Source organism: Cyprinus carpio, chromosome A5 (genome assembly GCF_018340385.1).
Source record: "Cyprinus carpio isolate SPL01 chromosome A5, ASM1834038v1, whole genome shotgun sequence".
NCBI classification, from domain to species: Eukaryota; Metazoa; Chordata; class Actinopteri; order Cypriniformes; family Cyprinidae; genus Cyprinus; species Cyprinus carpio.
In genome coordinates this window covers 8,967,023-9,039,111 of record NC_056576.1, presented here as the reverse complement: position 1 = coordinate 9,039,111, position 72,089 = coordinate 8,967,023, and the positions used below count along the sequence as shown (strand labels likewise).

The 72,089-nt window shown below is 34.5% G+C and overlaps 4 protein-coding genes and 1 long non-coding RNA gene across 5 annotated transcripts; 3 read left to right on the top strand and 2 right to left on the bottom strand.

The window, feature by feature from the left end:
• The first annotated feature begins 16,093 nt into the window (after nt 1–16,093).
• top3b (DNA topoisomerase III beta) lies at nt 16,094–31,682 on the top strand. The gene is made up of 18 exons (XM_042753093.1): nt 16,094–16,144; nt 16,242–16,352; nt 19,773–19,904; nt 20,007–20,113; nt 20,334–20,408; nt 20,519–20,715; nt 21,373–21,529; nt 21,654–21,767; nt 21,861–21,951; nt 22,456–22,610; nt 22,775–22,880; nt 25,170–25,316; nt 25,424–25,597; nt 26,565–26,693; nt 26,791–26,940; nt 28,131–28,231; nt 30,729–30,930; nt 31,151–31,682. The coding sequence occupies exons 2-18, from the start codon at nt 16,283–16,285 to the stop codon at nt 31,627–31,629; spliced, it is 2,586 nt and encodes an 861-aa protein (XP_042609027.1). The 5' UTR covers nt 16,094–16,144; nt 16,242–16,282; the 3' UTR covers nt 31,630–31,682.
• On the bottom strand, nt 16,556–18,921 carry LOC122142431 (interleukin-17A-like). The gene is made up of 3 exons (XM_042753102.1): nt 18,846–18,921; nt 17,232–17,407; nt 16,556–16,974 (listed from the first exon to the last, which is right to left on the bottom strand). Exons 1-3 carry the CDS (start codon nt 18,858–18,860, stop codon nt 16,755–16,757), a joined length of 411 nt encoding a protein of 136 aa, XP_042609036.1. The 5' UTR covers nt 18,861–18,921; the 3' UTR covers nt 16,556–16,754.
• A 1,136-nt stretch (nt 31,683–32,818) lies between the features above and the next one.
• LOC109079233 (protein phosphatase 1F-like) lies at nt 32,819–42,028 on the top strand. The gene is made up of 8 exons (XM_042753068.1): nt 32,819–33,086; nt 33,840–34,084; nt 35,807–35,937; nt 36,583–36,785; nt 37,015–37,203; nt 39,267–39,383; nt 39,806–39,899; nt 40,196–42,028. The coding sequence occupies exons 2-8, from the start codon at nt 33,909–33,911 to the stop codon at nt 40,531–40,533; spliced, it is 1,248 nt and encodes a 415-aa protein (XP_042609002.1). The 5' UTR covers nt 32,819–33,086; nt 33,840–33,908; the 3' UTR covers nt 40,534–42,028.
• On the bottom strand, nt 37,092–45,543 carry LOC109082584. Its single transcript, XR_006158601.1, has 3 exons — nt 45,447–45,543; nt 40,187–40,529; nt 37,092–37,157 (listed from the first exon to the last, which is right to left on the bottom strand). It is a non-coding gene; the product is annotated as an uncharacterized LOC109082584 (long non-coding RNA).
• A 70-nt stretch (nt 45,544–45,613) lies between these two features.
• Nucleotides 45,614–71,542, top strand: LOC109079273 (mitogen-activated protein kinase 1-like). The gene is made up of 9 exons (XM_042753082.1): nt 45,614–45,987; nt 61,075–61,257; nt 62,707–62,896; nt 65,180–65,296; nt 65,578–65,689; nt 68,065–68,199; nt 68,434–68,543; nt 69,376–69,504; nt 71,166–71,542. The coding sequence occupies exons 1-8, from the start codon at nt 45,842–45,844 to the stop codon at nt 69,490–69,492; spliced, it is 1,110 nt and encodes a 369-aa protein (XP_042609016.1). The 5' UTR covers nt 45,614–45,841; the 3' UTR covers nt 69,493–69,504; nt 71,166–71,542.
• The last annotated feature ends 547 nt before the right edge of the window (nt 71,543–72,089 follow it).

Below are 72,089 nucleotides of genomic sequence, written 5' to 3'. Positions count from 1 at the left end.
ATTCTTGTCCTCTTTGCCAAAGTGGCAATTTGAAACCCCCCTGGTTAGGGGACAAGGTGAGGGGGCGGAGGCTTCTTAAGGTTATTTTCAATGCATACAGTGCTTTTGGAAACTTGGTGGGGAAAAAAACGGAAGATTTTAATTTTTCCTAAAATAAACCTTTATATTTGGCTGAGATATAAATATTCATCCGACCTGTACAAATCATACTTTTTTTGGCTAGCTAAAACACACATATTTATGCACAACCTCGTGCAAACCCCCAGTACAATTTTACACATTAATTACAGACATTAAAACACAAATAGAAATACACAGAAAACGCACACATAAAACCCAATAATAAAAACAAAATAAACGCACACAAAAAGCCTCGATTTCAATGCAAATTCAGGAATTTATCCACAAACACAGCACTTGCAACAAAATAACAGAAATATTGCAATTAAAACCTGCACAATTTGTTTCGGTTTATATTGACTTTACACCTAGAGTTGCAATATTTAAAAAAAGAAAAAAAGGAAAGAAAAGAAAGTGGCACATCGTAAAAACACGTGGAATTTCACTTGAGCTCGCAAAATCCTTTATTTCCCAAATCGTTTATTTTACAGTTAACGTACTGATTCAGACTGTGTAGAAAAACACGTGGAAAATACGGACTAGGCTTCCCAGACCCTTTTGCAAGTTAATCATTGGCTTCTTGAGAATATGGTGAAGTTAGATGCTTTACATGGATTCCTCGGACTAAATACCCAACCAGGTGGCTGCAACAGATCAACACTGATGACAATAGAAGAGAAAGAAAGGAGTGAATGACAGCCTGACAGGCAAGACTTCTCAAACGCGATGCCCTCTTGATATCCTCACCAGCGCGCGCTTCACGTTTCTAACTACAGCCATGTTCGGGGGCTTCTATGGCACCCCATTCGTCGTTCTCCCCACCCAAGCCGACTCAACGGTGTCGTTTTTGCCCCTGAGCTCCCGCCATTTCCACCAAATCACCCGGATGCTACTCACAAACAGAAAGAGGACCCCCTAAATTTCATGAATGGTACCTGGCCAAGGGAGGGACAATCCTTGAAAGCAGAAGACACCGACAAAAAGAGAAAAAGTTGGACCGAAGGGTTGCAATGCAAGAAGCGCGAATCTCTTCAAATATCTTCGCATTCATCCATTGTAACATAGTGGCATCCCGTCACGCTCGCGCATTCTTTCCCCTCATGGTCTAAAAAATCAAAACCGTAATTTATCCATGGCAAGCCAATGGCCCTCTTTGCTCAAGACTCCATCTTTGACTAGTTGACATTCAGCTCTTGCTGAAGCAAATTCCTCATTTGCATGCGTCTTCGCGATTGGCCCGTTTCTGCGCTAGTCTTTGCCGCTTGAGGAACCATTGGTTGAAGTCAAAGGCATTTAACTGTCTCGCGAATCCCGCGATAGGCTACTTGGAGTGAAACGTCATCGTATAGTTTTAGTTTAACAATGAACACACAAATTCTGCTCTCCATTCACAAATTTCTTCTTATGCTAGATTGAAAGACTACACGAATTGTAGTTTTAAAGTAGCTGATTACATGAAAACTGTTATTAAATGCCATGCCACAGAAAGAAAAATAATAAAGGTCAATTTTAGAAATGTTTATTGTTGACCGTATACTTTTAAAAATACTTAACTAGTCAAAATCCTAAAATAATTCCAATGGAATTTAATCATCATTTAAAACCAATTCTATCATAACAGAACTATCATTTAAAAATTAATAAATAATGAGAATCCTGTAAGAATAAAATAAGATCCTACTGGATAGACTGAAATTCTAATGAACCAGAAAAATGGAAATTTCTTTATTTTATCTTTTCGTCTTTTATCCAGAAGAATCGTATGTGATTTAGAGAATCTTAATTCATTTACAAATTATTATAGACATGCCATTGGCATTTATTGAGGATTCTTTGACTGGGAAAGCTTTTCCACTTCAATGCAGAAAAAAGTTGCATATTTGCACTAGCATAAACCCATTATGATAATTTTGTTTAATGACAAAACTTTAATATTTTAGTACACTGTAAAATAGTGGTAACATGCAATTGTTACCAATAGCCTAGTTATTTCTTCCTGTTTTAACTCATACAAATTTGTTTTTGATGATACACATGTATATATATTTAAACAGAAAAGTAAAGTTAAACACCAAAACATTTGACACTAAAATAATTTAGATGTTGCCATTTTTTTCAGTGTTCACTGAAAAGTTGTTATCTATTTGTGTTTCCTATTTGTTTTTTCAGTCAAATTAAATATTTCATTATTAGCCTATATATTTAATATAAACTATTAATATTTGAAGTATCCAAGAAAAATCTGATTCTAGTTTTCTATATAGTTAGCTTTGTAAGAATTTGACGGCACTGCTGATTTTTATAGCCTCCCAGAGATGCCAGCTTAGAGAAGCAACTGTGGAATGTACTGAGAAAGCTATAGGTCTCCGGGATAGATATGGTGACCCGAGGAGAGAGAGGAAGGGGGGCCCCTCAGTGGAGGCCCTTTGGTTGACGCCTAGAGGAGGGCAGCGGTCTGTAAAATCCGGCATTCCTGACCAATGGAGCTTAAATAATGGCATTGTCCGGCGGAAAAGAACCGCCTCTTTCTGTCTTACTCTCCCCCGTTTACTGCGGGGACCTGATTGTGTAGCTAATCGGCAGAGAGCGTTTGATCCAAAGCAGAGCGTGAATTCAGTATGCAGCGGATGTATCAAGTGGGACACCCTCCTCTCCCTCTCCCCTTCTATAACACAAACACACACACACACACGAAAGGGAGAGAGGGCCCTATATCCTTAGCTATACCTTCTTAGTGCACTTGTGTTTGTGGGAATGTAGAGAGCAAATCAGAAGCAGAACACGCAGAGGCCTCGCGATGTGTGCTCTGAAGGTTTAAAAAATAAATGAATGTTTTTTAGAATGTGAGGAACTGGTTCTGAAAATAACTTTAATGGGAACCCCCAAAGGGACGTTGTGGTTTGCTGGGTAGGCTACATAAATCAATGGGCATGTCATCGAAAAGCAACTGCAACCCGTTTGGCCGTTAACAAATAGCATGCACCCAATTTGCATGCACTTCACAACTGTCAACGAACCATTAACTTTCTTCTACGTGCTCGCATGCAACGGTTAATATATAGCCTGTGTTCTTGTTTTGCTCGTGATGCACGTGCTGCCCTTTGTGTCCATGTGATCTCGAGGCCGGAATAAGGAATGCCACGCGACGCTCAAACTTTTAAAACACACACACATGCGCACAAGCGTGTGAGTTTACCGTAACCCGAATATTTTTTTACGCATTTGGATTTATAAATATTTATACACGGTTTAAATGAACACGAATAAAATATGTATATAAAAGTTCTGTATAGCCTCTTTTTAGCCTAAATAAACTTATGTTTGATAAGTATTTCATTAGATCAAAGCAGCTTCAGTGATTTGCTGTAAACATTTCGCTTTAATTTTTTTAAAACACGTGCAACATTTACATTTTATTTTAACTTGCATTTGAAATTAGAGTTCTTTCGTGTATTATGCCTACAAGAAAAACAAAAAAACGTTGTTATTCATCCAACCCATGTTACGTCGGTTAGAGGAAGAGAGGAAAATATAGAAAATCTCCGCTCTTAAAGTGACAGTGTGACCAAACCCTGTTGGGTCAAGCCCACGTCCCATCACAGAAGTTAAAATTCTCATGTGTGTTTGATAAAAGGTAGTTGTGCGCTTATTTTTGTTTATTCGCCCACGGCTTTGTATTGATGTTTTATCATCTTGGTATGTCTGTTATGCTACAACTACATCGTTCCAAGACAGATTTTGGCAAATTATTTTAAAATAGCCATTACACACACAATTACTGCACTTCTTTCATAGTAAGTCAAAAAACTAATTACTTTTACAGTTGTTTCTCCCTCAAACAATGTATGTGTAATTTCACCATGAAAAGTCTTTGAAAAGTTTTCATGGTACGTTTGTCTTTTAGGTTTAATTTGCAGCCGTGTATGTTTTTTACACTATTGAAAGGTATGTTTAAACACAAATATTTAAAGCTGTAGGATTGCAACTAGGAAAACTAATATCTGACATCAAATAATAAGTTGTGTTTGTACTAAAAGAATGACTTTTGTAGCATTTTGCGCATCTTCTGAAATTAGCATGTCTGTTTGTGGTTCACGTGGAACAACAGTTTAGCTGTTAATGATAAAGGAAAACCAAACGAGGATTAACCTCGAGGATGTTTTAGAAAAAATCTTGTAAATCATTAAAAACTAAATCTAAACTCTTTGAGTTGTATTTTAGCGGAGTTAGGTGTGCAATTATATAGTTATGTTGCATGGACATATAAATTAGTGTGATGAAAAATCAGAATAAAGCAAATATCATAATTAGAATCAAATGAATTTAGAAGTGAATAAACATTTCCAAACAAAATAGTTTCAAGGTCTGCAGCATGTACCATTTTCAGAACATCTGGCTCGAGTGTGTCAAGCAGACTCATATTATATCATTGTGTTTCATGAAGTGATTCGGCTCGATTCAATTATAAGAATGAAAAAAATAATTAGCTTGCATTTATGCTGAATAGGTTTAATTTACTGTGGCAATCAATGTATGTTTTATGTGCAAAAACATCTGACACCATTTTGGTTCTTAATATTTAAAACATGTTTGTAGTAAATATTAAACAAGGAATGTATGAATGACACACTAAATACACAAATTTCATTGCAAGCAGAAATGTTTCATATGGACTCTTTGCTTCTACTGAAATGAATATTCACATTAATTGTAGGATTTAATGCTAGAGTTTCACTGCATAGTGGTCTCTCTGCTAATTATCTCTCTATTCAAACAAGAGCGGAGACGGCCACTACCAACATGGCTGCAGGAACTGCTTCCTCTTGCTTGTTAAATCTTTAAGCAAAATATCTTCAGCATATAATGAAAGGAGTAGGTTTAAGTAGCTTTTTTCTGTTTTAGGTGAAATGACTCAAACAGCCATTTCCACCTTCATTGACTGTTTTTTTTTGTTTTCTGTTTCCCTTTGATCATACTTTTACTTCTGTTTCTCTCTGTAGCATCTCTCTCCTCTCCTCTCTCTCTCTCTCTCTCTCTCTCTCTCCTCTCTCTCTCCCGGTAATCTTTCCTGTGAGGGGGGCTATTGACTGGAGGCCAGTTCCTATTTGATGGGTATGCATGACTCTGTGAGGGAGATAGAAGTGTGAGGCTTGTGAGAAGCGGTAGTGTTTCTCTCTTCACTTGCCTGTTTTTCTGCTGAAGGCCCACGTCCCACCTTTCTTCCTTTCTTTCCACCCCCCTCTCCTCCTGACTCGCATCAGGCGAGTCTCCAGCTCGCTTGCAGTTACCCCCACCCAGACACCCCAGCCTCATGAACCGTCCTCCCGATCCCGTCCCCAGCCACCCAAAGTGCTCCTGCTACAATCTCGCCTAATTGCATGCATGACATTCCAGCTGGGTTGGGTGGGCATAGAGCTTTCATTCTGTACACTTGTAAAGTGTTATATAGCAGGACTGGAAGAGCTTTTTTAGAAGGTTGAGTGACGTGCAAAAACACACACTACAATAATTACATGCAGAGCCTCATGTCATGCACTTTCCACTATCACTGTGAACTTCCATGCAATCATGCCATTCTACATGCCGTTACATTAACTAGTTATTTTTTACCTTATACTGGGGGCCTGATCCGTTTGTAACTGGAAAAGACTGCATTTTACATCATTTTTGCTCCATTAACATTTAGGTTGAAACTATTTATTCTGGTATTTGTTATTGTTCTAATCCATTTTTTCTTGTCCTTAGGCCTAATGGTTTTTGTTTTTGATAAATCTATTGTAGTTCCGCTTATACAATATATATGTAATGGGCCAATGATACTTCATCATGACAATGTAATACTGTGTTTTTGTCGCTGTGTAAGGAAAAGGGTATTTTTCCCTTGTATTTATTTAAAATTTAAAAAGCATATGCAATGGTTTTGGTTCTTCATTTTTTAAACATTTTATGGACATGGTCTGATTTCTAAGCCAGCCTCCCCCCGAAACAGTAGAAAAAGGAAATAAAGGAAATCGAGGTTTGATTTTGATGGGTAAAAACAGCAGAAAATTGTTATCCGTTGGTTGGTTTGCTTTGGCAACATTTGACATGAGGTCACATCAGTTATTAATGTTTCTTGTCATTCAATGTGCACCAATATATGTTTTATGTGCAAAAAACATTTCTGACAACGTTTTGGTAAAATTTGACACCTGGAGTCCCATTAGGTACATTAGTTAATAGATAAACATTAACCTTGTGGTGTGGGTTTATATATGATCTATATGTATCATCTTATATTCTAGATCTATATACTATCTATATGTACTATATCTATAAATCATGCAATTGGTCATTGTTCGTTGATAGCTCACAAAATCTTGAATTTAAACCTAAATAATACACGGTAAAAAACATTCTGACCTCTCATACTCTTGAGTGATCTCACATCTAAATGTTCAATTGGCCAAATGACTTAGTGGGAATCTTTACTAATTTCCTCCAAAGTAAATTCAGGCCAATTGAAAAAAACAAGTGCAGATGTAACTCAGTTCACTCTAGACAATGTTGAGTTGGAGAGGGTTTTATTGTTACAGTGTCTTAGGAAATGCCATATATACCAACTGGACATTAATCACGGGATTTCCATTCCCAGTACATAATTGTGAATTTAACTGTGATAACTATAATAATGTCAATATTCCATAATGCAAACTAATAGAACTATTGCAAAGGCTGTAAATTATTATAACAATCTTTGCCATCTGCCTCATGTTTGTTGCTGTCAAAAAATGAACAAACACACTGTGAATCAAAACAACAATCTTTGCCATCTGCCTCATGTTTGTTGCTGTCAAAAAATGAACAAACACACTGTGAATCAAAACATTATGACTGTTCAGTCACCTCAATGCTCGCTCCCAATGTGTGTTTCACAGGACACTCAATCTCTCTTCTCACCAAGGTGCCGGAAATGCTTTCTTGAATGGAAATGTAAATAATAAGAAATCCACCATTATTGCCAGATGTGGGCTCAGGCATCATCAACCTTCCTCTTTCCTCTCTTCAGACTAGTCAATAACCTCTCTTATGGTTTCCTCACAACCCCCACCACCCCACCCGCCCCTCATTCTCTGTCTTGCTTGCTCTCCCCTTCTCAAAAAGGAAACTGGTGGACCCCCAGGTGACCTCTGACCCTCAGAGGTCAGCATCCACAGAATTCCCAGATGTCAGAGTTCAGAGCCACTGCTCAGGGTCTCAGGTTTCGTGCATATCCATGTGGCGCCAGGCCACTGCTCCACTCCGCACATACCACCCAGATCCCACTACATACCTGCTATTCAGCCTACAGCCTCGGTATCAGTGTTCCTGCCTAGCAGAGCGAGAATCAGCAGAATGAACAAAAGACAGCCGTTTGGTGACGTCACAGAAGAGCTGATTGGTCATTGTTGGATCAATAAATCTAATGGATTTTTTGGCGTTTACTTGTGTTTGGTTTGTTTTTCTTTGTTTCATTTTAAGTAATAATGATTCATTTTTCATTTTAAAACTCTGAATCTTTCACAACTGATTTAATTTCTCAAATTAAAAACTATCTAAAGCCAAAAGCAAATTAACTTGGATTAAAGCATTACATTTTCTCATAATTTAACTCACTATAAATTTCAAACTTTCACATTAAGAGCAAAAAATTAAAATAAAAAATTGAATTTAATTCATCGATATGCATCTTAATATATTCAAACACAATCACTACCATGTCTAAAAGTGTTTCTGAATTAATTTCACAGGATCTCTGACAGATAGTTTTGTCATTTCCTGTCAAATATAATTTAATACACACTTTAATACAAATAATCCACCTCAGTCATCCACATAAACACTGTATCACCTTTTTGTCATGTTTATGGGTCATTAAAACTGTCTATAAAGTGGAATAAATATATATATATATTTTAATAATATTATACAAAAATCAATGTAACAGAAAGCAAAGTATTTGTTTGTTTGCTTTATTAATTGCATTGTTGTAAATAAAAACACCAATAATTTTATTTTCTATTTTTTATTTTTTTTTTAACTTCAAAGTTGAAATTCGTCAGTGTTCATTATGAGTTTTATGAAGGTGCTTACATTTGTTGCCTTTGTTAACTTCCATTATGGCTTTTACAAACATCCACGTTATGAAGTTATTTCTACTCTTTGTCTTTTAACAGCTAAATTTATGAATGAGCCCTATTGAGACATAAAACTGACGGTTCATTCATCTAAAACTATTGGAGCTCATCTTTAAAAGCGATTAAAGGTCACAGAGATGTCTGACATTCCTCAGTGCGCGCGCGCTCAGTGTGTGTGTGTGTGTGTGTGTGTGCGTGTGTGTGTGTGGAGAGGCGTGTCTATGTAAAGTGCTCATTTGTTGTCAAGTCTCTGAAACTCAAGCGCGCTTTAGTTATTCGACATCACATTGAAAAGCAACTGAATTTTTCGTTGATTTTTCACTGTTTATGAGATGTCCCACGCGTTTTGGCGGCTGATATGCTGTCTAACAGGGAAATGTATGCTCTTGAAGCTTGTAGACGGAAGTAAAAAAATAGCCTAACTCTGTTGTAAACGGAAAATCGCTTTAAATTGTACAAATAACAGCAACATTGATGAGACGTTTAAGTTCTTAATTAGACAAATATCTTCGGGCTGTTGTTTTCTTGTCAGTCTACCCATCTGTTTTAACAGTGGCGTTGTTAAATCCATTTTAATTTGCTTGTTCCATCATTACAAAAACGAAAAATAATGTTTGTGCAAGCGACAACAGTTTTATTTGATCGAATTACTAAATTTAAGTGTTTTGAAAATGATGTATAAACGAATAAAATAGAAATTAACTAATACAGTGGTCTTCCACAGAAGAGTGTTTTTCTATTTTATTTGTTGAAGAAAAACATTTTATTTGTTAAATGTTAATAATTATTTCAGATTCATTTGTTTTCATATGAACATTATTTTTATGTTCAAACATTTCACAGCCTTATATACTTGGATAATTGTTTAAATAATTATTTTAAAAATATAAACTAATTGCTAGGACACCAACTGAGCATAAATTACAAAGTAATTTGAGTTACAAAGGAACGTTTGTTAAAATTTGGACATTTCTGTGATGATTAAGATCTCAGTAATTACAAGAATTGATATTCCTTTCATAATTTGCATTGATTATCATTTATCTTTTCTTTCTTTCTCTCTCTCTTTCTTTTTTTCTTTGCAAGATTACAGTATGAACACTTTCAAAAATCTGCTCAATTTAAAATGTAAGTGATTTTTTCTTAACCTTTTCATGTTTAGGTTAAATGACAATTAAAAGTAAAAGTTACAATCAATTAGAAACAAAATACATAAAAAACTTGGTGAAAAAAAAAAGATTAATTGAAGAACTTTTATTTTAAATGCAAACACAACTTTCCTGAGAATGTTTAGAGAGTATTGCAATTCTTTAAAAATACATTTTAATGCAGAAACAACTGAAATATATATATGGGGAAAAAATCTGTAATGCTTTCCATGAAAATGATAAACCAATCTTCATTTTTAAGTGAATAAAGCATTCCTGTCTCTTCCTTAGAAATATATTACTCAATTTTTTTATATCAAACATTATGATTAAGATCGTTTAGGATCTAAATGACAGTAAGATATCAGAATATTTTTCATTTCTAAATACCAAAAAGCCCTTGATGATGCGAGCAAGAGGATGATTAAAAAAACACAGTGATAGCAGAGAGAAACCAATGACCTGTGAATAATTAATCATTGCTTTTATTCAAGGGTCCCATGATGGATGGATGCTGGACAGAGGCTGTCCCACTGTGGTCTGCTTTTCCTACTGAGAAAAAAAGTTTTTTTTTGTTGTAATCGGATCATGCATGTTGTGGGGCGAAACAAGTCAACAACAATTACATTTTCATAAAATGCAACAAAAACCAGCGTCCATCACAGTGTTTTTGTGTGAGGTGGTGAGTTCAGCACATGGAGGAGGTCCCTTGTTTTTCTGCATGCGTGTGATGAAGAGAGTTCCTGAACATGTTGTTTTCAACATTTTCCCAGCCCCTCGGTGGTCCTCCATGGTGTGTGTGTGTATGTACTTCCCTTGTGTGTTAGCGCACAGGTTTGACTTCAGACGAATTCCAGCTCTTTGAGGTCTCGCTGCACATACCTAATGCAGGAAAGGTCAGAGGGCAACAGCCCCTAGCTAAACGCATGGCCTTGATGTGAGGACCCTGTTCAAACAATAAAGAAATCCCAGGTTCCCAACTAAGACTGAGTGAAGTATAAAGGAGCAACAGACAGGGAAAGAGGAGAAGATGGCATTTGAACATAAATATAAATATATTTCTTTAATCTTGTAAATATAGATGATTACTTTCAATTCGTATGTCTATGCAAGACTAAAAAGTTTTGAAAGACTATTGAAAGTAAATCATGTCTTAATTTTCTTATTAAAGCTTCATCTAAAGCTCCCTTTCTTCTTTAAAATTTGTGGTGGTTTTGATATCTACAATCAGAAGAATCAGAAAGATATGGTGATTTTTTCATATACGACTAGTGGCACTCTTTAACCACCTACCAAAAAAACTTAATGTGATTTTCTGTGTATTTATGGAAAAATAGATAAAATTAAAACATTTGTTAAATGCAAATTATTTTTGTCATCTACTGCATGATGATATCGTTCACTGATCAGATGATCTGGCAATGTACATGTTAAAAGTTCACATTCATATTAAAATAACTGTTTTATATTTTAAGATGTTTTAAAATTTGATTACTCCTCTTGTGGAAAAGCCAAATTTTCAGCATCATTACTCCAATCTTAAGTGTCACATGATTCTTCAGAATTCGTTCTATATGCTGATTTGATGCTCAAGAAATATGTTTTATTATTATCAATATTTCAAACATTTGTGCGGCTTGATATTAATTTTTGTGGAAACCACAGTTTTTTGATGAACAGAAAGTTTCAAAACAGCATTTATTTGAAATCTTTTGTAACATTATAAATGTCTTTGCTGTCACTTTTTACCAATTTAATGTATTCTTGAAGATTATTATTATAATGTATAATTATATATACCTTATATAGAGTGTAAACTGATATTTACATTCAATATCCTAGCTCAATATCTATGCTTCTAAAAGCAATACACTTCCAGATGTGTTAAAAAATATACAGCTTTCCTCTTCAACCTCTTTCTCAGAGGAATTGCTTTCTCCTCCTTCCTCTCCATCACACCTTTCACACTCCTCACCTTCCTCACAGCAGAGTGCCAGAATGCTTCATACTCCCTGCATATCTCAGATATGTGTGAAGATGAGAGTAGGAGGAGAGAAGGATAGGAGATAAGAGAAGGAAGACCAGTGATTCGTTTGATGGTCAGTGATGATGATGATCAAGTAGAAGAGTAGAACTTTTAACCTGATATCTGATACAGTATTCATGTTGATTAAGTGAACATGAGAGCTTAAATTATTTGATGATTAAGACACAACAAAACAAAAGCCGTGTCTTAAAAATAAAGGTTCTTTATTGGCACCATGTGATTCCATGAAGAACCTTTTAACATCCATGGAACCTTTTCATCCCAGAAAAGGTTCTTTATAAATGTGTAAAATGTTACTTTTTAGAACTGTTTATTGAAAGGTTCTTTGGGGAACCAAAAATGGTTCTTCTATGACACTACTGAGAAAACACCCATTTGGATCTTTTATTTTTAAGAGTGTGTCCTCTCTTAAACATTTGAATTGTACATATATGCACACAAGCAAAGACTTAAAATGTTATAATTCATATATGTGTTTAAATAATTTTTTACATGTATTGGGAATAAACCTGTTAATATTCACAGATCACTGATCTAAAAATTTTATTTCAAACATGATGCCTTCAAAGAAGTTTGAGTACAGTTTAGTACAAGTAGAATTTGAGTTAAGATTAAACTATCTGATGTTTAACCAACTGATAGATTTTGTGTTTGGAATGATTCAAAAGATAATCATTTTAGAATCTAGTTCCTTTATGTTTAAATGTATTGCAAAAACCAGAGTAAAATTGCATTGCTCAGGAGACTCGATAGAGATCTCGCTCATGTTTCAGGTAGCTTTCAATATATTTCTCCTAAAATTAATTTGTAGAAATAAAAATAGATATAATAAGTAAATAATTTAGATAGCCTATAGATTACTTGGTCTTGGAAGTACTAAATGAGAAATGTCATATTAAGTTCCTTTGCTTTTGATTATAGACCTTTGTATCTATTGTTGATCAGATTGCTGAAGAATTCTCAGTTAGAACTCTCTGTTTAGTTTCATTGCTGTCTAAGAGAAACAACCCAGATATTAACACTATAAAGTCTTACACATGAAATAATAGTTGGAATCTAATTTTTTAAAATTAGAACACTTCATTGAACATGAAGACAAAATGTTTAGAAAATGTAAATAAAAAATGCATATGTGTATTATTGTTTGTTTCATATTTAATAGCTCAGGGTTTCATGGCTCATACAGTACAAAATAGTGAGAATATGGAGCTCACACCTGAAGAGGAAAAAAACCCTAATTTTTATTCAGAGATCCAAACTGTCCAAAATATGCAATTGCAAATGTGGTTGCAGATGAAATTCTTATAGCTTGAAAGTAAATTAATGAGATTTTCATAACAGAACTTTAAAAAATGCATATAAATATCAGTATCACTTTATATCTCCAAATGTTATGTCTTGATTATATTTAAAGAAAATGATATTAAAATGCTTAGTTTTATGATCAAAGCGATGTAATATATATTGTGGGGGCAAAACATGTAATGCAATGCAATACTATGATGAACAAATAAACACTCCTCAAAAGCCTGATGGATCATATTTGATATTCATTTTAACATGATTTTTCTAAAAAAGAAATCGAGTAAACCTACGTTACTTCAGCCCAGTAAGCATTCATCATGAAATATTACTAACAATATAATTTACTCGTATTTTTACTTTATTAAAATCATTATAGATTTCACAGCAAAAAAGTGTGCCATGAACTCAAGATACTAAAAGGGTAATACTTACCAAAAAAAGGATGAATTATCAATCAGGTATAGATTGTGTACAATAGGTTTTCAGCCAAATTTTGATCATATTAATCATTTAGATGCCTTAGTAATCAAATAAGACACATTATAGGGTTAAAAAGATAACATTCGTGAATTTTCTTTTCTTAGCATGTAAGAAAACACTTCAGTTGAGTTATTTTATTGCACATTTGTAGAAAAAGTAAATAAGATAATGATGATGAAAAATGACATGGAGAAAAACAAGACAACAAGTGAGATCTTCACTGTTACAATCTTCAGATCTCCGCCCAGTTACATGGTTAGATCAAGCGTGTGTGTCAGCCATCTTTACTGGCAACACTTTTAATGGTTAAGATCTTTTCCCCCATCCTGCCAGTCAGTTCCTCCCTCCCTCGAGCTTTCATCCAACATATACAGTTTTTTGATATTTATTTATATTGTACATCTGAAAGGGAATCCATCAAAACCTCTTTAAATTCATCTGAAAAAGCGAATGAGTGCTAGAAAGAAAGAGAAAGAGCAGCAAAGAAATAAGTGCAGTTTGTTCATCCGTGTCTGTAATTTCATCCATCCTAGGCCCTGTAATCATTCACTTGTCTCTCTCTTTGTCTACTGCTTTACAGTCCTCCTCCTTCAACGTGGTGCATGTGCTATTGGTCTTAAACACTGCTTTTTTCTTGCTTTAGATGTGTTTATGTGTCTGTCTATGAGTAAGAGAGGATGAAAGAGACAGAAAAAGGCAGAGAGTGCTGATGAAAAGTGGTCAGTCATAGAAACTATGACTCATCTCACGCAATCAGTGTCACACACATGCATGTACATGTAAAACTCTTCGTGGATTGATGTTCCAGTTGCTCTATGATCATATATGTTCTGGTTTTGCACAATAAAACAATGACAAAGAGAATCTGGATCATAATTTCATTGGTTTATGTGTGTGTGTGTGAGAGACAGTCCAGATGAGTCAATACTGGAGGAGGCAGTCTTTGTGGGTTGGATGGGTTTAATTGATCACTCTGCTGAAGGAGACAAACTCACTTCCACCCTCCCTCTGCCATCTGTGGGGTCACAGACACATGCTGATTTTAGCAATGCAATGCACTGACTTATCCCCCCCCCTTTATGTTCTTCGCCTTCTTATAAATCAGCAATTCGGCATTGGACAGTTGACTAAACAAACTGGCTGAACAAATTAAACTGTCCTGTTCTGTATTTTCTAATTGGCAGGATTTCACATGAACAGTTGCTGTCAGTGAGCTGAACTCAGATGCTGCAACAATCTGTTAGAGGGATCAAGAGATTCTCGTAATGTTACGTCGGCACCTAGTGGCCATTGAATGTAATTGCACGCGTCAATACTGCCTGCCTACGAAAATAAAATAAAATAAAATAAAATAAAATAAAATAAAATAAAATAAAATAAAATAAAATAAAATAAAATAAAATAGATCAATTAAATATCTCATTTATTTCTCCTTAATTTCTGCTAGACATCTTGGTGTATTGTATACTACTTATCTTACAGCTGTTTATATAAACACTATGAAACCAATATATCATATATCAAGGCAATAATGTTGGTTATAATAATGGTTTATTTGTTATAATTTATACATTAATTTTTTTATTCATATTTTTTATAATCAATATGCCAGAATTATGATTTGATAGGAACATTTTAATTTGTAAATTTTTGTTATTTCATTTCATTTTTATTTTGTGTTTTAGAATTATTTTATTATTAAATACGACTGAAATACCACTAAATCGCATTTTTAATGCACATGGATTATGTGATGTGGATTATGGCGTTTTGAACTTTGGTATTTCATATTTTATAAATTATGTTGTTCTTAATTTAAAAAAAGTTTCCTTTTGTGACAGCTTGTGTTAAATAAATAAGTTTTTCTTTCTTGGACAATAACAGTGGAAATGTTGACACTTTTTGTTGCCAAAAACTCACTGGAGTGATGTGGATAAATGGAGTGATGCGAGTGGGAAATTGTGACAGCTAGCAGTTTTATTCGTGACAGTTTTATTTGAATCTGCAGATGCATGCCTTCGGGATGCAATTTATGCACCACGTCATGTGGAGACTGGAAATGAGAGATGCTGTGATGTCATCACACTCAAAGAAAACCACCTGATCCAAGTGATGCAAATATTGACAGCAATCCTTTTTATATATAATAATTAAAAACTGAAATGCAAATGCAAATGCAAATGAATCTGAGTGAGTGATGACATCATTACAGAATGCTACAGACCGCTTTCTGGGTTGGCATGGAGACAAAAGTGGCCATATGTGCAGCCAGGCTCATTTAAATGAATTATTTCTTTTCTATTTCAGTTTTTCAAGAATGTTGAGCATTGTTTAGTATTTCTAAATAAATAAGAAAACACTGCATTTTTCATTGGCTGTTTAGGCTGTATAGGAATTGTTCTTATGTATTTCGTATTTAATTGCATGAAGTTAAAATTTGTTGATTAAACCTTTTAACAAAAGACAGTTGCCAGTAGGCTAATTGATTATTTTAAGGCAAAACATCTTCACATTTTCTGTGTATTTATAATATTAATTTATATACATTTATGACCTACTTATAATACATATATTTATACGTATATTTAAATAAATAAATAAATAAATATATTAATTAATTAATATAAATATATTTAATATTATTTTGTTATTTTGATATTTTATATTGTTGTTTATTAGTTTGTTGTTATTATTTAAAATATATTACCATTACTTTTTTATTTAATTTGCACTATTTTACATTTACATATTATCACTATTTTACATTTAGTTAAATGTTTCACATAGACTGTAAAAAAAAAAAAAAAAAACAATCAGGGCTTTTATTTTGAAAAAAAAAAAAACACGGAAAAGCCGGAAGTTAGAAGAAGCGGCTGCAACATATACCGGTGTGTTGTTATCTCGATTGTTGGTCTAATAAGTCTATTTTAAGTTTTAGCTATTAACTTTGAAATAAGATATTTACTTTCTTTATTTTATTGTCAGGTTCCGTTGATGTTTGTGACAGATAAGTAAAACCAGCAGCGATGAGGACTGTGCTTATGGTGGCTGAGAAGCCCTCTCTGGCTCAGTCCATTGCCAAAATCCTCTCTAAAGGTGAATATGTATGAAAGATTGAGTGTATGAAAAAAGTACATATATTGCATATAATCACAGGTCCCCTAATTATTCAAATAAGCAGGAAAAAAAGTTACAGGGTGTGTTTTTTTATTTTTATTTTTTATAAACATGTTGAGTATTTTAAAAGAAATAAGAGTCTTACATTTTGAAACATTTGTTTCTTGAATGAGAGAAAGTGGTATTTGTTACAAAACTAGTTTATTTAATCACATTTACAAGCATTCAGCAACTCAAGACATCTATATCGTAGTATGCATTGTGGTGTGATGATAAGCGTTATTATTCAGTAGACTTCTTTGTGGCTGACAACATTAAATTTAAGTGACGCTATTATAATAGTTGAAGTTGAATCCAGTGCATGAATTGTTAGACCCAGCGCTAATTCTGTCTGGATGTGGCACATATACAGGCGATGTTCACATCCTCGAATTCCAGTGCGAAAGTTGGGCATCTTGGGTTTTTCCGGAGAAATGGCATTTTGATTGCAATGGGGATGCTCTCCAGACTGAAAGAGCTGTCCACCCCCTTACAGGAATGACTGTTCAGACAGTTTGCTTCATAGATGATCTGTGGCACACGGTCCAGGTCGATGTTCTCCCTGTTATTGGTGCAGAAAAAAAAATATATATATTCAGATGTATTCAGAATTTGATGGTCTGTAATTGTCCTAATTGGCATCAGAACGTCTTTCAGATAAGATTGTCTGTATTTAATGCCCTTAAGGACTGTCAAATTCTGAATTGTTACAAGATTTCATAAGAAAATGATTGGATGTATCCTGTATCAAATGGACCTGTAATGTAATGGCTTTAAATCCACATTTTTTAAAAAGGCTTAGAAGTCTGCTGTACTCACTCGTAGCTCCATGCAGCGACGCTGCGCTCGTTGATTCTGCTGGGCAGGTTGATGAGCTGTGTGTGGTACTCTTTCAGCGTGGAGGAGCAGTAGGTGTGCTCCACACACTGGGCCATGATCGGACTGCACTGGCTGGGGTTCAAGACCAGCACAAAAATGCTCAGGAATCCTAGAATCTGAGCGAGAGAATGAGAAGTAGGAAACAAACCGTCATTACATATTATGTGGGCTTTTTTTGTGTTTGGTGTTCTTTGGATGATGGGCACAAACTAATAATATCATGCTCATCTTCAGTCTTTTTGCTGTGGACACCTTTATGGATTGTGGCCAATTTGAAGCTAACTCCAAAATATAACGCCTACATTCACAGACACTGTTCAGGAGTGTACATTTGGCATCATTCAAGTTAAAGAACAATTATAGATTCAGTGTGTCCCTTAGTCTATATTAAATGCATCAGTAATGAACAATGAATAAATGTAGTTTACTAAAAATTTGTCCTGGGCTCTCTGTTATAGTAATTTGAGGTTTGCATCTCTAACAGTTTTTTTTATTTTTTATTTTTATTTTTAATAAACACTAAAAACAGATTTTATCCTAAACTGTCGGCTTACTTTCCGGTTCAGATCTCCATTCGTTTTAGTTTAGCGATCAGCCAAGACACTTTTGGTCAATTTAATTTTTTTACTTTTTGGTGAATTGTGGGTAAGTATTGTGTAAAATTTGATGTCAGCAATTTTGTTAACTTATTATTTAACACAAAAATAGACCCCTGTGTGTTTTTTAAATAAAAAAAAAAAAATATAAATAAATAGTCATATATATATATATATGCATTATTTAAATATTACTTATAGTGTTCATATATACTTAATTGTATATATATATATTTTTTTTTTAAGAAATTGATACTTTCAGCAAGGAATTATTAAATTGATCAAAAGTGACAGTAAAGAAGATGCTCCTGTAGCTCAAGTGGTAGAGCATTGCGTTACCAAGCGCAAGGTTGGGGGTTCGATTCCCCGGGAACACATGATAAGTAAAAATTGATAGCTTGAATGCACTGTAAGTCGCTTTGGATAAAAGTGTCTGCTAAATGCATAAATTTAATTTAATTTTAATTTAAGATAAATACTGTACATTTGAACATTTTATACATCATGAAAAATAAAATGCATGAAGGTTTTCACAAAAATACTAAGCACAGTTGTTTTCAACATTGATGATAATAAGAAATATTAAGATGAAGATCATTGACACTGAAGACTGGAGTAATGATGCTGAAATTTCAGCTTTGTATCACAGGAATAAATTACATTTAATATATATTAAAATAGAAAACAATTATTTTAAACCGTAATAATGTTTCACAATATTACTGTTTTTAATGCATTTTTGAACAAATAAATGCATCCTTGATGAGCATAAGCGACTTCATCAAAAACATTAAGAAATCTTAACATCCGCAAACCTTTTAAAGGATAGTGTATGTTATTGTCTGTAATCGGCTGTATCAGAAGTAATTTAAATCTAAAAAGTGATTCAGTCCAAGTAACTGCAGTTTTCTAGTTCTGGGTCCTAGCTGATCTTGTGAGAATGGTGTTGGATACTCACCTGTAGATGTTGCATGCTGGAGAAACGGAGGTGAGGAGTGCAGCGGGAGGCTTGCCGTGCCTGTAGAGGGTAAAGCTTCCAGTCCAAGTGTGTCCATCCCCTCCTTTTGGGTCTATATTTATGTACCACCATCTCAATGGAGACCTCCAAAAATCAGTAGCGTAAGCCAGGAAGGACATCATCATCAGGCTTATTCACAATGAACTCCATCATCAGAGTTCAGCCTTGGGAACAGCATCTCATTACCTGACGGGGACCGTTAGCATCATTCAGTTTTAAGTCTGGTAGAGCACAAAATAGAAAAAGAGTTAATGAAAAGAATAATGCATTTTCAGCTCTTTGCGCTCTCATTTTACTTTATGATGGATCGCTCAATGCCAGCATTAATTAGACTCCTTTTAGTCTGCTGATTTGTCAGTGTCTACCATCAAAGTTTCTGATGGAGCGCTTATGCAGTAGTCAAGCTTACATGATCACATAAGTTGCTTTTGCAGACATTGATGCAGTTCTAGGCAGATGTGAAGAATGATAAACGGTGTGTGTTTGAAGCTAAGGAAAAAGTCTGAATGCAGTGCAATCAATGGAATAAACAAAGTGTAAGCTTATGTTTGCGTGATTTTTAGGTTGAAATATTTACTTTAGTTCCAGTCAATGGCATAGTTCCCCCAAAAATGAAAATGTTGCCATCATTCACCCTCATTTCATTCCAAACTTGTATGCTTTTTTTTTCTCCTGCTGAACACAAAAGAAGATATTTTAAAGAATGACGGTCTCAGTGACTTCCAGAGTATTTTTTGTCCATGCTATGGAAATCAGTGGGACCTGAAACTTAAGGAAAAAATGCACACAAGTTTTTAATGTCATGAAATTATAAGAACTGTATGAGGTCTTAAAACATTTCTCTCTTTTTTTGCCTTTCACTTACAGGTAGCTGTTCGACGCGAAAAGGCCTGAATGGAGCGTGTTCAGTCCATGAGTACACAGGAAGCTTCGTGGGCCAAAATGTGAGGTTCAAGATGACGTCAGTGTGTGGACATGTCATGAGTCTGGACTTTATCGGCAAGTATTTTGTCTTCAGTAAGACTGCTTTGAAAATGCAGGCAAGATCTGTAACTGTATTAAGACTAAGTTGTATTATTCCCTATCCTTAATGTTTTGCAGGAAAGTATAACAACTGGGATAAAGTTGATCCAGCTGAGTTGTTCAGTAAAGCTCCGACTGAGAAGAAAGAAGCAAACCCCAAACTAAATATGGTCAAATTCCTTCAGGTGACTTTACCTTTAATTACTGATTATGGTGTATCTATTGTCTAAAATATTTAGATAAACTATATTTAAAGACAAGATGTAAGCCTGCCAAATAACTTTTTCTATAAATATTATATAATGTCATTATATTATAGTTAGTTTAATAACAATTACGTTTAACAGTAGTTTTAACATATTCAAAAACCCTTCCATAAATAACAAAGTAGCTGTTTATTGACAGGTTGAAGCAAAAGGTTGTGACTATGTCGTCCTGTGGTTGGACTGTGACAAAGAAGGAGAGAACATTTGTTTTGAGGTGAGTCTGAATCTGTTGAAAGAAAATGCATCTTAAGATTGTCCTTATAACTGGGGCTGAGGTGTTCGGCCCTGTTTTTTGAGTGTGCATTTTGTGTTGTATCATCTCAGGTGTTGGATGCCATCCAGCCTGTGATGAATAAGTCTTACGGTAATGAGCGTACAATCTATCGGGCCAAGTTTAGCTCCATCACAGACACGGATATCTGTAACGCCATGAACCAACTCGGAGAACCCAACAAGAACGAGGCTCTGTCTGTAGATGCACGTCAAGAACTGGACCTCAGGATCGGCTGTGCTTTCACGCGGTATGAAAGAGGGCATCTGGGTAGAGCAGACCTGCTTAGATTTCTTGATTATTATTATTTTTTATTCATACCATTACAATACAATCTCGTTTTGTGCAATGTACACAACTGTAGAAAAGTTTGGGGTTGGTAAGATTTTTAAAATGTTTTTGAAAAAGTTTCTTATGCATTCATTTAATTAAAAATATAATAAAAGCAGTAAAATTCTAAAATATTATTACAAATTAAAATAATAGTTTTTTGTTTGATTATTTTGGTATATTTTAAAATGTAATTTTTGCAAGTGATTGCAAATCTGAATTTTCAGATTTTCAGTGAAGATTGTCACACGATCTTTCAGAAATAATTTTAATATGGTAATTAGGTGGTCAAGATACATTTATTATTAACATCATTGTTGTAAACAGTTGTGCTGCTTAATATTTTTGTGGATACATTTCTTTCAGGATTCTTTGTTGAATTCTGACATGCATTATAACAAACATATAAACATTATAAATGTATTTACTGTCACTTTTGATCAATTCAATGTCTTTGCTGAATAAAATTTTTGTTTACTTTCAAAAAATGTTCTTACTGACCTCAGTAGTGCGTTTGTCAAACTTATCTAATAAAAGATGATAGTAGGGTGTTCATGCCATTATCTCTGAATTTTAGTTTCCAGACTAAATACTTCCAAGGGAAATATGGGAATTTGGACTCCTCCTTGATCTCGTTTGGTCCCTGTCAGACTCCCACACTGGGATTCTGTGTGGAACGGCATGATAAGATCCAGTCCTTCAAAGCCGAAGCGTACTGGGTCGTACAGGCCAAGGTCAGTTCTGGCTATTACTGCTTAAATGACAAAATCCAGTTTTACAAGTTCTTTTACAGAATAGCTGTTTATTATATCGCACTACATTCTTGAATTTCTGCATATTCCATTTTTGTGCACACAGGTTTTTAAAGGCAAGGACAGCCCACTCACCTTGGATTGGGACCGAGTTCGAGTTTTTGACCGAGATGTTGGTCAAATGTTTGTTAACATGGCAAAGACTGCTAAGGAGGCTAAAGTATGTATTTGTATCTCAATTATTTATTTTATATGTAATTTCATTTTGTTATATGATATGATTATATGATTTATTGTGTGTCTTTTCTTGCAGGTTGACTCGGTGACTAAGAAAGAGAAAGCCAAGCAGAGACCTCTCGCATTGAATACAGTGGAGATGTTAAGAGTGGCCAGCTCTGCTTTGGGTGGGTGATATTATATGGTCCAGAACTTATTTTACACTAATAACGTAACTAGTTAACTAATAATTTAGACTGAAAATATGTAACACACACTACTGTTCAAAAGTTTGTGGTCGGTGAGGTGTTATGTTTTTGAAAAAAAAAAAAGTATCTTATGTTCACCAAGGTTGCATTTATTTGAATAAAAATGCATTAAAACAGTAATACTGTGAAATATTAATAAAATGTAAAATAACTGTTTAATAATGTAATTTATTTCTGTTACTGCAATGCTTTATTACTCCAGTCTTCAGTGTCACATGATCCTTCAGAAATCATTCTAATATGCTGATTTGGCACTCAATATAAATATCAAATTATAAAAAATTTTTAAAACATAATAGATTCAAAAAACATTTCAGGTTTGTTTTACGAATACAAGCGTTATATGAATAAATAACAGCATTTACCCCCCCCCCAAAAAAAATTAAACTGTAGTGCATATGTGTTTTTATCTTTATTTCTCAGGAATGGGTCCCCAGCACACTATGCAGATAGCAGAGCGTCTCTACACACAGGGTTATATCAGCTACCCTCGCACAGAGACCACACATTACCCTGAAAACTTTGACCTGAAGGGCACGCTCAAACAACAGGCCAACAGCTCCTTTTGGGGTGAAACGGTGAGGAAGCGCTCTTTCCTTATTTGTATTATTTTGTTTATTTTATTTTTTTGATTTTTTATTATAATTTATATAGCCTTTAATCCTGATAAGGCATTAAAAAAGGATGTAAAGTGATTAATATTGTCTTATGAAAATGCTTATGTGTGTGTTTGTGTATACAGGTAAAAGCTCTGCTGTCTGAGGGCATTAACAGACCAAGGAAGGGAGCGGATGCAGGAGACCATCCGCCAATCACTCCCATGAGAGCTGCTTCAGAGAGCGAGCTGGGTATGACTGTCAGACTGCATATTTACACATTTACATGTCTGATATTGAACTGTCTAGCACAGAAATATTATAGAAAACACCCAGGTCATATTATGATTGTGATATCTGACGCTTCAGAACAAGATCCTTGATCCTGTTTCTAATTATTGAATAAAAGGAGGGAAATATAGACTAAAATATCTTTGTTTATTTATGTATTTTTTAATATGAGCTTAATTAACTATTAAAGCATGTAAGTAACATAAACTACCGTTCAGAAGTTTGGGATCAGTAAGACTTGTAATGCTTCTTAAAGAAGTCTCTTCTGCTCATCAAGGCTGCATTTTTTTGATCAAAAATACAGAAAAAAACTGTAATATTGCAAAATGTTATTACAGTATAAAATAATGGTTTCTATTTTAATTAATATACTTTAAAATATAATTTATTTCTGTGATGCCATCAGCCAGATTGTCACATCAGAAATCATTCTAATATGTACTCAATGTTGGCAGAATATTTTTTTTGAAACTGTACACATGATCCTTCAGAAATCATTTTTCTAACATATAAATCTGATTTATTATTAGAATTATCAATGTTGGCAACAAAAAAGTTGTGCTGCCTGAAATATTTTTTTAAGAAACTGCAATATACTTCTTTCAGGATTGCTTTGATGAATAAAAAGTTTAAAAGAACAGCATTTTTTATTCAAAATATATTAATTTTTTCTTTTATTTTTGATCTAACATGAGATAAAACTCGGTCTGATCCTTGTATAACAGTCGTGGCCAAAGTTGATGAATTACATAAATATTATTAACAATTTAACACATCCTCCGGACTGAATAAAATAGTTTTGCCATGAAAATTTCAAAAAAACCTTTCCACTGAATTAAAGAAAAAATCTTGTTTAAACTTATATTTTAAATAAAGGCTGCTCTTGACTGTTTTGACTTTTTACTCATGCAAAGAATCAGGGATGCTTTGCAAAAAAGTATCACAATTTTTCCCAAAAAAAATAGGTTCTACATTCTTTGTAAGCAGCACAAAAGTTTCCAGCACTGTCTATTAAAGAGGATCAGCTGCCGGGATTAGAACCAGTGCAGAGCTTGCTCTGAATGGCAGCATCATCTGACGCACAGAAAGACTTTTGGAAGTGGCCTGGTGTCAAGAAGGCGCAGAAGAAGCACTTCTCCAAAAAAAACATCATCCAGGGACAGATTGATCTTCTGCAGAAAGTAATAGTTGAAGGGCTGCTGAGGACTGGGCAATGCTGAAGCCCCTTTCCGAAATTGGGGCATCCTGGACAAAAGGCTTGTCCGGAGAGAAAAGGTTGCAAAGCATCCTGACAGGAAGGGAGTGGGCTCATACAATTCTAAAACACAGCCATTAAAGAATGGTACCAAAAACACCTCCAACCAGCAACTTCCTTCAACAACCCAACAACAGTTTGGTGATTATGGAAATAAGGCAAAAAGAAAAATGTTGAAATTTTGGGTCCATGGCCTGGATCCCCAGATTAATCCCATTGAGAACTTGTGGTCAATCCTCAAGAGGCGGGTGGACAAACAAAAACCCACTAATTCTGACAAACTTTATTATGAAAAAATGGGTTGCTATCAGTCAGGGATTTTCCCAGTATTTTTGATCAAAAAAAGAAGGGCCAACACTAAATGCAGCTCTTTGATGAGCGATTAAAAGCCTTTGAAGAAACTCGGTCTGCTCCCAAACTGAAAGAAAGAAATATTTTATTACTACACTTCCAATCAAAACTATGGTGGTCCAGTATGTTTTTGGTGAAAGAAAGAAATTTTATTACGCAAGGATGCATCAAATTGATCAAAAGTGACAATAAAGATATTTATAATGTAACAGATTTATTTTTCAAATAAATGTTGTTTTGAACTTTCTATTCATTAAATGACATTTCCCACAAAAATATTAAGAAGCATCATTGATAATAATAAATCTTTCTTAAGCATCAAATCAGCATATTAGAATGATTTCTGAACAATCATGTGACACTGAAAACTGGAGTAATTATGCTTATTGTTATTTTAATAAATTTTAATAATATTACTTATTTTTTTAACTATATTTTTGGTCAAATAAATGCAGCCTTGGCGAGTACAAAAAAACTCATAAACATGTTAAAAATCTTACCCACACCATATTTTTGAATAGTATTGTAACTATGAACCAAATGCAGTTTAGAGGCCATATTGCAGGAATATCCTAACTCTAGAATCCAAGACAGATCTAAGACAACAGGGCTATAAAATGCCAAATATCTTTTTGTCTCTGCAGGCAGCGATGGCTGGCGTCTGTATGATTACATCACACGACACTTCATCGCGACGGTCAGTCCCGACTGTAAATATCTGCAGACTACGATTTCCTTCAGCATCGCCACCGAGGGCTTCACATGCAGCGGGAAGACGCTCATCTCTGCTGGTATGTGTAGTCTTCAGTTGAACTTCATTAATGTTTTTTTACTTTTGCCATTTTAAAAATATTTTCTAGTGGAGAGCTGATGCTTATGAATATTTTTTTGCAATCAGGTTACACTGAGGTGATGCCCTGGCAGGGTATTCCACAGGAAGAGGCCTTGCCGGTGTGTGAGAGAGGAGACACATTTACAGTGGACGAGATCAAACTACTGGAGAAACAGACCAATCCTCCAGACTACCTGACTGAGTCCGAGCTCATCACACTCATGGAGAAACACGGCATCGGTATGATCGCTTTCTGAACAGATTCTTCAGAAAACAAGTTCACAGAAGAGAGTCAGTTTAAGCAGGTCATTGCACATCATTATATCCCTGATGTGCACTTGCAATGTTAGGGTTTTTGGTCACCATTGTCTCTAAAACACTTTTAAAATTAGTTACAAGTCTCAAAAGCATCTAGAATTCACAGCACAATGACTAGATGAAACACAATGAAAAGTGTTTCATACAGTACTTCATTATTTGCTATTATTTCAGGTTTTCTCATCAAGGAATATTTTAACATTAAATTTGTTTGTTTTTTGGATTAATTTTTTTATGCTAATAAAAGTTTAAGTGAATTAATGATTAAATATGCCATTTACAATTATTGAAACAAGTCTTTTATGCTCACAAAGGATACGTTTATTTGATATAAAAAATAAAAACATAATCAAGTAATCAAATCAAAAATAAAATATCCTTAATATATTGTAAAATGTAATTTATTCCTGTAAACAAAGCTGAAATTTCAGCATCATTACTCCAGTCTTCAGTGTCACACGATCCTCTAGAATTCAAAATATGCTAATTTTCTACTCAAGAAATATTTCTTATTATTATCAATGTTGAAAACAGTTCTGCTTAATAATTTCAACTGTAATTAATTTTTCAGGATTCAGATGATGAATAGAAAGTTCAAAAGAACATTTATTTGAAATAGAAATATTTACAAGTCTTTACAGCCACTTTTGATCAATTTAATGTGCCCTTGCCGAGCAAAAGTATTCATTTCTTTTTTTTTTAAAGCCTAATGTTTGGTTATAGTTTGACATATTTTTGCCATTTTGATAATGGTATTTTGGTTGATAATTTAGTCAGAATAAAGTGGAATATTTAAAAAAACATTTAATTGTAGACCTCTTTTTTTAGTTTTTATAATATATATTTATTTTTTAAGTTATTATGTGTACTGCATTAACTCTGTCACTAGGTACGGATGCCAGCATCCCTGTCCACATTAACAACATCTGCCAGAGAAACTATGTAACGGTTGAAAGTGGCCGCAAACTCAAACCCACCAACCTGGGGATTGTTCTGGTTCATGGTTACTATAAGATTGGTAAGGAAAAACATTTCATCCTCACATATTTAGTTGGTGTGTGCATGACTAATTTGTTATGCTTATGTTTTTCCTTGCACATCTGTGTGTGTGTTAGATGCAGATTTGGTGCTGCCCACAATCCGCAGCGCTGTGGAAAAACAGCTGACTCTGATAGCTTTAGGAAAGGCAAACTTCCAGCAGGTCTTACAGCACACTCTGGACATCTTCAAGAGGAAGTTCCACTACTTCGTGGACTCCATTGCAGGTAATGTTCCACAATGAACCTATGCAAAGAACTAGTTTATCGCTGTATTTCTGTACCGTATATAAAATACATTTTAGAAAGCTCTCTGAGAAACTCTGTGTTTATGTGAGGTTTTTTTCCAGTGAACCTAGTCCTTAACTGCTTTTTTGATGCATTGAAAAACATTTTAACCCTGTAAAGCCTATGAAGGACATTCCTCAATGCAGGGAAAAAACCTTCAGAGGCCCAGACTTAGCAAAAATATGCAATTTGGTGCGGTTGCTGATTATTATATGGCCAGAAATTAAGATGAAATTTTGATTGCTCGTGATGTAAATCAATGAGATCTTTATAACAGACTGCTTACATAAAATGCATATAATTATCAGTTGTCACTCTGTATCTCCCAATAAAATATCTTGGTGTTTATTTTACAAAAAATAATATCATATTATCATAATATCATATCATAAAATGCTATCATATTTGATACTCACATTTTAACATGATTTTTGGAAAAATGAAAGTGATGTATGGAAAATAAAGTAAACCTAAGTTGTTTCATTCCAGTAAATGTTCATCTTAAAATATTACTACAAATATAAAAGTTATTCTTGTGTTTACTTTCAAATCTGTGTAGATTATAGATGCATTATACGTGTGCCTCAACCTAAAGGTGCACATTCTTATAATGATATTAAATGTCCTTTTACTTGCTAAAAGAGTATAAACGGTCAATCGGATGTCAGAAAGCATGTAGTACTGTAGATTGTGTACAAAAGGTTTTTCAGCAAAGTTTTGATCATTAATTTAGAGGCCATTCTGAGTAATTCATTTATAAAATATGAAACGATAGGCTTCATAGGCTTAGGAAGGGATTGGCATAATTTATCAAACTCAAGGTGTCTTTATGCAGTCGAGTTATGACTGGACACTTCCTACAAAATTTAGTTTAAATACACAATGCTGCATAAAAGTTAGACTAAATTACAGACCCACCTCAGCCCAGTGTGTCAAAGTATATAGTTTTAATTGCTGTGTAAATACATTTATCACCTGAGTGCCACTTCAGAAGTGCTTCTGTGCCACCTTTGCAGTGTAAAGTTGGTATTAGAGATGTTGTTTTAAGATTACTGATCACTTATCAATGTGCATCACTTTGTTTTTGCTAATTATTGACTCTTAAAACATGCTCTGAATGTTTTTAACAGGCATGGATGAGCTGATGGAAGTGTCTTTCTCTCCCATCGCCGATACTGGGAAACCTCTCTCTCGCTGTGGCAAATGTCATCGCTTCATGAAGTACATCCAGGTCTGTTAGGACTCATGTTGACTTCCTGCTCATACTGCCTTCTTGCTTTTTTTTCTGGAAATGTTACTAGTAACATTTCACAATATTATTCACCAAACAAAAAAAAAAAAAAATTGAAAAAAGAACCAATGGTGGTAAAATGGTAAAAAAAAAAAGGAGATTTTGTCATCATTTACTCACACTCAAGTTCAGACCTGTATGAATTTCTGATAAACACACGAGAAAATATTTTGAAGAATGTTGTTAACCAAACAACTGCTGGTAGCCAGCCACTGACTTCCACTGTGTTTTTTCCATACTATGGAAGTCAATGGCTACCAGCAACTGCTTGGTGATGAATTTCTTTCAAAATAATTCCTTTTCTGTTCAACAAAAGAAAGAAATTCATGCAGGAGCAACTTGAAAGTGGGTAAATTTAATCTCTTTTAGAGTTCAAAGTTCCTCTATGATGTCTCATAGTCTTAACACAGGTCAGTCAGGGGTTAATGGTAGGGTCAGGGTCATGGATCAAAGCCCCAGACGTGGTGTTGCAATCATTTGACTTGAGTGCTGTGCAGAACTGAACTTTGGGTCATTTTGAGACAAGCGTGTTTGGTTAAATATCTAACATTCCTCCATCTAATCGTACCGTCATCAGTTCAAACTAAGAGTTGATAAAGAAAGCAGCTTAAAACGATGTCTGTACATGCTATGATCTGTATACGGTGAAAACAAACAAAAAGAGATAACGAGTTTTGGGTCTGTAATTTTTAGTAAGAAGTCTCTTCCAAGATTGCATTTATTTGAGTTCATTGTAACTTTCAAAATTTAATATATTTTGGGTCTGTAATTTTTAGTAAGAAGTCTCTTCCAAGATTGCATTTATTTGATTAAAAAAATGCTATAAAACAGTAATATTGTAAACTATTATTACAATTTAAAATAACTTTTCTATTTTAATATTTTTTAAATGTAATGTATTCCTGTAATGCAAAGCTGAATTTTCAGCATCATTACTCCAGTCTTCTATGAAAGCCCATTTCCAACAATTAATAAAAAAAAAGTTGCTATTATTATAAAAAATGTAAAAAATAAAATAAATATTAACACAATAACTTGCAATCGTGAGTTTATATCATGCAGTTCTGACTTTATAACTCCCAGTTGTGTGTTGTAAAGTCAGAATTGCGAGATATGAAATTGCAATTCTGAGAAAAAAAATCAGAATTGTGAGATAAAAAGTCACAATTACCTTGTTTTATTTTTTATTTATTGACAGAAACAGGCTTCCATAGTCTTCAGTGTCACGTGATCCTTCAGAAATCATTCTAATATGCTGATTTGCTGCTCAAGAAACATTTCTTACTATCATCGTTGAAAACAGTTGTGCTGCTTAATATTTTTGTGGAAACCGTGATGCATTTTATTTCAGTATTCTTTGATGAGTAGAAAGTTTAAACGAACAGTATTTATATGAAACAGTAACATTATAAATGTCTTTACTGTCACTTTTGATCAATTTAATCTATCATTTTTTTTTATAAAAGTATTAATTTCTTTAAAAGAAATCTTACAGACCCCAAACTTTTGAACAGTACTGTGTAGCCCATCACACCCACAATACTTTGTACATCAAAAAAAATACAGTTTTTAAACATCTGACATCATGTTGAGGGGAAATGATGTTGATTACATGCAGTGAGTAATTCAGTGAAAGTTTTTGATGGCTCCCTGAGCATACACACACTAACTTTGATCCTAATTACCATCTGAATGGCCATGCTTCTGTAAATCACGTGGTTTATTTCTTTTCCACTCTGATGCACTTTGGGCTTTTAGGCAGATTCATCTCTCTCTTGTCCTTTCAGCCAATACATGTGCACCTGAAAATGACCTTCAACAAGAAAGCATTTTACCTAAATGTTGTCCAGTGTCCATCTGAATAATATGGAATAACTCACAAATTATTCATCAGTGTCCCTCATCATTCAAATGAGAGCTACGGCTGTTGGTTTAATGTCCCTGTTAGATGGGCTTCAATGTCCACTGCTTGCATAAGTGAGATTAATGCTGATTTCTCAAGCCAAATGTACTGAGTGAGGTCCAGCCACAATATAGAGGTCTTTACTGTTACGTCCTCATTTTGGACAGTAAAATATGTGGCAAATGAAGTTATAAACTGAAATATATTAGTAATTCAATAAATGCTGGTGGTTGACTTGTGTTTTCCACCATCAATATTTTTTCATTTATGAATTTTAACATGTAAAAGCATTGTTTACTAAAAAGTCAGCTCAAATGCAACATCTTAAAAAAAGTGTTATTATTATTATTAACATATTTTCATAAGTATTAAATAATATGTTCAAATAAATGCACATACAATGTATTCTACAACTGCAAAAGGTTAAGTCAGATGATACCCAGATTGCTTTTTTACAGCTTACCGTAATCGTGATGTTGTGTCCAATATAAAGTAACTTTACTTTACACATTGGTCTTTTTTAATCACCCCCAGGCCAAACCCAGCCGCCTGCACTGCTCTCACTGTGACGAGACCTACAGTTTGCCTCAGAATGGAGCCATTAAGCTGTACAAAGAGCTCAAGTGTCCTCTGGATGAGTTTGAGCTGGTTCTGTGGACCTCGGGGTCTCGTGGCAAAAGCTACCCTGTGTGTCCATACTGCTTCAGCAACCCTCCCTTCAGAGATATGAAGAAAGGTAGGAGAAACTAAAAAGCTCTGATTCTCGTTTAATAATATAAAATATATCCATTCTTAAATGTTATGTGTTAAATTTATTATAGAGGCAATGTTAAAAAGGACATTTTGCAAATGTTTTCAACACTTGTTGGAACAGGAAAATCAAGAAAAGAAATGTAAATGTTCTCCTACTTGAAGAATAGGCCTTATTATGCCATTTCTCTTTCTGTTTCGGTCAGGGATGGGCTGTAATGAGTGCACCCACCCTTCCTGTCAGCACTCCCTCAACTCTCTTGGCATTGGTCAGTGTGTTGAATGTGAGACGGGCGTCCTTGTCTTTGATCCCACCTCGGGTCCAAAGTGGCGGATGGCTTGCAACAAATGCAACGTGGTGGTGCATTTCTTCGAGCAGGCCCATAAAGTGCAGGTGTCTCAGGACAGCTGTGATTCCTGCGAAGCCTCCCTGGTCATAGTGGACTTCAACAAGACACGCTCGCCGTTGCCTGACGGTGAAACGCAACACACTGGCTGTGCGTTTTGCGATCCTGTGTTCCAGGATCTGGTGGAGCTGAAATATGCGACCATGCGGCATCCCATGCACCGGGCCGGAGGAGCCCGCAGAGTGAGAGGGAGGGGAAGAGGGAGGAGGCCCATGGGGAAAGGGAATCCTAAAAAGCCTAAAGATAAAATGGCAGCCTTGGCAGCATATTTTGTGTAGAATGTTTTAGAACTAAAAAGATGAAAGTGGCAATAAAGTTTTAGTTAACTGAGTCTGTGCTGTATTTTTTTTCTGTGTTTTGGCTTATGCCTATTTATATTCAATGCATCATTTGTAAAAATAAATAAATAAATAATAATAATAATCAAAATAAAACAGATTTAGACACCTAAATCTAAATAGATTTTTTAAAATGTTTTTGAAAGAAGTCTCTTATGCTCACTAAGACTGCATTTATTTTAATAGAAATACAGTAAAAACAGTAATGTTGTGAAAATACTCATTTAAAATAACTTTTTTCTATTTGAATCATTTCTGAATAATCATGTGACACTGAAGACTGGAGTAACACTGCTGGAAATTCAGATGCATTTTAAAATATATTCAAAAAGAAAAGTCACATTTATATGAAACGATATACAACATTAAGTTTATAAATACACAATAAACCAGTTTATATAAACTACACCAAACTACAACAAAAAAAAAAAACATTAGACGATCTGAAATACACAGAAATGCCTGAACTAGCAAAAAGATAAATGAAGTTAGTAACAAAAATTAATACAAATAAAACAGATTATAATACCAAAACAATAGCATGTTTCAGACCACTCATGTACTCTGTAAAGAAAAATAAAAAAATAAAATAGGGCACAATGTGCTGTATTAATATAATGGAATTTTCCTTATTTATTTTATTATTTATTTAACAGCGGTGTTTTACTTGTATTTTCAAATTTGCACTCAATTTCACTTCATTTCATTCAGAGTATATAATAAACATTTTACAATGTTTAACTAAAGAGATCACATTATGCAAACAATATTAAGACAATAAAAAACAAAATAAAAAAAATCAGTGTAAGGAAAAGAAAAGAAAAGGCGCCACTTGTCCATCAATATGTTTAAGAATAAAATGTTAGGATAACGTTTTTGACTTTACATTTAAACAAAATACAGTAGTATTAAGTCATCAGTCATGCATAAAATAAAAAATGGTTTTCTATGTCCATCTAAAGCGTATTTGTATGTACAATGAAAAAAATGAAAACGTTTCCTTGCTTGTCTCGTTTATTTTCATGTTGAGAAACAAAACCTTGGCTTATGAATATTAATTACCTCACGTGAATGACTGGACGCTCGTTGGTTAGCTAGTTAAATGGAATGTATTAATATTCATAAGATCGGTCTGTCACCGCCCAGACAGCCACATCGATCTAACAACCGAACCGATTGTCTTCATCCCGTTCTGACAAGTCTCTTCCGCGTCTCAGGTCCCACACGTTCATCTTCAACGCTTGTATATCGCTATGTTTGGACTTCCTGTCTGTCACAGCGACTTCCGCAGATGGATTGCGTAGTGACTGAAAGGGCGTGCGTTCATGCACGAATCCGCACTCATCAGGAAAAAAAGGGAGTGTCGGCGCATAAAGCAACGCCAAACAGCCTTAAAGGTATATACTGCACGTTTACGCACGACTATGTTCTCTTTTATGTTGTTAATTAAACGAACGAGTTGCTACTGTTAGTTCAGGGTTGTGCTGCTTTCAAACGGCGACAGTAAGATGTCATGCTGGAGTTACACCATGAATCCTGCAGTCATGCATGAAACCAAAGTTTCCTGTTTGCAGTAGACTGCGGTTAGAAAGAAGTTCAGTTTTGCTGGGTTTGTACAGTTTTGCGAAATTTGCGCAAACCTGTAGTTATGTAGGTTTAGTGTACTTTGTATTCTAGATACGTTCTGGATAGTATGAGAATATTTGCTGTTTGTAGTTTGCAGTCTAAAAAGCGGAAAAGTATATGACTTGTCGCATTTTTACGGATAAAATGTGGTATCGCAATGCATATGTTCGCTTTCGTTACATTTAAATAATCATCAAAACTTCCTGTGTTTCATAGTTCGGACAAACAGGTAGCCCCGCCCCAAACTCACGTCATTGGTTGATGTTGACAAAGGGCCGCCTCCGAATGTTCTGATTGGCCAACACTCTCACATTCTATTTTGTATGGATTATTGTATGAACCGAAAAGTTTATATATCTATAATTTATTATATCTAAATATTCTATTCTATTCTGTTCTGTACTGTTACTATAGCAACATATTTGCTTTAAACTGATAGAGGCAAATTAAACACTGACAGGTTCTGGTGAAGGTGGTTGTGTGTGTTATTTTCTTTATTTATTCATTCATTTCTTTATTTGTAGATTCATAAGTGATTGCTTTGGACATCCCCAACTTCCTACCTTTGTAGAGGTTCCAAGTCCACACTCAGAATGAGTTGCATGGAGCAAGGCGATGCTGGGAAGTTTCTCGAGAGGTTTCTGGAGGATTTTCCAAACCCGCTTGGGACGGAGGACCCGCTTCCCGTCACTCCACTTAGCCGCAGAGTCTCTATGCAGGAGGTGAAGGGAGAGAGTCTGGATCTTGGCCTCCGACTGCTCTCAGCCAGGTTTGTTGTGTGCATATCATGTAGGTCAGGGGTTTTCAAACTTTCAGGTGTCACGGACCCCCATATATGACCATCCTCAAGTAAGGGACCCCCATTCTGTAACTGAAAAGACAGCTATGTATTTTAATATATAAAAATCGAATTTATATTGTGAAAATTAATATTATAAATGTGTATAAAATAATATTTAGAGAAAAATTCTATGCATTCTTAATTCTACTGTACTGTTATGTTTTATTAAAATATTATTGTTTATTAATATTATTCTATTATAATTATTTATACATTTTTTCTTTTTACTTTTTTTATTTCAATGTTTGTTAAAGATGTGTATTAATAATTTACACAAATATTTTAATCAATATATTTATGTTTTTAGTTGGATCTGATTTTTTATTATTTATTATTTTTTACTTAAAAAAATTAAAACTGTTTTTCTCTAAACTTTTCAATAGAACCGCTAAAACTCCCTTTAAGGTCTCTCGGGGTTCTTTTATTTTTTTGTTCCTTAAATTGTTTATTTAATTTTAATCATTTATTTTAAAAATTTATTTATTTACTTTGATTTACATTTTTTGATTACATGAGGTTCCCACATTTTTATTTATTTATTTATTTATTTATTTTAATCATATTTATTTACTTGTTTAAAATAATTTTATTTGTAATTTTTTTGTATTCAATTAATCAGTTAATTTGTTTATTTAGTTAGGTCATATATTTCATTATTTATTTAATTTTTCGTTTTTTTGTACTCTATTTTTCTATAACTTTCCCATGAACTCCCTTGTGGGCCCCTGTTGGCCAGTTTGAAAACCCCAATCAAGGTTTTTGTGGAAGAGAAGGGTGATTTGTGTTTATGTTTCCTGCTGGATGACGTACTCTTCTTTCTCAGCTATACAGCTTTATATTTGTGTTTACATGTCCATTTACTTTGTATATTTTCTAAAAACATGTACAGGATTTTAAAAATGTTGCGACACACCTGTCCTCTTTAACCAGAGTAAGAGCGTTCTCTCATTCCTCTCTCTCTCTCTCTCTCTCTCCCATTTGCTTTCTCTCGCTCTCTGTCTGGCATGATCTGTTTTCCTGACAGTATTCGCACCAGGTCAGCACGTTTCACTATGCATGAGCTGATTAAGAGATTTGGTGTGTTTTTTTTTTTTTTCAATCCACTATCAGTGGCAATCCAAGCGTTAAGTGAAAGCATTGGTGCATAAGTTTAAATCTACAATGGAGTTTTTGTTTTATCTATTTCTGTATCCTTTTCTCTCTCTCCCCTGACGCATTTCTCAGGGCAGACTTCCTGTCTGTGGAATCACTATTGTTATTCCCACTTCCTGACATTTAGACTTCATATCCTCTTTGTTGGAAGCTGTGCTGAATTCAGCTTTCTGCACAGTGCAGATTTGTCAGGTTTAACCCTTTTCGTGTCTTGATGTAGGTCAGATGTGCATGACGTTACTGCAGCTCTTGTCAAGTAGGACAAGGGAGTTTTTTCCGACATTTTGCTGTTATGTCGTTAGATAACATCTCACGCAGCCAAATGCTTCTTTTAAATAGCATAAATAAATGCAGCCTTGGTGAGCATAAGAGACTTTTAAAAAAAATTTTACAAACTCTTACAGCTTTTGTACGGTCATGTGCGTTCATTTGAGTATGCATGTTTTATTGTCACACTGTTGACATGTAAGATGATTTTTTTTATTTAATATTTTAAAGAAATGCCCCATCCTGGCTGGGTGCAGCGATGTGCAATGCTGCTGTCACTGAACTGCTTAAAGATGACCTTTCACCTCACTTCTGCCCCAAAGATCCTGAACAGCAACCAGAAGATGAACAGGAAGTTGTTTGTGAGTGATTCACTTGATTTAGTTCTTGTTCTTTTCTGTTTAGGGTTAAATTTAGGGTTATTGTCACGTTTAAATGGATGCCTTTTACTACAAGTTAATAAGTTGGAAAAAATAAGTCAAATTATACAGCATACATACAGTATGTATACAGTTGAACAAGTGAAAAATATAACTAAACAATAAATATATAAAAATATACAGAAATGTAAAAAATCATATTGTCTGAAAAATAAAAAAATGAATATTTTAAAAAACATTTCCATAATGCCGGTGGCCCCAAACTGAATAGCAAATTCTGAAGAAATTATTTCTCTTTTTTTTCTCTTGTGGTCTTGACATTGTTTTCTTTAGAAAACAAGACAGAAATATAATTTTAAAAATCCTTCCAAGATTGCTTTACTATATCAAATATGTGACTAATAGGCTGACAATACTAAATAAATATAAACAATTTGCAATGACAATTTAATGATATCGCTGCCCTCTGGTGTTCAAACTAAAGTAGTACATGAAGTTTTTACATATTTTACATTGTTTGTCAACTTATTTCTGCTGGGACATTATTTCAGTCTGAATGTGTGGTTTCTATGAAGCTCTGTTCAAACACTGTAGCATTATGATAAGTGTGTCTGTGTGACTCTGCAGTGTTGCAGTCTGAGCCATTGCAGCGCCTCTTTATTAATAAATTGAGAGAGATGTGTTTGGCCTGGCAGAAACAGCTGCCCAGTCCCGAGTCGTCCTCTTCACGGACACACAGCTGCTCTTTTCACGCCATTCGAAACACTCGTAGGAAGATGGAGGATCGTCACATAATCCTGAAAGAATTTAACCAGCTTCTGGGACTGCAGGTGAGGCTTCCACACCTCAAACCTGGCGTTGTTGTTGGGATGCATGGGTAGATATTTAACCAGACCCATCTCTGAATATGCAGATTTCCCTTTTATACAGTATGCAAAATATTGCATTTTCAATGCAAGTCCATTTTTATTTGATGATGTCTTTAATGAGTTTTCAGCATGGAATTTTTAGAATAATTGGTTCTGAGGAATGAATCTGATTTCTGTTTGTTTTCTACAGGATGGAGTGGATCGAGAGTATTACGCTGTGTTTGATGGACACGGAGGGGTGGATGCTGCCACATACGCTGCCACTCACCTGCATATTGTACTCAGCCAGCAGGAGGCACTAAAAAGCGATGCTGCCACAGCCTTCAAAAGCTCCTTCATGCAAACAGATGACATGTTCAAGATTAAAGCCAAGAGAGAGGTAAGAACAACCACCAAAAGTCTGAGACCACTAGTGAAAATGCTTGCATTTTTTTAAATTAGTTTAACTTTTTTTTTTTCATTACAAACACACACTTGGTGAATAAAGTTGATTCTGATTCTGAAATGATCTGTAATAACAGACAAAGGCAATATGCAATATATGCATTGTCTTTTAGTTTCAGTCTTTCTGAAAATCCTGTGTCGAATTGTGCCTTGTTTGTAAACGAATCCGTAGTGAAAAAGGACATACTGACGTGATCTGGATCTTCATTAAAAATAAAGTTCATCCACTCTTTCCTAATGTTGGGATCAGAAGGAAGGCAATGCAAAGATTGCCATCTTTATCATTTGGTTTCTGTGTAGATCTGCATTTGCTTCTCTCGTTATTGACAGTAGCCTATATGTGTGAATCAGAGGGCGGGGCTAAACAGGCAGTGATGTACTGTAGAAGCAGGAATTGAGGCGGAGTTTAGCCACACTATTACGTCATAAAGTGGCACATTCCACAGCCTGTTGTTTTGGCAGATGGCCTTCAATATAAGCTGTTTTTAAACTAACAAGAAAGTTTTGAGTTCTGAAACTTACAGGATGTATTTATAGTTCAATGACCTCAAAATTTTGATTTCTCAGTTTTATGATCCCTTTAATTAGTTTTTAGAAGGCGTTAACATGCTCAATAGCTTAGATTTGCTTCCTGAGCTTGAATATCTTAAATATATCTTACATTTTCATATTTTTAAGATTTTATATTTTTTTTAATTCTTCAACTTTTTATTTTTTGTTTCAAGTAATTAAAAAAAAAAGATTTACAGTGTGATCTCAGATTTGTATGTGTAACAAATAAATGAAACAACAAAACCACTTTTAAACATGCTTTACCAAAAAAAACTAAAAATACAGCAAGCTGACATTTATGATGGCTTTCTTCAAAGTGTACACTTGTTTTCCTTTAAACAGTTTTTTTTTTCAGTGCATCTGCTTCTGAAACACTGTGCACAATCAGTTTCAAGAGTTATAATGTCTTTCCCCTTATTTGTCACGCTGGTGCATTTTGTGGAAATTCACTATGGAAAGAAATCTTTTTACACCTCTCCTACTTCTTGAGATGCAGCTGTTATGTGTATTGAGTGTTCCTATGCGGTTATAAATACAGATAAATATAGTCCGTGCTCCTCCTGTGGTTAAATACATGATAACAAAACGGTGCAAGCTTGCTGCACATCTGTCGTCCTCCACAGGTATGGATATGAGTAATCCCTTTCTGTTTCACTGGCAAGATCAGTTCAAGTAAACAAGAATTTGTTTTACCTATACTTAAATGATACAGAATTCAAGCTGAATGAATATTTTAGTAAGGCGGTATAGTATTTTAAATATAAATATATATAAAAAAATTCATTGTGAAATTATTAACAAAATATTTTGTTAAAATGTGAATTATTTTGACTATTTTGTAATATAAAAGGCTGCTAAATTATTTTATTAAATTATATTGATTAAATTCATAATTTTATTTAGAGCTTTTAATTTTGAACATAAAAGCACAATAAATTATTTGACATGTATTTGAATATTATTTGATTAAATTAGTTTTACTTAAATTTGAATGGAAATGATATTATGTAATTAATTTACAGTTCATTTTGAACGACACAATGTAAAGCTATTTAAAATTTAAATATAAATAAGATTTATATATTATATACAAATATATTGTTAGAATGTAAATTTATTATTTAAATATTTTTTATAATTAAAAAATGATTTCAAATGCTAAAATATTTTAAGTTCATTATTTAATTTAGTTTAGTTAATTTTGAACATAATAGCCCAATAAATATTTAATTTCTGATTTATTTGCTAAATTATTTGACAGATCATAATTAGATTTAAATTAATCAACTGACAGCCCTAGTTTTTGAAAATGAAGGTAGTATTTGCTTACAATTACTGTATTACAGTAATGAGAATCATAATTATTAAAAAAATAATAATAATGTGGCACACTCATAGTTACCACAGAATGGCAAACTAAACATTCTTTTGTCTTTGTCGTCTTAGCGTCTGCGCAGCGGCAGCACTGGTGTGGTGGCCTTACTGACCTCTGATCGCCTGACCGTCTCCTGGCTGGGTGACTCTCAAGCTATGCTGGTTCAACAGGGAGAACCAGTGACCCTAGTATGACACACTACAAGCCATCACTCTGAATCAACATCAGAAATGTTATACCATAAGAGCCTATCAGATGCTTGTCTGTTCTCTGTGAGCAGCTGAAATGTGAGACAGAGGAACCGACTGCTGACCACATGCTGAATCAATATTAGCAGTGTTTTCCGCATACACACTACAGCGACTGAATGCATAAAGCATCAGAAATGGTCCTTAGAGAAGGCACTGACTGACTTGAGATCAGCGTTTCTGCACATGATTTGCAAAATAAATACTTAAGCCATAGAGTAATGATGTGATGGATGCAAACAATTTGAACGTCTGGAGAGGCAAAATAAACATTATTCTCTGAATTTAGCTAAATGTAGGGGTTTGCTCTTGTGAAAGCTCCCGACAGTATCTTGAATGTTTGTGCTTGTGTTTCTGTGCAGGATGAGAAGAAAAGAATTGAGGATCTGGGTGGATGCATCACTTTCAATGGCTGTTGGCGGGTAAATGGTACCTACGCCGTTTCCAGAGCAATAGGTGAATGTCTCACAACCAAATCAAAAAACAAGATAGTTACAAGTATGGCTGGGTATTCACTTTTTTTTTCTTTTAAACCTGGAAAGTTTCATCATGTTTTGTTCATGCATGCTTGTGTGCATACTAAGAAATTATGAAATGTGTGTACATTTTTCAGTTCAAATTGTCAAAACGTTTTAAATCCAATAGTGAATATATGTATGTATCACACAGCTCTAACCAGGTGAATTTGTGATTTTGTTTAGAGTGCAAGTTTGTAAAATACATTTTATATAATCTATTCTTACCCTCAATAGGTGATTTTGATCAGAAGCCGTACGTCTCTAACGAAGCTGATAGCTCCTCGATCCAGCTGAATGGACATGAAGATTACATTCTGCTTGCTTGTGACGGCTTCTTTGACGTGGTCCAGCCTGGGGACGTCCCGGGGCTGGTCCTGGAGGCTCTGAGGGAGGCCGGAGGCTCGGGGGACGATGTGGCCCAGACTCTGGTGGCCCATGCTAAAGCTGCTGGATCCACTGATAACATCACAGTTCTTTTGGTGTTCCTCAAAGATCCGCAACAACTTTTGACCTACGAGACAAGTTCCAGAGCAGAGCCAGGAAGAGCTACGGCTGCAGCCACAGGGATCTGAAAGGTGTTAATAGGAAGAAATTGTCCATGAAAGAAGCAAATCAGAGGACCAAGACCATCTGATGGTCTGTTCATCATCTGGAATGATATTTTAAAGAGTTGTTGAATATGCAATTATTGAAGTCATCCAAAACGAGTCCAGTCATGCATTCAGAAGAAAGCTTCGAACGCAGGTGAAAGGCGTTTCCTCGTTTGTTTTTTCCAAGAATGTCTGATCCCTGGTCATTTATTAACTCTCTTTGTTGCTATGTTTGAACTTGCCTTCATTTTTAAACAACATGTTTCCATTTTTTAACTATTTGCCTTGTTTTTACCAGCTTATATACATTTACTGGTGCTCAAAGGGATAGTTACGTGAAAAATTAAAATCCTGTCATCATTTACACACCCTCGTGTCATTCCAAAATAGTATGGTTTTATTTTTTTGTGTGGAACATAATAGATATTTTGTTTGTTGAAAAATATTGGTAACTAAACCGTTCCAGTTCCCATCAACGTCCACTCTATGGACAAAAAATACAATGGAAGTCAATGCCAAAACTCTTCAAAATATCTTCTGCTGTGTCCAACAGAAAAAAAAGAAAAAGAAATGCATACAGGTTGAAATGACAAAAGGGTGAGTAATTGATGACAGAATTTTAATTTGATCTCTATAATATCTCATAAAAAATGTAGTACCTTAGAGATACGCGTAAAGCAAATGCAAATATTTTTCAGAGCGTACTTTGTTGGTTGCGCTCCCTATTTGATACGACTGTTACAGTGCATAGGAAACTGATGTGAATAGTCTACAGTATTACATTGCATTTCAGACCACAGCAGCTTCAATAATGAAATACCCGACTATAAGGCCTTCAGCTCTGTCAGCAGGTGTACTAATTCAGTGTTGTAGGTGGTTAGTATTTTTAAGACTGTTATTTATTTTATAAAAAAAGTATTTATGGCTGTACTCTCTTTCATGTGCCAAAACTGTATTTACGAGCCTGACTTTGCCAATATCGTCTCTCTGTGGCTGCAGCTTTTCACAAAGCAGTTTTTCGAAATGTACAGTAAACCTTTATTTATGCATATAATTTCTTATTCGTTTTGTTACAGTGCCTTTTCTCCCAAATCTCAGTGTTAATACTGGCGTGTTGGTGTTATATTATCATAGCCAGACTTTGCAAACCGCATGTCCTGCATGCTGCAAGCTGTCTCACATTACGGCCGCTCAATATTTTTGAAAGCCTCGTGACGAGTAGCTGATATAGTAGCACAGTCACTATAATGTGATAAGGCCAAGAATATCGCTAACCTAATGGATAGTGAATGAGGAAGGTGAAGACAGAGCGATGAGATGTTGATTTGGTGTTTGTATGGGGAAAATGTCTCGTTTGGTTCAGTCCAATGCATTCTATATTTTAATAAAAGAGTGTAAGATTTATATCTTTAATGTATGTATTAAAGTATACATTATTATGTTTGTGACAGTGGCATCTTAAAGTCTGAGGCCATTGAAAATCCTAAATAAAAAAACATTTACAGTCAAAATAGACATTAAAAAAAATAATTTTTTATTTATTAATGTTTTTTTTTTAAAAAGTCTCTTATGCTAAACAATGCTTCATTTATTTGATCAAAAATACAATAAAAAAAATAATATTGAAAACTTAAAAAAACTTTCCCCAATTTCAAAAAATCCAAAAATTAAATTAATCTCTGATAGAAAACAAAAATTAAGCAAAACCATTGGCATCATTGCTCCAGTGTCGCATGATCCTTCATAAATCATTATAATATGCTGATTTGGTGCATATTGAAAACATTGTAGAAGTCTTTAAAGCCACTTGACACCACTGCTGAATACAAATATTAATTTATTTAAAAAAATAAAATCTTACTGAGCCCAAATATATATAATATATATAATTTTTTATTTAATGTATTTTATTTTTATTTTATTTTCTATTTTTATTTATTTATCCATTTATTTTTTGGAAAGAGTATAAAACAAAGGCACTTCATGATGCAGAAGCATTTTCACTAGTGATCTCAGACTTTTGGATCCCACTGTATATTATAAATATGGTGTTATTTCCCCCAGATTGACAAATATAGCAAATTGCTCTTGCATTTTAGATATGGGATCAATTCTACATTACTTAATTTTTGTGATGGCCAATGACTGTAAAAGCCAAAAATCTATGCACATCATCAGCAATGATCTCGTATAACTCATTAGGATATGGGATATGCCAATGATGGGAATTTTGTGACATCACAGTTGTTAATTGTTTATTTCCCCCCATTTTAAATGCGCAATGCCTTATTTTTGCTCATAATGTGAATGCTGTCATTTTTACTCACCCTCATGTTATTCAAAACCAGTATGACTTTCTTCTGTGAAACACAAAAGAAGATAATTTAACAAATGTTTTTTGGAACCCCGTTGATTTTCATAGTATGGACAAAAGCATTCTTCAGAATATCTAGCAGTTAAAGGGATACTCCACCCCAAAATGACAATTTTGTCATTAATCACTTACCCCCATGTCGTTCCAAACCCGTAAAAGCTTTGTTTGTCTTCGGAACACAATTTAAGATATTTTGGATGAAAACCAGGAGGCCTGTGATTGTCCCAAAGACTGCCAAATAAATAACAGTGTCAAGGTCCAAGAAAGGTATGAAAGTCATCTGCATCAGATGTGCAATCTGGGTTATATGAAGTGACTGGAATACTTTTTGTAAGTGAACAAAACAAAAATAATGACTTTATTCAACAATTCCTTTGTCAGCAGTCTCTTCTGTGTCTCTCCACATCACTGTATGCTGCGTATACACTTCTGCATCATCCGCGCCACAAGGATGCACTGTTTTCTTTCAAATCAAAGCTAAATACACGTAGAAACAGCGCATCCATGTGGCACGGATGATACAGAAGAGCGTACGCAGCATACAGTGAGTTATTTATTTGAGTCTATTTCCAACAAAGCTATGAGGACACAAGACTGTTATTTATTTGGCAGTCTATGGGACAAATACAGGCCTCCTGGTTTTCATCCAAAATATCTTAAATTGTGCTCCAAAGACAAACAAAGCTTTTACTGGTTTGGAATGACATGGGGGTAAGTGATTAATGACAAAATTTTCATTTTGGGGTGGAGTATCCCTTTAATGATGACAGAATTTTCATTTCTAGTGCCAAATGACATTGTTCAGTCAGAATGTGTTTTGCTCTTGACTGTGTCTTTTAATGTATTTATTGTACTTAGTATTAAAAGTTGGATCTTCAAAGGGTTTGAGCACTGAATTGCTAATGTGTCTTTGTCCAGGAGAAAGGAAAGATCATGAACGTATGCATCAGTTAACTTTATGCTGGTGTGCATTTCTGTACACTCTTCGCCTGCAGTTTTTTTTACAGGACATTTTGTAATTGTTGCTGTTTGTACTAAAAAGCACACAAACCATGGGAACACATGTGTAACAGCTCTAAACAGTACATGATAAAGTGCCTTATCTGTATGTACTTTTCAGAATCATCTTTGTGCAGGCAACTTAACTGATAAACCTAAGTGAGCTGACTTTTTTCAGACCTCATTTTGCTTATTTACCTCAACTGCTGATGTTGTGTGCAAGTAATGTTTTATACTGGGTTAAATAATACAAATTCCACACTGAGTGTATAGGACTACAGTGAATCTTGTACCTATATGTTATCGCATGTTGTAATGTTTATGCTATATGTCAGCTTCTGATAAACATAAACGCTGAATGTGATTGCTATCCTGGTATTTTCCTGCAATTTTTGGAAAGCATTTCATGCAACTTTTTGTGGATTTAGAACCAGTGACAAACATTGGGCTGTAGTCTGATATAACATAAAAAAACAGCATATCACATCAATTTATTACCTCAATATTGTTACTCCACAACTGACTTCCACAGCTGACTGTTAGTTTAGCTGTCTCTAGTGTGGTGAACCACACAACTGTGCACTTTAGTTTACCATGGTCTCCTTTCACAGGCACTTACTTACTCTTCTTATGAGAAGATTTGTCTGACTGATTTACGATTCACACGTGAAGCAAATATGCTGCACAAAGTAAAAATTTTTACACGCATGTTACAACAAAATTGTTGCAGAGCAAAACTGAACACTCACGGGCAAAGAATATCCAAATTTATGATCTCATAATGACCCATTTCTACAGTTTGTGAGCACAAGACCTATATTCATGAAATTATCCATTTTATCCATATTATTTTTTATTTTATATTTGAGCTTCTCAGCTTTATATGGTTTGCTGAATACATGAGAAACATGCGATGATGATGATGATAAACAAACCAGCCTGATCTGCTGGTTTCAGAGTATCTTTCATCAAGTTCATCTGGGAAACCATCATAAAAGACCAACAAAACTAGCTGTTTTAACATTAATATTGACGTTTTAAGAAGATGGTGATACCAGTTCTGGTACACTGTAAAAAAAAGATTTTTTTTTTTTGAAGTTGTAAATAAAACAAAGATTATTGGAGTATGTTTCAAAATTTTTTTTTTTTGTGGGTTGTAAATAAAACTAAGATTATTAGAGTATGTTTCAAAAGAGAATCACTATACACATTAACAATTTGAACACATTATAAATCATACAAAATTTTTAACAAAAAAAAATTAACATAAAAAAACATTAAGAACTGTTTATAAATCCTACACATTTTTTTTCAGTGTACATTTAACATTAACACATGATCACAAATCAAGTGATTAACCAGAAGTGATCGTGTAACTTGTTTGTACACAAAGACCCTGTCAGTCACCCGTTTAATTATAAGTTGTTAAACTGTTACAATTGGTCTCCCAAACATCTGTTTATAATTTCCTAAGCAGATTTACAACATTATCTGCAACCATTGTAAAACCGAGAGGACCTACCCATCATTTATCACCTCGTCTGGCTTCTTAAATGAACGCATCTTTAAACCTCTTGAGAATTGAAGTGTAACTTCTATCTCTATGGTAACCACTCTCCGCTCCCTGGCCACGTGATCTGCTCCGTTACTTCCTGCGGCAACACTCTCGCTCTCTGCCGCTGCTGCCTGCAGTCAGTCTCAGCACGCGCAGCTTACTATCACTACATGCCAGTCAACAACACTTTCCTTTCACTCCGACGCGAAGACTTCGGTTTAGTTTAGTTTAACCACGTCGCTTATACTTCCACCCGCGGTGTTTTTTTATTCAACCTAAAAGCTTTTCCCGAGCTTCATAAGCTGCTTTGGGTAAGAAAAGCTCGTTTGTTGTGCGTGTAAAGGCAGCTCAGTTTCTCAGCAATGGCGACAGCTGCGGTATCTGCCCCTGCTGGCGGCGGCCCGAACCCCGGATCCGGTGCCGAGATGGTCCGCGGTCAGGCTTTCGACGTCGGGCCGCGCTACAGCAACCTCTCGTACATCGGAGAAGGCGCATACGGCATGGTTTGGTGAGATGCTTTCGTACTTGTAAACATGTTACGCATTGTTACCGCTGTTTTTCCGAGAATTGTGATTATATTTCCTTTTGTCGCTTGCTTTGGATTTGTTCATTCAATCACAGCGCAGTGCACCAGCCCCGCTTCTCTCGTTATCGTGCTGCTTCTGCTTGAAACCAGTTGCATGCACTTTTGTTTTTTTATGCTGGACTTTTAAGATTAGTTTTAGATGTGCATTAACAGATAGAGACAAGTTCACACAGAATCTGGTATCTGTCAAAGCATTTCTATTCATGAGCTTGTGAGTCATTATTTAGTCATTTTGCATTGCAGATTTAATTTAGGCTAAATATTTTTCTCTCTCTCAAGAATTTTTTTTTTTTTTTTTTTGCATTAGCTTTGTTATGTTAAAGTATTTACTCGATGGCATTGCAATGTCAAGTTCAGTTTGTATAAATAGGGTTTTAAATTGTATTTAGGTAACATATTAAATTGGGTAAATATTTAATATCATGACTGCATTGCACAGATTTGCAGAAATGTTTTTTAATGCACTCTGTGCATGATCTGTGGTGCAGTTCCAGTCTGTAAATGCAAAGATATCGGACAGTTTTAGCTAAGACCAGACGTCAGGCATGGATCAAAACTTAATGGAGGTGTAGTTGTAAAATTTGCGCAGTGCTTTTCCAGGAATGTCAAGGTGGCAGGACTCTCCTGGGCAGCGTGGGCGCGGGCTCCCCAAGGTTGTGCAAAACTGGTAGGAACAAGAGGCACTTGGATGCGCTCTGCTGTTGGATCTGCCCACGAAAAACAGTTGAAATTGATAGTGCTCGAGTTGGACCTACAGCCCCAACTTTCAACTTCAGTTAGATATACTAAAGTGGATGAGCATCATTTTCCAAATATAAATGTTTCACTAGGTTCCCAAGACTTTGCGAATCTTCCCTAATTTGAAAATCAAATACGTACACAGAAACATTTATACAATAGTTTCGAAATTGTATAACAAAGGAGAATTGTTATGGTTAAGTTTCAAGGCTAGCTTTGTTACAATTGAGAGACTGCTGGCTCAAATTTGCAGTCTGATCGCCCATCTGTTATGCTGAGAGGAGTCCGTTGGCTAAACGAATGAGCTCATCGCTGGCAGGCCTAGTTTTGGTCTTCTCGCACGGATGAATGAATGGTTCACACCCACTCCGACAGCTACAGAGTAGAACAAGCCACCCTGGGTTGACTGTCATATGGACGTGTAGGCCTGTAACATGCTGTACTGAACAGACTGTAACAGTACTGAAGCCTTTGTGCAGCTTTGCTCTTGACTGCAAAAGAGTTGGAGTAAAGAAGAATCTTAATTGATAATTATATCAACAGAGCAGAATACCCAATACAACTGTGTTTTATACTGGAGACAAGCATGACCGTAGGCATCTTAAATTTATGCACCCTTGTCTTAGTTTATGTATTGTGTGTGGTGTGTGTATATAGCACTAACCTCCAAATGTTTGGATTTTTTAAATAAAATACACTAAAAAGTTAATTTAAAAATAATCATTTTTCTATTTTAATATATATTTAAAATCAATGTATTCCTGTGATGCAAAGCTGCATTACTATAGGCTTCAGTGTCACATGACCCTTCAGAAAAAAATTTTAATATGCTGATTTGCTGCTCAAGAAACATCATAATCAGTGTTGAAAACAGCTGTGCTGCTTGGTTTTGTGGAAACTGTGATGAATTTTCTTGGGTTGGGCAGAATTCTTTGAGTGAATAGTAGAACATTTAAAAGAATGCAGCTTAATGCATCCTTGGGCGGGTGAATTAAAAGTAATAATTTCTCTCAAATTAATTTATGACATTTTAATGATTGTTTTGATAATGTTTTATTGGCAAATAATTCCTGAATCAAAGATATAACAAAATACTAATAAATAACCATTATCAACCCATCTACGGACAATTGAACCCCATTGGTAGTATATTTTTTGAGTATGTATGTTGTGTATGTATGTATATATATGTGTGTGTATATGTATGTATGTATGTATGTATGTATGTATATAATATATGTGTGTATGTATGTATATATATATGTGTATATGTATACTATGTATATTGTATGTATATGTATATATGTATATGTATGTATATGTGTATATATATATATGTATGTATATATATGTATGTATGTATATATATGTATGTGTGTATATATGTGTATATATATGTATGTATATATGTGTATGTATATATGTGTATGTATATATGTGTATGTATGTATATATGTGTATGTATGTATATATGTGTATGTATGTATATATGTGTATGTAGATGTATATATGTGTATGTATGTATAATATGTGTATGTATGTATATAATGTGTATGTATGTATATATGTGTATGTATATGTATATATGTGTATGTATATATGTGTATGTATATATGTGTATGTATATATATGTATCTATGTATATATGTATGTATATATGTATGTAGGATAGTATGTATTTTATAGGTATATGTATGTATGTATATAATCTATTATGTATATATATGTATATATATTATATGTATATATATATATATATATGTAATATATTATATATATGTATATATATATATATATGTATATATATATATATATGTATATATATATATATATATGTATATATATGTATATATATATATATATATATACTTATATATATATATATATGTATATATATATATATATATGTATATATTATATGTGTATGTGTATATATGTGTATATGTGTGTGTATATATATATATATATATATATGTATATATGTATATATGTATATATATATATATATGTATATATGTGTGTATGTATGTATATATAAGTTTGTAAAATGGCACAGTTTTTTAAATATCTGAAAGTACACTCTTAACATCATTCAGTCAAGCATTAAATAATACTTGATTATTATAATGACAGAATTTTAGTAATTGGAATTAGAACTTGATAATGTTTGAATGCATATTAGTCATTTTAACTGGACTGGTGGTGGTGCTTTTTTGGTCATTCAGTGTTTCTGTATAAAAAAATTGGGAAAAAACTAACAAAAAAAATGATAAGATAATAATGAAACGAATTCTACTAATAAGAACTATAAAATGCACTAAGGATTACTAAGGATTAATGAGCTGTTGGATTCATGAATTTTTAATCAGGTTTTGTGCGTTTGCTCAAAACTGATTTGCTTAAATCAAAACAGGGACGATACGCATTAGCTCCGCCCACTACCGAAAAACCCAGCAATTCTTAAAAGCTAAAGAATTCCAAAGTAACGCCGTTATTTTGACAGGAAAATTCAATAAAGAATATGGTTTATATGTAGCGTGTCAATTCTCTCTCTCTCTCTCTCTCTCTCTCTCTCTCTCTCTCTCTCTCTCTGATTGTGTGAGATAAAGCGACGGCAAGTCATGCACCTATACACTAGAGTTTACGGTACGTCAAATAAGGGCTGCACAATTAATCGAATTTCTAATCGCGATTACAATTATGGATGCCACAATTACGTAATCGTTCAAAGCGGCAATTAATCGTTCAAAGTCCACTTATGTTATTCTGCACACTTAAGATATGTTTTTTTCTTTCTACATGTTATCTTAAGGGTCTTTCCATTGTTTTAGTTTTAGTATAACATTATAATACCATTCATATTTTTACAACTTTTTTTATATTTTAAAGAAACCAATCCGATGTATATTTGACATTTGAGGCTTATTACTATAGGAATGCACTAAAGGTTTTTTCAGTTAGTGTTTTCAGCTTCTTTATTTTCATATGAAAATATGGCATGCAGTTGCTTTAAACAATGGTATAAACATCATTCAGTGTAAACTGTGATAATCATAATTAATAATCACAATAACCAATTTCAAGGGAATAATCGACAGTTATGATTTTTGTCATAATCGTGCAGCCCTACGTCAAATACAGGTGCGTTGCACATCCATTCAGATGAACTGAACAATATCACAGATCGGTTGACGGAGAGTGAACCTCTGAAGCGCTCTGAGTGTTCGGCGAGTGAAAATATATCTGTGCTAAACTTATACTAAACTTATACTTAAACTCACACACTGGCGAGTAAAATCTGAGAATTTATTAGCCACTGGCTAATATTAGACATCACTTAGTCGACCAGAGTGAAGATTCAGTCGCATATGCGAGTGATTTACTCGCAATGTAGAGGGTTGATTATTCTCATTATATTATATTTATTGTCTCTTAGATCTCTCTTAGCACTTTGCTGTTGCTGTCATTTGTCAGCATAATATTACATAATTGCATCCTATTTACATGACAATGTGTTTCTCAGTATTTGAGAACTAACGTGCATATAAAATATAGCTTCAAGTCATTAGATTTCAAAAGAAGTTACATTTGGGTATTAAAAAGCAAAACTTATTCATCAAATAAATTTCATCCATGGTTTTGATGAAGTCACCACATTAGATCACACGATCTGTCATTTGAGATGTTTAATGTGCACAAACTAGTTTTGCTGACATCTATTCTGAAATATCCTTACAAAGATCTGCTGATGTCATCAGCTACTCATGTATCCTCTAATATGCTTTGAATCCCACTGAGAGTGAATTTTGCCTAATAGTTCCTCTAATTCAGTTTCTCGAAAGCGTGATCCCATTTTTGGAGTATTATAGTGTAGAAAGATCCTAGAAGTGCTTCTGATATAAATGCTGCACTGCCGATTGGGAGTTCTGGATGTTCTAATGGATTTTGCATCCTGCATTACCCCCCTCTGTCCATGAGGAAGCATTTTGGGTGGCCGTCATCCTGTCCCGTATTATGCAAAAGAAAGACCCGCTGTTAGCATTGGCAGAGGTTTTCGGAAACCAGTAATGCAAGTCACGAACAGTGGGCCGTTTGATCACAATCAGATGCCGATTTCCTTTAATCCTAGAATACTTATCTTGTACATACAGATATTCTAAACTGATCAACTGGCCTGGCATTCTCTAAAAAGACAACACCCATGTAATAGAAGATGTATTTTATGTATAACAGCGAGAATATGAGGAGTTGAGATGTTGATGTAATAGCTGGAGAATGTGGAGTTTAGCTGTGTTACTAAGAGAGGTTGGGAATGGGCTGGGTTTCAGTTTTAAACCAGAGAGCGAGTGAATGAGCGAACAGAGGGCAGGAAATGGAAAGGGAAGGGGTGGGTAAATGGATTTAGGAATGGAGAAAGTGAGGCAAAAGGCTGTCCATTTTGTTGTTCTGCCGCACTGAAGCGGTGATTCCCGTAACCGTATGTGTGCGTGTGCAAGTGTTCCTATTGTATAACGGTGTCTAATTACTGGATTTAACGTCCTAGGTATTCTGGATATTAAACACATATTGTCACGCTTACAGATTGAGGATATCACTTCCACTTACAAAATAATATAAATGAACGAGATGTTAAATATATTCTAAATATTAAACACATGTTGTCACACTTGTAGATAGAGGATATGGCTTCCAAATACAAAATGAAATTGGCGTAATGTTTGCATGCCTAAATAGGGTCCCGTAGATGCTGTGAGGTGAGGTTTATTATGGAATATTACACATCTCAGAGCATCACCAAATCATTTGATCGAGCTTGTCATATACCATATATTCCTAACTATTAGATATTTAAAGCAATTATTGTTAAAAAAGTTAACACTTGACAACAATGTCTCATTTGGTAACATTAGTTAATCCATTAGCTGACATAAACTAACAATGAGGAATATATTTTTGACAGCATTTATTAATGTTTGTTAATGATTCACGAGTCTTAACCTTAAACTTAAAGCTAGATCTACAATATTAGTAACAGTGGAAATTTGCAAGTCTGTGAAAAGGGTCCATGTATTAATAAATGTTGGTATAACTTTAACTAAGATTAATAAATGCTTTAAAAGTATATCATTGTTAGTTAATATTATAAGTAATATTTACAGATGAAACCTAATTGTGACCTTAAAATGGTACCAATAATCTCTTGCACATTTCTGTTAAAAGTGCTCTTTTTTTTTTTTTTTGGTTCATAATATTTGTCATCAGTTGGTCTTTCAAGTTTGTTGTGGATGTAACTTGATTTATGCATCAATGATTCTGAAATCTGCAGAGATCGTGTGTGTTCCTTTGACTACAATGTGTTAATTCTCCAAAGTTGCGCAACACTGATGTGGTGTGTTGTTGCAGAAGTGGCTCTGTGTGGGCAGCGTCTCTAAACCATGAGAAGGAATGCCTCAGGACTGACTACCAGTCACAGTTCCTCTCAGTGTTCGCTCTGAAGGGTATGACCCTGCCTCTGTTCTTCATAGTTTGTCTCAATGCTGTGGTCCTAATGCTGAAGTAAAAGTGAATTAGTCTCTTAATTACTTCACTTAGCATGCAGATATTTGTGGGAAACACTGAGCTGTTGCTAATTATATCAGCTGTTTAATTTGGATTTTTGACAGTAAGTGCATGAAACTTATTTAATAGCTACTTTGGATTATAAAACATTGTTTTTTATTTCCAAATTTAATTTTCTACAGATAAAAAAACACAATTATCAAACTTCAATTTCAGTCTGTACTGGACTGCATTCACTAATTTCATAAAAGCATCCATCTGCTAATTGGGCAGCTTCTGCTTTAATTTAATTTGTAAAATTGCTTGATTTAGAATTTTGTGGTAGCACTGTCTAAATAAGAGCTTTGAATATTTTCTTTGGAATTCTCCGACTTTAGTCTACCAAAATTGTCATTTGCTCCTTTCACATCTGGTAATGAAGTGAAGTGAAGTGACATTCAGCCAAGTATGGTGACCCATACTCAGAATTTGTGCTCTGCATTTAACCCATCCGAAGTGCACACACACAGAGCAGTGAACACACACACACACTGTGAACACACACCCGGAGCAGTGGGCAGTGGGCAGCCATTTTATGCTGCGGCGCCCGGGGAGCAGTTGGGGGTTCGATGCCTTGCTCAAGGGCACCTAAGTCATGGTATTGAAGGTGGAGAGAGAACTGTACATGCACTCCCCCCACCCACAATTCCTGCCGGCCCGAGACTCGAACTCACAACCCTTCGATTGGGAGTCCGACTCTCTAACCATTAGGCCACGACTTCCCTAATTAACTGATAACACTTTACAATAAGGTCTCATTTGTTGACATTAGTTCATGCATTAGCTAACATGAACTAACAATGAGCAATATATTATTGTACAGCATTTATTTGTCTTTGTTAATGTTAGTTTCAGTATGTTTTAGTTAGTTTAATAGTACATTAAAGGAATAGTTGACCAAAAATATTTACTCACCCTCAGGCCATTCAAGATGGCGTTTGTTTCTTCATCAGAACAGATTTGGAGAAAAGTAACATTACATCATTTGTTCACCAATGGATCCTCTGCAGTGAATGGGTGCCGTCAGAATGAGAGTCCAAGCAGCTGATAAAAACATCACAGTAATCCACAAGTAATCCATATCACTCCAGTGAAGTGAAAAGCTGCATATTTTTAAGAAACTTTTAAGAAAAATTTAATTTTTTAAACATTGCTTCTGCTCCATAATAACACTTCAATAATGGATTGGTTTCTTATAATCGCACAGCTTTTCACTTAAAAGATATTAATTGATGGACTGGATTCGTGTGGATTACTATAATGTTTTTATCAGCTGTTTGGACTCTCATTCTGACGGCACCCATTCATTGCAGAGAATCCATTTGTGAGCAAGTGATGTAATGCTACATTTCTCCAAATATGTCCCAGTGAAGAAACAAACTCATCAACATCTTGGCCTGAGGGTGAGTAAATTTTTAAATACATTTTCATTTTTGGGTGAACTATTCCTTTAACTAACATTTTAAATTGTTCAAAAAATGTATTAGTAAATGTTGACACTAACATTAACTAAGATTAATAAATGCTGTAGATAAATTGTTCGTTGTTAGCTCAGTTTAACTAATGTAGTTACCAATGTTAACAAATGAAAACCTTTTTGTGATTAATGTTACCAATTATCTCTTAAACAGCCATTATTCCAGTCTTCAGTGTCACATGATCCTTCAGAAATCCTTCTGATAGTTGCTGCTCAAGAAACATTTCTCACATTTCTGTTAAAAGTTCTGTGGTTTCATCTTCAAGTTATTGCTGTTTTTTGCCTTTAGTTCACATTCCATATTCTGTAAAACAGGTTGCGTCGCTTAAAGATCAGGTCTTTTAATGTGCTTCATTATATGGAGCTTTTTTACTCGAGATGCCTTCAAAGGAGATGCAAAAGATGATCATAAGTGATGCCCATCAATTTGATATCTAAAAGTTTCATTTTGATAATAAAATGTCATAAAACGCCAACAATAAAAACAACCAAAAAAAAAGCTGATGGCTTCTGTTTATCAGTTTGGTCAGGTGATGTTCACCATAAACCCCAAACGAATTGTAAAAGCAAGGAATGCCCCATTCAGATGTCCAGATTATTCACTGATATATCTGTTTGAAGTTATTCTCTGTGGCTACCAGAGAAGTGCTAATGCCACAATTTTAAAACCATAAAAGTTGAACCTGCGTAATTGAACTTTTATGCTGTTCCAAAATGTTACTAATAGTTATATTATGCTTTTTGTAATATAACCCCAGTTCTTCTGCTTATTAGGTAATTACACTAATTTTCCTACATTTTTTGAGTTTCCTGTAGCACGACCATTAAATGCGTCACATGGGTCTGGTGTGAAGGCTTATCTCTCTATGGCTGTTTGCTTTAGCTGGTCGACTCACTCATTCAGATACACATATCTATAGCTGGAGTAAATTGAGATTTTGTGTGCCCTCGTTGCAAATAGCACCTCTTCATTATTGTTCAAATTACATTAATAATTACGATAATGACTGTTTGTCCACTTGATCTTGAGTTCAGTAAATGGAGTCTGTTTGTGCCAGTCGAATTTGTATTGTTGTATTGTATGTTTCTGGTTTAGCTAAGAATTTTATAGGCTTTTTATTTAATTTGTAAAAAAAAAAAATTGTATGACTTTAAAAAATATTGAATTTTACTGGTGAGCTTGATTCTTGATCTATAATTGGTATATTATATTATATTATATTATATGTTTTCTTCTTTTAACTTCACTGTCTTACTGTGTTTTTGAAGTACGTTGTTGTTGTTGTTGTTGTTGTTACCTGTTCATATTATTAATCAGCCCATTGATAGTATGTGGCAGTGATATTTTAGTATTGAGATACAATTATAGTGTTCAATTTGTTTAAATATTTTTAATTAGTTTTTCATTTTTATAGTTTCTGTTTTAAAGTAATTTTATTAATTTATGCTGTCTGTTTTTTCCCCTTTTTAATTTTCATATAGTTTTATTAAGTTTTATTTCAGTTTTAGATATTTTAGTACATGGAGTTAACCTAAATAAAAATGAGAAATGTTGCCTAGGCAAATAGCTATATAATTTGTTTTTAATAATTTTTGGTTAAAGAATATTTAGTAATATTTAGTAACACACACACACACACACACACACACACACACACACATATATATATATATATACATACACACACATATACATGTGTGTGTGTGTGTATATGTATAAAAAATATTTTTAGTTAACTATATTAACCTTGCACTGTAAAAAATAAGTGTACTTTTAACTGTAAAATTTTGTAAAAACGCTACAGAAAAAAACTGTTAATAGGTTAACAGTAAGTTCCCGTACTACATACAGGGGGAAAACTGTAAAAGATCTAACCAGACATTTCATGTAATTTTACAGTAAAATGCTTTTAATTGTACAGTTTTTAGAAGTAAAAAAGAACAAATCAATGTATAAGTTAGTCAAAAATGGTAAACTGAAAATCCCAGAATTCCCTGCATGACGCTCCACATTTGAAAGTATTGTTTAAATAATCATGTTTTTTTTAATAGTTTTTGTTATCAGTTATGTACATTTGGGCTTGATGTTACATCTTCTGTTGTTTAATGAAAGTTTATTGGATTATTTGTGTGTCAGTAAGAAAACCATTAATGTGTTTTGTGTTTGCGTGAATGACTCTCTGCACCTTCTATATATTAATATATACTTCTGCTTGTGGCAGAGCTACTTGTGATGAGCTTTGATTCTTCATGTGGCTTTCTCTTTTACCACCTGCATTATGGTGGGTGTCAGTATGTTAAAGCTACAAAATAGATTTTAATAGCAGTGTGCGTTGTTGAATTTACTGGTTTACATTAATTTTCTTGTTTGTAAATTACAGTTTTATACTGTTTTTTTTTTTTTTTGATAGACATACCTGCGGTGAGGGATCTAGTCAAATAAAATAACACTTTCTTTTATGCACCCTCAAGGTCTTGTGTGTGCACAAATGCATACAAATATATTAGTCAAGACATATACACGCTCACACATGCCTGCGCTTACACACACACTGTTTGAGCGCAGACTGTGTGTGGCTATACTGCCTGGGCCATGCCTCCATGCCAAATTCTGCCACGGTGCCAGTCTCCATAGCAACCCTTCTGCCAAGGACGTCAATCCGCCGTCACGCGAACAAGCCTGACTGGAAGGAGTGTCAGAAGGAGCAGCAACAGAGGGAGAGAAGGAAAGCAGAGGAAAGCCAGAGTGCTTGATTAATTTTATTTGCATGGTTGATAGTTTTTGCAAGGCACTGTTTTAAAGTTGTTGCAATCCATGGTGGTTAATTTAATGTTATTCACAACCCCTTATTAACACTTTGGCAACCCTAGTGTTGTGTTGAGGACTTTTACACCCCTCACATTTCTAAACCGCTAGTTTTGTGAAGTAAGGCTTGTGTGTTCCCCTTGTTCAGAATGGTCAAACCGTTCAACATAGTTAATGTTCTTAAGAATGTGAAAAGCTTCTTACTGGCACAGCTGTAAATGTGCGGGCGTTCTGGGTTAGGAACAGAAAGGAAAGGATTATTATCCAACCTTGTGGCATCCCGGCCCCATTTCCATGGTCTTAGAAGCGCCTTCACCCTCAGAAGGTGCATTGAAATAGAAGCAGCTCTGTTTTCTTTAAGCATGAGAAGCCTGCTAAAAGGGATCTTGTGAATGCACAAATAGACATGTCAAACACATATAATGCTATATTGCATAACAGATCTAAATGAGTATCTTACAAATCCAAGAACATGCCTGGGTTATGATTCACCCCAATGTCAAATGAAAGATTTTTTTTGCATTTTGATATCTTTTTTTTTTTTATGACATTTAAGTAAATTCATTTCATTACTGTAGCATGACAAAAATGTGTTGTACTGCCTTATGACCGTGTTGCTGTGCAAGAGAAAGTGATGCAGAAGCTTAATGCAAGTTATCTCTTTGTCATTACTGTAACATGGCTATGTTATGAGGTATTTATGCATTTTAATATTTGCCTTTGAATGCATGATAATTTTAATAAAATACGGTCAAAAATAACTTCTGAACCTGTTAAGGGAAAGAGAAATTCAGGCAAAGAAATGTTGAATGCTCATGAAATTGTCATAATGTAAATTATTTTAATGGTCCATGTATTTATTTAATTATTAAATAGTTTATTTTTTATTGATGTTAATTATTTGTTTGCTTTATTTGTCCTCTGTTATTATTTGTCCTTTAATGCAGATAACCTCAAACTCATTACTCTTAAATAATAATAATATTAATAAAAATCACATTATGTAGTATCTATGCATTTTAATATTTGTTGTACTGCCTTTAAATATGTGCTGATTTAATTGATAAAATATGGATAAAAAACTTCCGGACCTGTTATACTAATGAGAATTTGGGGTGAAGAAATGTACTTAATAGTCATGAAATGTCACAATGCAATTAATAATGGTCTGCATATTATTTTAATTATTAGATGATTTATCATTATTGTTTTGTTTTATTTTAAGCACATTCTGACCCAGTTCTTATTACTGTAATGCAAATAATCTCGCTCATACTTCAACGTGAAAAAAATAAATTATGAAATATTTATGCATTGATACTTGTTGTACAGCCTTTATTGTTTGCACATTTTATTTCAATAAAATATGAGCCTATAAATAAAAATAATGTTAATGTAAATACTAATTTGGAGTCAAAAAAATTAGTTTGTTTTGAACCTAAATATGTTCTCGTCGGGATTCATGTTCTTCATATGTTTAAACAGCTGTGTTGAAGCTGTTTGAGTGGGTTCCTTTGCTCTCTTATCCGATTGTGTTCCACATAGACCTTCAGCTACACTTTGCTGATGCCACACTGAGGGTTTACACACAAGTAACACTAAAGTATGGAGTTTTTTTTCTTTTTTTGGTGATTTACATCCGTGCTTGTATACTGTGCTGATTTTCAGTCTTCAGGATGTTCACATGCAGCATTCATTCCCTTCGGTTTTCATGCAGCCCCAGCTTTATTTATAGACATCTTTATTATTTGGTGACATGACGTTTTTTCCCTCCCTCTTTTGCACTGAGGGTATCTGGCATTGTCAGAGCATTGTGTAAATTCACTACCAGCGTTCAGCCTGTCTCCACCCCCCTCCTTCACATTACCATGGCAACATCCTGTTGCATAACTCCTAACTGTAAAGTCTCGCCTGTCCGTCTCCGTGGAAACCATGTCTCTCTCTCTCCTTTTCCCTTTTTCCCTGCTGTTTGCTGTGTCCCTCCATCTCTGCTTCTCTCTCTCCTCTGGCTTTCATGGTCTTTCTTCACATCTGTGTAATTTCTCCACTTTCTGCCCTTTAGAGTGTTTTGTGCAAGGTGCCAGCCAGAAGCTTGATCCGTGAAATTTGTACTTGGCCAATTGCACAAATTGAAATTTGGCATCAACAAAAAAAAACTTGTCATAAATTGTGACCTGCTTGATGACCGTGTTTCTGCTGCACAAGAGAAAATGGTGCAGATGCTGCATTATTGGTGCACCTGACACAGATTTGCCATTAACAGTGTGTCAGCAGTGCAGAGAGTTCAGCTCATGGTTATAGTCAGGTGAGATTGTATCTGTTCTTTGCATTCATGAACCTCATGTGCGATGAAGAGTGGCACAGATAAGCTTTAGGAACGTCTAAGCCAAAGGTTAGAAGTGTTTGAAAAAAGTAAAAAAAAAAAAAAAAAGTAAAAAAAAAAGAGATCTAATATATGTGTGTATGTGTGTGTATATATGTGTATATATATATTTATATGTGTGTTTGTGTGTATATACATTGAACAAAATTATAAACGCAACACTTTTGACTTTGCCCCCATTTTTCATGAGCTGAACTCAAAGATCTAAGACTTTTTCTGTGTACACTAAAGGCCTTCAAAAATAGTGTTCACAAATCTGTCTAAATCTGTGTTAGTGAGCACTTCTCCTTTGCTGAGATAATCCATCCACCTCACAGTTGTGGCATATCAGGATGCTGATTAGACAGAATGATTATTGCACAGGTGTGCCTTAGGCTCTCATTAATAGAGATAATCACTGAAATTACACAAAGTCATTACACAGAAGTTAAAAATTATACGAATTTAGGCATGTTTATTGGCAGCGCTTGATCACTTTTCCTGTGGTAACAATGATGGGAGTGCTATAGGTGCACAATAATTCATCTTCAAACTAAACTGCATTTCTCATGTTATGAGAAAATATTTTAGTGAGAACAATGATCAGTGATGCTCACTTTGATATTGTGGAGACACTGCTGGATTTGTTGGAACGGTCAATATCGTCTGGTTTGTATAGGTGCAGTGATAATATCTTACTGTACAACCACAACTACACAGAGGTGTTGATGCTGTGTTAAGGCATCTCCACAACATTATGAAAAATACCACTGTATATGAAGGATACAACTTGAAGAAAATGTTAATTTGCATGTTTTCTTTTTAAAATAGGCTACTTTGTCAGTGACGCGCTGAGTCAGACAATTCTATTTATACTGCAATAAATATACGCTAAAAATAGCTTAAAGACGTTCACCTTATCAGCAAAACTGGATCATTTAAATTTGATTTGAATTGTTTAATACAATTGAAATACTATTTGGCCAGTGGAAAAGAATGAGATCAACTCTATTCTAAAATATTTATCTGAGAACTATGTTTTTATGGATTTTGATATATTTATGCTGAAACAAGAATACTTTTCCCCCTAATATTTTGCCTAACCATAAAGTTATCAAACACTAAATTCTAAATTAAATCGAGATGATTCCTTTAAGCTACAAAAGTTATTGATTTCCTCGTTTTCTTTTGTTCTTTGATTAACAGACATCACAGCAGCTGGTTATTAGGTTATATGGCTGCTATTACTGAACGTACCACAGCTGAACGTAATGCAGATCTGACATGCTTGAGTTTCATTCACGCCTTGATATACAGGCTACAGCGTGCACTGACATATTTGCGCATACAATTAAAGAGCATGCAATATGAGAGCAGTATAATGGCTGACGGGACGGGAAAATTCGTTTTTACTGACATGACCTGACAACATCTCATCTGAGCGCAGGTCACTTTTGTTCTACTGAAGCTCCTCATCACCTGTACGTTTCTGTGCTCATTTGACTAGCGCTGAGATGATGTTGGAGTTTAACTGGAAAAATTAATCACATACATTAATGCACTAATTTTGACAGCACTTATGTAAACACATTTATATATGCTTACATAGGTGTATGTACCTATTCCCCTCATTCACAAGCATATATCTTGCTCTTCCCTCTGTTTTGACTTTTACACTTATGGTCCATTTTCACCAGTGCCTTTCAAAAGATACTCATTGTAATCTCATCTTGAATGTATTATATATTTCTATGTGAGAAGTGTTTTAAAGCAGCTTTTCTAAAGGTCCACAGAAAAGTGCCCATAATTGAAAGGCCCATCAACATTCACATTGTATTAAACTACTTATATTATGTACTTGACAGCTTTGTGTCACTTGGTATACATTTGATATTGTTTGTGTGGTTTTCTTTTACATTTTGAATAATAATGACAAAGCTACATGACAGTGTTTTGTAACCCAGAAAAAAAGATGTTTGATCTGATTGTTTTTATTTATAATTTTTTTTTTGCATCTCTTTGTTTCAGCTCGGCGTATAAGTGTGATAATAAAGTGCGTGTGGCGATAAAGAAAATCAGTCCGTTTGAGCACCAGACATACTGTCAGCGCACACTCCGTGAGATTAAAATCCTGCTCCGCTTCAAGCACGAGAACATCATCGGCATCAACGACATCATCCGCACCCCCACCATCGACCAGATGAAAGACGTGTATCCTTTTTATTTGTATTTTAGCCTGGAAATAAATTTAGGATTTTGAAACAAAGGAAAGACATATTTATACGTAGGTACATTGGTGACATTGATCGTGTCATGTGGCTCCTTTGTACAGACAGTGAGATGTTCTTTCATTGAAATTAAAGATGTTTTTTATTTTCATGCTGGAGAACATGGTCAGGTTTTATATTCGTCAGTTTGTGTCCTGCCATCATTAAAGAAAAAAACTAATATTATTAATTCGAATTCATTCAATTTTTCAGTTCAGCTTCCTAAATGTTAATGTTCAGGCTGAAAACGCAGCCTCTGGCACAAACAATGCTCTTTTACAACTGTGTAGGCTGAGACAATGCAAAAATCTCTAGTAAAGAGTTAATTTTAGGACCAAAATCAATAGTCAGTAGGTGTGTGGATAGTGAGAGTAGTTTTGTATGATCTAATCGCTGTGTTGCTCTAATGTGTTTAGCGTCATGCCAGAGCTGCGGTTAAAAGGAGTAGAAACACAAGATCTTAAAAGGCCACAGCTTTTGTCAGTTTCTGTTTTCTTAAAGGGATACTCCACCCCAAAATGAAAATTGTCATTAATCACTTACCCCCATGTCGTTCCAAACCTGTAAAAGCTTGGTTCGTCTTCGGAACACAGTTAAAGATATTTTGGATGAAAACCTGGAGGCCTGTGACTGTCCCATAGACTGCCAAGTAAAATAAACTGTCAAGGTCCAGGAAAGTATGACAAGCATCGTCAGAATAGTCCATCTGCCATCAGTGGTTCAACCATAATGTTATGAAGTGACTAGAATACTTTGTGTACCCGAATAAAACAAAAATAATGACTTTATTCAACAATTTGTCTCCTCTGTGTCTCTCCGCATCAATGTAGCACCTTTTTGAAGAAAATGAGCTGAACGCATGCAGCTTACGCTCTTCTGTGTCATCCACACCACAAGGATGATCTGTTCTCTTTCAAATCAAAATGTAAATGCACGTAGAAAACGTATCCGTGTAGCGCGGCTGACACAGAGGAGCTTACGCTGTTTGCGTTCAGCTCATATTCTCCTAAATGGCACTTTGGTGATTTGGAGAGACACAGAGGAGAGGAATTGTTGAATAAAGTCATTATTTTTGTTCTATTCGCATACAAAAAGTATTCTCGTTGCTTCATAACGTTACGGATGAACCACTGATGCCAGATGGACTATTCTGATGATGCTTTTCATACTTTTCTGAACTTGACCGTGTATTTTAGTTGCCAATCTATGGGACAGTCACAAGCCTCCCGGTTTTTATCCAAAATATCTTATATTGTTATCCCAAGACGAATGAAGCTTTTACGGATTTGGAACGATATGTGGGTAAGTGATTAATGACTAAGTTTTCATTATGGGGTGGAGTATCCCTTTAACCCCATGCTTTGTGTTTGACCTTGACCTTGACGAACTGTAGCTACATTGTACAGGATCTGATGGAGACGGACTTGTACAAGCTGTTGAAGACGCAGCACTTGAGCAATGACCACATCTGTTACTTCCTGTACCAGATCTTGCGTGGCCTGAAGTACATCCACTCGGCAAACGTTCTCCACAGAGACCTGAAGCCATCTAACCTGTTACTCAACACTACTTGCGATCTCAAGGTGAAGTACACTGCGTCATGCCATTTAGTCATCCAAATGGAGTGCAGAGAATAAGAGTGCAATGGTTTTAATAAAATTGTTTTTTGTCATTTTTTTTATTAGTTTTTTAAATGTCTGTATAATTAATTTGTTTTAAAATAGCTACTATACTATATTTAATTTGTTTAACAAAATAGCTACTATAAGGATAAATAACCTGTAGGGATGTGACGAGATCTCGTGGTAGGAGATCTCGCGAGATCCGATGTGTCCCGCGAGATCCGGCTGGTCTCACGAGAATGTGATGATATCCTTGCAAAACAATTTGCAGTTTACATTAGAGCTGCTCAATTAATTGTTTAAAGATCGCGATCTCAATTCAAACACACAAGCAATCTTAATCTTGGAAGACAACGATTCAGCTATGTCTGTTACAGATGTTTCACATCGCGAGTGTCAGTGGAGTGCGAGAAGCACGTTTTGTCGCTGCCCATGTTAATGAATCATTCAGGCTGCTGCTGATCCAGAAAGAGCAACACAAAAAGTCTTTTCAATCGCACATCATTTATTTCTGTGTTACAGACATTTAATTAACATAAGTACTGAGATAAAAGTTTATAGTTTGGGTATAAACACTTATTCTCTACAGTAGCATTCAAAACTAAAGTATCTAAACACGTGTATGTGTTGTAACGCTTACACTCTTCCTCCAGCAGGTATTGACAACTGTCCGTTTTAAAGTATTTGTCATTGAATCATTCATTCAGGAGATTCCAATAGTGAAACAAGTCTTTATGAATTGAGACCCTGAATCCTTCATTTATTTATTTTTTATTTTGTTCAAATTAATATATTTTTTTAAAGACTTAACCAATGAGCATATTGTCAAAATCACTAGTAAATTATTTTATTTTGTTTAGTTTTCAAATTTTTTTCTTCAGAATTGTGAGATAATCATGATCTTCAATTTATATATAAAAATAGAATTGTGTAGCTCTAGTTTACATGTTTTACATTACATTATTTTACATTATTGCTGCAAATAATAGATATGTTATATTGTGTAGATATATAATAGTTTAATTTCATAAAGCACAAGTTGATTTCAATATGCTTCTACATTTTTTGTATTTTGTGTTTTTCAGTTGAATAAAATACTATTTTCCCCTATATATTTAGTAACTGAGAATTTCTTTAAAAAAGTCAAAAAATCTCATCTCGTTCCTGTGAACCCAGTCTCGTGTCTCATCTCATCACACCCCTAATAACCTGTATAGTTAATTTTTATTAAAAAAAAAAAAATTATTATTTTAATACATCAACTTAAACTAAATGAAAATGAGAAATAATGTCTTGGAAACTAACTGAATTTTAAAAAAAAATGTTATTTAAGTTAACATTTATTTCAAGTAACAGAAATGTCTTTTTTTTATGGTTTTAGTTTAACTAATTATATACATGTGTATATATATATATATATGTATGTGTATATGTGTATGTGTATATGTATATGTTTAACTGATGTACATAAAGTTTGAAAAAGATAACACTTTCAAAATGATTAGTGTTTACACATCCACAAAAACGGCCCAAAACGCTGTATTACGTATGCCAGGCCAGTAGTTGGCGCTGTCACCTTGTTAGTAAACAGTACCTGTAGGGAAGTGATGATTATATGTTGTATATGATGCGTCTCCGCTGTTGATTGTAATATTGGTGAAGTAAATCCACACTTCGCTGAAGAAGCGTTAGCAAACTCTTAAGCAGCAACAACAGTACCATGTACCCCGCCATTGTTGTGTATGTTTGTTCGCACTTGCCTTTAAATTCTACACGTACTGTGCATGTCTACATACCTAACACGTACTATGCATGATGTCACCGTTTTCAAAGATTCCCGTATTGGGTGTTTACATAGAAATGGTAATGGTGCCATTTTCAAAAACTTGCACTTTGAAACCCGTTTTCAAAAATACGCGTTTTCAGTCCCCAAAAGGCCGTTATCGTGTAAACGAATAGTCAAAAGTTTCCCGTTTTTGGCTGAAAACCTTATCGTGTAAATGGCCCCTAAGTATTTCATGAAATACGTGTATTTTTACTTATAAAGTTTAAAATTTTTCTAATTGTTTTGAAACTGTTCTGCAGTTGCAGACATTGTATTTTTATAACCATCACCTTTTAACTTCATTGCCACCACAACATACTATGTTTTATTAAAGCAAAGTAACGGCAGACTCATCTTGGACATTGCTGGATACTCACAAATCTCTGTAACTTCTGTTTTTTTTTTTGTTCCCCCCACAGATCTGTGATTTTGGGCTCGCCCGGGTGGCCGATCCAGACCATGACCACACCGGCTTCCTGACGGAGTATGTAGCCACACGTTGGTACCGCGCACCAGAGATTATGCTCAATTCTAAGGTGAGGAAGCAGTTTTGATCTTTCAAAGTTTGTTGGCCTGATCATTCAAACACAGATTAAGTTTAATCCTGGAGTTATTTCATTATTGTCTCAAGTGTGTGTTTGGTTGCTTTATGCAACCCTCTATTTTTAACTTTTAAGATAACCATGGTATAACTATGATACACACCACCCTGAAAATTCCAATACCAAAGAAATGCATGATAACACATTTTTTACGTAAATGTTGATAGCTATGTCACTGAACAATCTCTTCATGTATGTGCCTCTCTATCTCTCAGGGTTACACTAAGTCCATTGATATATGGTCGGTCGGTTGTATTCTGGCTGAGATGCTTTCGAATCGACCCATCTTTCCTGAAAAACAATATCTACAACATCAAAAACACATCATATAAAAAAAAACACAGTACACTATATATATCCCCCCCCCCACACCCTTACACCACACATTAAAAACACTACTAATGAGTTTAATAATTATATGTTCTTGTCATGACGTCATGATGTGTAGTGTGATTAGTCATTTGACTTTTACAGTTCAGGTGAAAAAGCTCAGTGGTTTGTATAAAGAAAGATTGTAGATTTTAGGACACATACTGAGAGATGAATTTAGATGATTGAGATTAACAGGAATATTAACAGATTACAGTGTTTGGTATAGCTTGTTGGTATTTCACCAGATTTGTAATGTGAAGCATTCATAAACCTGTTGCTAACAAAGGAGATACTTTGTTGAGCTTACTTCAATCAAAACAAAATATTGACTTTATAACATAAGAAAATGAAAAAGAAAATATATTTTGTAATTTAACATTACAACTGTAAAATAAAAAATATATTATTTTTTATTAAATTAAATTTTATTAAAAAAAAAAATAAGCAAAATTAAGATATATCTCATCTGAAATTATGCAAGTTTTTGCTTAAAAGGGACAACTTGTTTTCTCTTTAAATTATGCAGATATTTGTGCTTGTTTTAATCATAAACTCACTGCATTTAAAAAAAAAATCTTTTTGCATCATTTTCCTTCTCAAGTAAATGTATCTAAAAATCTATAAAAATCTTTTTAAATAATTACTTAAAAGGTTGCATTCATTCATTAAACGTGCTATACTTGGGATCATAAAGGTCTAAAAGTCCTAAACTTAACTTAAAACCTGCAGAAACCCATGCTAATTCTGATAGATCTGAACTTTTTCATGTTGATTGTTGAGGTGAATACTTGAATCACATGGGACATCAGGAAGACTAAACACCACATTGTCTACACTGCAAGCTCTTTTTATAACGAAACATGAGATTTTTTTGTCCAGTTTTCATAAAGCTGTGCTTCTGTAATTAAAACATGCTTACTCACTCAGCTGAATAATTGATGTACACTGAACGCTATTTAAAAGCTCTGTATAGGACATCCATCTCTGGACTGAAACACGATACATTGTGGTCAGTTTTGCATAGTAAGACTGAGATAAGCGTTTGATGGTTATCGCCAAAAAGGCTTATTCATCGTTTCCCTTGCAAGCCAAGCACATCAGATGTCGTCGCGTTCCTTCTCTTTATTTTTCCTTTCTCCGTCTGTTGCATCAGTTAAAAACTCAGTGTTTCCTCTCAGAGATGCTGCTGATTTTGACCCTGCAATGAGCTGATAACGTTGTCCAAGCTGCTGTGTGTGTTTGAAGGGTGTGTGTTTTCTCACCAAAAACTCACAGTGATGGCTCCTGAAGAGAGTGACACTTTCTTCCATTAGCATGTGTGTCTTTGAACCTGTCTGGCCTGTGCGAGCAGATGTTTCCCTGTTGATAACTCTACTTATTTTCTCATTTAGATTGCGTCTGCACATCATTAGCCTTGTGCACTGGGTTATTGTTGTACCATCTCTCTCATTCTCTGAACAAGCACTTATTCAAAAAAAATGCCTTTTCTAGTTAGGTTATTAAATGTGTCATATTCTACAACTGTAGCAATTGTTGTTTTGTAAGTTTAAATTAAAAAGGCTGTTTTTCCTTGTCTACTTCACACTGGCATTTATCACAGATGCTGAATAATTGAATACTGAATAATGTAAACATAAACGGAAAAGTATGGTAAAAAGACAGAAAAAGTTGTGAAATTTGGCACACAGGTAGAGGAGAGTCTCAAAATGATCCACAACAAATTTTGAGTCTATTTAAAACCTTCTAGCAAAATAGCAAAAAAAAAAAAACACTGTTTCCATAAAAATATTAAGCCTCACAACTCTTGTCAACATTGATCATGAGAATGATTTCTGCACTGAAGACTGGAGTAATGATGCTGAAAATTCAGCTTTGCATGACAGAAATTACATTTTAAAATATATTCATATATTGGGACCAATTCCCTCCTATCACTTTCATATTGTCTGTTTATTAAAGCACATATTTTGCATAGCCATATTCTACATCCCTAATCCTACCCAATTCTTAAACAACCTATTAATAAGCAGCAAATAAGGAGTTTACTGAGGCAAAAGTCAAAGTTATTAGTTTAATACCGAGAATTAAACCTTAAAATAAAGCGTGACCATACATTGTAATAAATTGGGTTTTGATCAATTAAATGCAAATAAAGTGAGCATATGTGACTTCTTTATATATAATTCTACTATATATATTAAATATTTAATATAAAAAAAAATAATGGAAATAATGATGCAACAAAATAAAGCATATTTTCTTGTTCCCCTAGTCTATATTTTCATAATTTAATATCTAATCCTTTTTATTTTTCTCCCTTCTCTGTCCTGTAGGTATTTTGGGCTCGCCCTCTCAGGAGGATCTCAATTGCATTATCAACATTAAGGCGAGAAATTACCTGCTGTCACTTCCTCTCCGCTGCAAAGTGCCCTGGAACCGCCTGTTTCCTAACGCCGACCCTAAAGGTCAGAGGTCATCTCCACACCCGCACACAAAGGAACTAGTCCTCGTATCTTCAGACCAAGCCACCTTAAACACTCCCATTCTGACTCATTTTAACAACATCTGTTTAAAGTTGGGGTTATAACAATTAAAAGCTGTCCGTGGGAACGTCCATTAAAAAGAGCAGCATCCACTAGAGGTTTGTTTTTAATGAACCAGTGTGATATTTTTATATATTTGTCTCTGTTTTCTTGTAGCGTTGGACCTGTTGGATAAGATGTTGACCTTTAACCCTCATAAGAGGATTGAGGTGGAGGAGGCGCTGGCTCACCCGTACCTGGAGCAGTACTATGACCCCACAGATGAGGTCAGTTCACTACTAGTTTTTTTTTTTTTTGGTAAGGAATAGCCTTAATAAATTGTATAAATAAAAAGATAACAATGCACTATGAGACCATAAGAGCAACCAGACAAACATTGCATTTAGTATTATTGTTGTTGTTTTTTGTTAATAATAATAAGTAATGGTTAACTTCCATTACATGCTTAATAATTATAATTACTAATTAATATTATAATTTTTATACTATAAGAACAATAAGAGCAACAAGACAAACAACAATAATAATAATCTTACATGCTTAATAATCATCATCATTAAATATTTAAATACAGTAAAGTATTCTGCTGTAAAGAACACTAGCTTCATCATATTCTCTGCTGTTGCTTATCTTAGAGTTTATGGTGGTCAAAGGTTGAGAGTGTTTCAAACATGTTTGAGCACTGTGAAGTGCACTTTAATAGCCACATGGCCACAGTAACCTTTGACTGTCTGTAGCGTGTCTGGTAAAATAGAATGGGTTGTTTAAGCATGTGAGTGTAAGGATTTTTAATGCTGCCATGTCTTGTTTGATTAGCACATTTTCCCTTTTTTGCCTTCTTTCGCAACAGCAGTTTTGATGATGTTCATTTTGTCTATGACTATTGTTTTTATCCAAAAATTACAAATTGCATAGAGTTCAGCACTGGTCTTATTGCACAAATGGCAACACTGAAGACTGTACTCGATAAATGTAGGACTTCATTTACCAACACTGAAAAACGGTTGTAGTACCATAAATGTTGTATTGGTATAAGCAAAGGAACTGTGGGTTAAGCATTTTATCTCACTGTAACTATGCTTTATTTGTCCTTTATAGCCTGTTGCCGAGGCTCCGTTTAAGTTCGATATGGAGCTAGATGACTTGCCCAAAGAGACTTTGAAAGAACTGATCTTTGAAGAAACTGCACGCTTCCAGCCAGGCTACAGACCATAGCCTATCGCACAGGTAAACTGCAGACTGAAGCCAGATGCATGCATCAAATAAACAACTAAATCAATCACATAGGTCAAAGAAAGAAAAAAATACACAGATGAGTCAATTTTCCATGTAACTGTAAGTGAGTGGTGAAGAATCCAGTCATTTTGAGCTCTTAAAGAGGAATTTCCATTCTGTTCATTTCTTAAAATGATTCACAGTTTCTCAGCTCTTTAGTCTTGAGCGTCACATGATTCTTCAGAAATTATTCTGATGTCATTTGCTGCTCAAGAAATGTTTATTACTGTCAGTTTTGGTCCATTTAATGCATCATGGAATAAAAGCATTCATTTCTTAAAAATAAAAAAAAGTTTTACTAACCCCAAACTTTTGAACAGTGGTGTTAGCGTGATGAACATGAATGAATGGGTTTGTCAGAAGTGTAAAAACATGCAGTGTTTCCTCTGTGTAATCCGGATGATTCTCTGGAGGGAGCAGCTGTTCCGTGGTTGTCCTTTTACACTTCCTGGATTACAAATCAGCGCCAAGACCATGAATATTATTAAAAAGCTGAAACTACTGGGCCCGTGTTCTAAAGGATCCTAAGGCCTACATAAATGTGACCCTGGAGCACAAAACCAGTCTTAAGTCGCTGGGGTATATTTGTAGAAATAGCCATTGTATGGGTCAAAATTATTGATTTTTCTTTTATGCCAAAAATAATTAGGATATTAAGTAAAGATCATGTTCCATGAAGATATTTAGTAAATTTCCTACTGTAAATATATTTAAACATAATTTTTGATCAGTAATATGCATTGCTAAGGACTTCATTTGGACAACTTCAAAGACGATTTTCTCAATACTTCGATTTTTTTGTTGCACCCTCAGATTCCAGATATTCAAATAGTTGTATCTCGGCCAAATATTGTCCTATCCAAACCATACATCAATGGAAAGCTTATTTATTCAGATTTCAAATGATGTATAAATCTCAATTTTGAAAAATTGACCCTTATGACTGGTTTTGTGGTCCAGGGTCACAAAAATCTGTAAAGAATCAATGGGTCGTGATACTAAATTTAAACTTTAATAAAGACAGCACAGATTATTGTCCCATGCAGTATCTTATCCAACCTAGTGTTGAGAAGATTTAATGTTTTTGAAGTCTCTTATTCTCAGCTAGGCTGCATTTGTTTAATTAAAAACAGTAAAAATAGTAATATTATGAAATATTATTGCATTGTAATTTAATATTTTCAAATGTAATATATTCCTGTGATGCACAGCTGGATTTTCAGCATCATTACTCCAGTCTTCAGTGTCACATGATCCTTCAGAAATCATTCTAATATGCTAACATTTCATATGATTATCAATGTTGAAACCAGTTGTGCTGCTTAATATTTTTGGAAATCGTGATGCATTTTTCTTCAGTATTCTTTGATGACTATAAATCTAAAGTCTTTACTGTCACTTCTGATCAATTTAATGTGTCCTTGTAGAATAAAAGTATTAATTTCTTACTGACTCCAAAGCTATGAATGCTAGTGTGTTTTAATTACACACCCAAGCCAATTTTTACAATAATTTGGCACTTTGCAATCCTCAAATTCACACTCTGTTGGAATATAGTTGTATTTGAATTACATCTCAGCCATAACTATTCCTGTTTTTTGCTCTGTCTGTAGGTGTGTTGGTCTGGATTCGATCATGCTGATGCTTCTGTCTCCACTCCACTGTGCGCTGTAGTCCTCTTTTGGTCTTCATCGCCATCATCATCATCACCATCGATAACTCCTCCTCCTCCTAAACTCCAAAACTACAGGCAGCCCTCAAAGTTCATCTGACCCCAGCTGAGAACATGCACTCCTGCTCCACTCCTTCAGTCTCATTACAATGAAAGCGCAGAGCTTCTCTCACACTCGCACTCTCTCTTCCTGCCCATCTGTGTGAAAGCTTGCCCGCGTGTGTTTGTGGTCAACACCTCGTCAAGGTTTCTGATTCCGATGAACCCTTTTTCTCTCAGCCTCCTGATACACTTCAGTAAAAACCGTCTATGATTGTGTTCTTGTTGTGCTTCTTTCTAGCCTCCTGTTAATATTTCCAACAAGCTGCTTTTTTTAAATTGTCTGTAAGCCATTTTGAAGTCCCACAGAGGTCAAACAGGGAGAGAACGAGGGCTCAGATCTCCTCTATTCTTATATATATATACACACATACATACACATACATGCATGCATGCAGTGGACTCATTGTGCATCGCCAATTTGCTCCAAGTGCACTGAGCATGAAATTTGTCATGGTGCCATTTTAAGGCTTTAATGTATTTTCATAAATGCAAATATGTATTTACTATTGACCCCTAAAAACCTGTAACTAATTTATCAGAATATTTTATAACCCCCATATAGTGACTAATATACATGCATATACATATGTGTGTGATTTTAAAAACCTGTAATTATTTATATGCATTAAAACCTGTAGGTAATTACATTAATATTAATATATATATTTATTGAGAATCAATATACAAATAATAATTAATTATATATATATATATATATAATATATATATATATATATATATATAATATAATATATAATATATA

Excerpts from the sequence above, each read along its gene's own strand:
- LOC122142431 (XM_042753102.1), bottom strand. Across the intron at positions 16,975-17,231 it reads GTCGCTGCATGGAGCTACGA|GGAGAACATCGACCTGGACC; the intron begins GTGAGTACAGCA and ends CACCAATAACAG.
- LOC109079273 (XM_042753082.1), top strand. The coding sequence starts at position 45,842 with ATGGCGACAGCTGCGGTATCTGCCCCTGCTGGCGGCGGCCCGAACCCC. Across the intron at positions 45,988-61,074 it reads GGCGCATACGGCATGGTTTG|CTCGGCGTATAAGTGTGATA; the intron begins GTGAGATGCTTT and ends TCTTTGTTTCAG. Across the intron at positions 65,690-68,064 it reads ACAACATCAAAAACACATCA|TAGGTATTTTGGGCTCGCCC; the intron begins TATAAAAAAAAA and ends TTCTCTGTCCTG.
- top3b (XM_042753093.1), top strand. The coding sequence starts at position 16,283 with ATGAGGACTGTGCTTATGGTGGCTGAGAAGCCCTCTCTGGCTCAGTCC. Across the intron at positions 19,905-20,006 it reads CATGAGTCTGGACTTTATCG|GAAAGTATAACAACTGGGAT; the intron begins GCAAGTATTTTG and ends AATGTTTTGCAG. Across the intron at positions 21,768-21,860 it reads AGACTGCTAAGGAGGCTAAA|GTTGACTCGGTGACTAAGAA; the intron begins GTATGTATTTGT and ends CTTTTCTTGCAG.
- LOC109079233 (XM_042753068.1), top strand. The coding sequence starts at position 33,909 with ATGAGTTGCATGGAGCAAGGCGATGCTGGGAAGTTTCTCGAGAGGTTT. Across the intron at positions 34,085-35,806 it reads CTCCGACTGCTCTCAGCCAG|AAATGCCCCATCCTGGCTGG; the intron begins GTTTGTTGTGTG and ends AATATTTTAAAG. Across the intron at positions 35,938-36,582 it reads AGATGAACAGGAAGTTGTTT|TGTTGCAGTCTGAGCCATTG; the intron begins GTGAGTGATTCA and ends GTGACTCTGCAG.